The sequence below is a fragment of the Myodes glareolus genome, chromosome 26 (assembly GCF_982192425.1).
Source record: "Myodes glareolus chromosome 26, mMyoGla1.1, whole genome shotgun sequence".
NCBI classification, from domain to species: Eukaryota; Metazoa; Chordata; class Mammalia; order Rodentia; family Cricetidae; genus Myodes; species Myodes glareolus.
Window position 1 is genome coordinate 10,569,688 of NC_142051.1, and position 72,089 is coordinate 10,641,776.

The following is a 72,089-nucleotide window of genomic DNA, read 5'->3' on the forward strand; positions in this document are numbered from 1 at the left end:
GACGGTTTCCTCAGATACCGGTGCACCTGAATCGTATTCGCAGGGCTGTGCTTTTCAACGCAGCAGGGACTGACAGTTCTGTGACAGTTCTAGGAAATGCCTTCCGATGGCCCCTTCTATGAATTATGAATGTTCCACAAGGCTCTCTCTAAGTAGAACAGCCTTGTTTTGCACAAATGCAGGACTGATTAGCAGGTGGAATTCCTTTGTCTCCATGCATTGAAATTTAACGCTGTGTGCAAACAGAGAGAATAAATTTGAATGAAGATCAGTAGACTCTGGTTAACTATAAATGATTATTTTCTCTCACAGAAATCATGTGCCACATAATGACTTTTTGATCAACCACAGAATGCACACTTGACAATGACCCAATACGGTTATATCACTTAGTGACATCATAGGTGTCATTAGACAATGTGTGACTATATTTGTTCATTTTACCCAGCAGGGATGATTGTATACATGCCAATTTTCTTCCCAGAATGCACTTACTGTGTTTGGGAACGGCCTTACAAATCGCTTCTTTGAGGTCCTGGCACAAAAAGTCAATTCTCATTACTCATTCTTGTCATCTCTCTAAAGTCACCCAAAACACTGAACTAGCAAATACTAAACTATTACTCCCAGGTGAGAGGCGGGGCTAGGATCCTGCAAATGTTGCTCGTGTTTTTATCAGCCTTATTTTAGGTCTGCCTCTGCTTAAAGACACCTTATTCAATACCTATTGTTAGCTCATTAGTATCGAGCTCGCAGCCTGCAGCACTCGAACTTTACTTCTGGTGAAGTTGAACACACGTTTTCCCTGGGAAACACGTCGTAGCTTGCCTTCTTGCAGTTAAGAACAATAGACAGCCCCTTGGTGTTGCATTTGTGAACATCTTAAACCCAACCTCACTAAGGACCAAGCCCACGTGTGAAAGAAGTGCATTGAGTAGGTTGCACAAGCAACACTGCTTCGAGGCGTGAGGCCTCAAGCAAGACGACGGAACAGTCTCTTGATGACGGAAGAAGACAGAACACCACCCTGTCTGTAGTCCATCACGGGACTCGCACGCTCACCGCCCGGCGCCTGTCCTCACAGGACCACGAAAGCACCGAAGCAATTGATGATGCTGAGGTCACACATAATCTTCAGCAAGGAGGAGCTCATAATGCAGATCATGTAGCCATGAGAATCAGCTGTATCCATACTCAGGGAGCCATCTCATGCCCTGGAGACATTTCCCACTCAAGAAGAGTGGTTGGAACACAGGGAGAAGTTCTTCCTGTTTGTGAGAGACTCAAGCCTTTCCTCAAGAGTCACCTCCTTGGAGAGAACCTCTCAGCCATTCTCCCTAAAATAGCGCCCAGGTCACCTGTGATTTAATCGACTTTGCTGTCTTCTCAGCGGCTTTGCTGTCTTCTCAGCGGCACTGCTGTCTTCAGTTTTCTCCTCCACCTGTCGCCTCTCTTTCACCAGAATGGAGGATTTGGGGAAGCTTGGACTTTGTCCTATGCTGTGTGCCCCAAAGCTATAATGCCCTATGCTTAGTAAGCACCTGTTAAATACCTGTAGAATGAGTGAATAGATAACAAAAAAAAATCTCAAGATTGTATAAATTTAAACCAGAAAAAAAAAAAAACAGTGAAGATGAGCAAGAAAGAACTGGATAGAATCTGACATGAAGCTGCCCCTAATTGGAGCAGTTTTAGAATTTTATAAATGAATCTCTACTAATTTTCCACAAGCACAATTAAGACCATCTTAAAATTGTTTCTAAATGATAAGCTAAGGAAAACAAAGACCCGTGTTCATCTCTTTGTGGACTCCCTTTCCATTGCCAAGGCAGTGGGACTGAATCATATGCCAAGTTTATTTGTCTGCAGAGGAATCACCTCAGTGCAATGCCCCTGACAGCTTACTAGCCATCGATCCGGTCCTAATTCACAGAAAGGATAATCGCCCCTGGACAAAGTATAGACACTGCATGTGACACAGTTATATTTCTTGGTGATGTTTTCATGAAATAAACCAATACTTTTAAAAATCTGTTTAAAAAAAAACACAGCCTGCGGTAGATAAGGGGGGCTCATGAATTAAAATTTATGGAAAGAAAATGTCTGTCCTTCCATGGATTTCCTGTTTCTTTCTCTCTTCATGCAGTCATGATCTTGGAAGCTCAATAAAGCTGGAAATAAATTAGAGATGGGGTGGCGGAAGGAAACTTTGGTGGATGAAGAAGATGAATCCAAATGAGAACACACACATACAGGAGGAAATCTGAGTCAGGAAATCTGCTTTAAGTGTGGACCCTGCCCATGATCTACAGCAAAGAAACCAATACACAGAGGGCTTGCATGGAGATCTTACAAACTGTAGACCACAAACATGGGAGAGCTAACCATTGTGTGTACACAGATTCCTCAAATAAACCACAAGCTATTCTTAAACCATTTATTTAAAAATATATTAATTATCAGTTATGAACATTTCTAAACAGCGCAAATTTTGATTTATATTAATAAGAACTAATTGTGTTTCAGCCAGGACTATTGTTCACTTATGCAAATTTATCTGTATTTCATCATCAATTAATTTTAGTAATATTTAACAAGCATTTAATGTATATATTAATTTTATACATATACTGTATTAATACATATGTGCTGAGAAATTAATATTGACAGCTACAGATATAAGGCTTCCTTGTTGTCAAAAATGCGTGTTAAAGCAGAAATAAATGCACAAGTAAGTAAGTGCACGTAAGTGTGTGTGCGTGTGCTTGTTTGTCAGAATGCGAAAGCACGATGGCAGGTGCCTGTGGGGTCCAGAAGGAGATGTAAGGCCCCCCGGAGCTTTATAAGAGCATTTGTGAGCTGCACAGTGTTGGGAACTGTGCTGGAAACTGAACTAAGGTCCTCTGTGAAAGCAGTCTTGTTCTTCCCCAATGAGCTACCTCTCCAGGCCCGAGTTAGAGTTCCATAGTTGAAGAGCCGAGGAGGGGGATGTCCATGGTTGCATTGGAACAATTCCAGAGAAGTAGCAAGCTTTGGAATGTCCATACTCCAATGGACATTCATGGACATTCAGTGGACATTCATGGACATTCATCCAATGGACAATGATGAAAGGGCAGTCCAGGAGGAGGGGGAGTCAGAGTCACAGATAGGAGGTGAAGAAATAAAGTGAATTGGAATTCTGGGGTGGGTGGGCAGAATAAAGAGACCTGTTATTAGAATTATGAGAAATGATAACATCTCTCTGACTTTGAACCAAGTACAAAAAATCCTTGTGTGGGTATGATGGCTCAGTGGGTGAAGGGGCTTGCTGCTAAGCCTGACAACCCATGTTCGATTACCAGGACCTACTCAGCAGGAGAGAACCAACTCCTACACACACACACACACACTGAATAAATAAGTATCCGTCTTGAAATGAATCTGGCTGGTGTCTCATGGAAGAAAACATGGTGCTCCAGTCAAACCTTGATCCACAAACTCACATTGTTCAATGTTTGTCCACTGGTCATCAAAGCCCATGGCTGCTTGAGATGACATAAAAAAAAGCTGCGTCCCCATGCGTTTATGTGTCTGAATGGTTCATTGAAGCAAGGCCTCTCATCCACTCCTATCAGTTTGTGAATGAAGGTTCGTATGTAACAGACTTAGTCCCTAGCTAGTAGAGCCAGTCATTAAGAAGTGATTGAATCATAGGGCTACTGAATTAATTCATGAATTTATCTACTGATTATTTCATAGATAGTTAAGACCTGGGGCCTGGTTGGTCAGTAGGGACTGTTCTTGAAGGAAGTCTTGTTTTCTCTTCCTCTTCTTCCTCTTCTTCTTCTTCCTTCCTCCTTTATGACCACCATGAATCAACCAATCAATCCTCCCACACCCTTCCACCTTGAGTTACCCAACCATGAATTGAACCCTTAAGCCAAAATAAATTTTTGTCCTTTCAAATTACTTCTCCCACATATCTATCACAGCTACAAAAAAATCTTCCAACACACACCACACATACATATACACCCATACCTCCAATAAATTAATACACAATAAAAATGCACCTACGATGTAAATCACTGTGATCCGTTCAAGTTACCCTTAAGTGATAAACTTAGAAAATGATAATTCAAGTTGTCATATAGTGTTGATGATTACATATTTGCAGAATCATTCAAGCAGCTATGGTACCAAGAAAAGAATCACCAATGACCTTTGGGATAGTTGAATGATGGGGTTTCGGGAGTCCCTGTTGCTCTCTCTGCTGCATTTTCAAAGCAGGTGGCTTGCCAAAATGTCTGGGAATGGCTATAAATACCTATGTGCTGACAAAAGTTCCTTCATGCAGCTGTCTCCACAGCTGAGTGGCTTCTTCCTTCTGTCTTCCAAATCTTGGGTAGTGTTTTTTCTTTGGCAGAACCCTGCTGTATGAGGAATTCTGAGGATTTAATTTTCTTCATTTTACTAAGTGACTTTGGAAGGAGATGAAAATAACAATGACTGATACCAATCTGGTCCCAAAGGGTGGGGGAGGCATAAGAGGAGGAAAGGGGAGGTAAGGGGGGTAAATGGCCCTTCTTAAGGGGAAGGGTTTCAGAAGAATGATGTTGACAGTTCAGAGAGGCTGTGGAATAATCCTCCTGCACACTGTGAAAACGTGTTGCTCTTATTGTTAATAAAAAGCTGATTGGCAGATAGTTAGGCAGGATTTCTGGTGCAAAGGGAATGCTGGGAAGAAGACGGGTAGAGTATGGTAAATTGAGAGCCAAATGCAGAAGAAGCAACATGGAAGTTAGAGATGAGGTAAAGGAGCCACAGGGCAGCACTTAGATTGACAGAGATGGGTTAGTTTAAGTTGTAAAAGTGGGCTGAAGACAAGTCTAAACTATGGGTGAGCATTTGTAATTAATTTTAAGTCTATGTGGTTATTTGGGAGCCACTGCCAGGACACAGAAAAACCCACCTCCACAGAGAGGCTGTGCATGGCAGCAGCACACGCAACAGGGCATTGGACTCATCAAAATGCTCACAAGCCACCAGTAAGACAAGGAAAGAAGCAGCTGATGTAGTTGAAAACAAAGGCAAGACATTTGGATCAAAAATACAGGAGAAAAAAAAATAAATTTAAAGATGTCAAATTATGCCAGCGTACAGATGGATAGAAACTGAGGAAGATGGGAGATGCTGTGCTTCTGCGGAAGACTTGCAAATTCAGTAGACAGTTGCATGGATCATGGAGAGACAGTGGTTGGGGGACACTGCCCAGGAAATCTACTGGGCTCAGGATAGCTAGTGAATATCTGGCGTTAGAATCCATCCAAAGCGAAGGTAGGGAGACCTAGTAGACCTGGGCTGTTTCTTCACAGGCATGTGAAAGATTAAAGGTTAAAAAAAAAGTATAAAATGAGATGACAACATTCCTTTTTCTTCTCTTTCCTCTTATTCTGTATATATGGTGTATGTGTCTTAGTGTGTGTTTGCATGAATGCCTGTAAGCATGCGTGTGCCCTGTGCTGTGGTAGCCAGAGGTTGGCATCACTCCGCGTCCCGAGATGACAGATTTCTAACAATTATTTATAAGGGAAATTCCTTGCGGTACTGGAGACAAAACTAAGAAGCATGCAGCCATCGGCCACTACGCCTGCAGGAACTCCTTTTCCTGGGAGTTCCATTCCCCTCTCACAGCTGTTACCACCTATAAGGCTTCCTGTATAGCTTTGTCTTCCTCCAGGGAGGCTTTAGTGGCTAACTTCAGACAACTGTAAATTCTCATTGGCTGTCTCCTTCCCACACTTCTCCTTTCCCCTTGAGACCAGGATATTTGATCATGAGTTGCATGGCCTTTCAAATGTGTGCTTTGCCAATAACAGCGTCATCTTCTCCAGACTTCCTTCCCGTTTGGTTCGTTAACATTGGCTAGATCTGTGCCTGTCCCATGAAAGATGGTCACTGGAGATTTTCAGAATGGACAGCGAATGGACACGCACACACACTACCTGATCAAACGTTAGCTATGTGCACAAGCGAAGGCCTGGGTTAGCTTGGACTGGGAGGGCAGTCGAGCTGATGGCTACTCAAGTCCAGCATCTCGCTGCTGATTTCCATCTGGCTCTGCTCAGTATTGGTGAGACATCGCTAATGAAATGAGTGTGTGATGGCTTCTCTCTTCCTTTTTCTAAAACATTAATAATTGTACCTATGACCTACTTTCTATCATCTAGTCCATCAGATGCACCCTGTCAGAACGTGTGACATAAGATCAACAATGGCTCTGAAATGACTGTTATGTGGCTGCCGGGAAAGAGAGAACAGTAAAAGGCCACTGAACTGGGAGTGGGCGAAGGTCTGCCATGCGGATCTCCACGGACGTGCCGTAACAGCTGGCTAGTGACTGACAGCACGCACTGAGTACCCACGGTGTGCCAGGGCCTAGCCCAGCCACCTACAGCTCTTTCAGCCTTCACAGTGTCTGCCCGGTGTAGATAACACTGTCCAAACCACATAGGCTTCAGACTCTTCGTGTGGAGGCCAAGATCTAAAGCAAAGAGTAGGCACTGTCGTAGGCACTTTGGAAGCAGCGCCTTTGGGGCTCTTTGAGACCCTTCTCCTGTGACCATGTTCACTAGACACTGTCCCGCAGGTGACTTTGTCGTCTTGGGACATCTGAAAGTTCACAAGTCAGGTTCCAAAGTCACTGCAGGGATGTGTAGTTTCCAGAAAGTTTCTTAATTCTCATGATTTTCCTCTCAAGCCCTTGGCTTCTTGAAGCAGCTCTTACCTCCTACAATGCTAATCTGTCTTCATTACGTAAAAGGAAGAAAAATCCGAAACAAAACAAGATGAAAGTTGGTCGAAGCATTGGCTATCTACTGCTCCTCAGGCAGGCTCAAGGGGAGCCTTGGATCCATCTAGCCACAGGCTTAACTACTCAAAGGAGCAGGCGAGTGCTGGAGGCTGAGAGCTGCGGTCACACAGGACTGGAGTCCAGTGTTGTTTCTAAAACTCATAAATGACTCTAAGATCATAGGTAAATGCAAACAACAGTGTGGAAAACAAAGTGTGTGTGATGATCTTCAGTGTGAGGGTCTCCACATCAGATAGGGTGTGTGGATTGAATCTGGAGTTCCTCACATGGGGCGGCCCTGTTTCTGAGAACCCTCTCACACATGTACATAGGTGCCCTTCAGTGTGAGGGTCTCCACGTTTGACAGTGCATGTGGATTGAGTCTGGAGTTCCTCACATGGGGCGGCCCTGTATCTGAGAACCCTCTCACACAGATACATCCTGGTATTCTAAGCAAATTCTGGAAAAAGAAACACAGGAGCCAGCATATTTGAATGTCCATGTGGACCAGACATGATGCTCAGCACTTAAACTGTCGACTGCCACTTCACAGTAGACATCGCTCTCCTACAGTTTATCTAAACACTTAGGAGTCTGAAACACTCGTCCTTAAAATTTTTAAGCCATAAAGCTAGATTTTAGTTATTTTGTCCAGCTGACACATACACGAAAGAATTCTTGGACAGAGTTATATTTTAGATATGTTAAAAACGTATCAATTTAGCTAAGCCAACAGATGTACGCAGTCATTGGTCCCCAATCCAGTTCACTCTAACCTGACCTGGCAGAGGAGCTGGTGTTGACAGCAGAGAATTCAGACCCTGAGATTTTAGTTTCTCTTTCCTGTGTAGGATTTGCTGCTGGCCTGCTAGGCGAAGACTATAAAGGGCTGTGACAGCTGAGAGGTGTGGAGAGTTAAATAATGTTGGGAGGTAACAAAATTGCAAAGGAGAATAGTCGCAAGAGGGGATCCCACCAATAAAGGAGATTTGGGATTGGGATGGAGGAACGGAAGACAGCATAGTAAGGGAAGTCAATGGGGAGGAATTCTCCGAGAAGAACAGTGGCCTCAGCTAAGGGGGAAGGGTGAACACTGAGGGGCCTGGCCAGGCCAGCGTGTGAGACCTATAGTGAGAAGGAGATATGAGTATCCAGGGGCAAAAGCAAGCCAGGGTGGCTGGCAAGAGAGAGAAGGAGGAGTGAACAAGAAGACAGTTTGGAGCGGTGTCAGGAAGCAGGTGACATAGAATCTTATAGAACTTGATAAGGAAGCTGGCCTATGTCTCAAAATAATTGTTCAGACGTTGAGTCACTAGTGTTCCCACACCTGATATAAACAAATATAACCAAACAAGAGGATGTGGCTCCTGTTAAGTAAGTAGACACAGATGTGTAGATTTGGTGGACTTCTGAGAGAGAGAGAGAGAGAGAGAGAGAGAGAGAGAGAGAGAGAGAGAGAGAGAGAATTTAAGAAGAGAGCATATTGAAGAAAATATAAGGGAACATGGTGGTTTGAAATGACCCCCATAGTTAGTCCCCAGGGAGTGGCACTATTTGAAAAGGATTAAGAGGTGTGGTTTTATTGGAGGAAGTGTGTCACTGGAGGTGGGCTTTGAGGTTTTGTAAAGCCGATTCCAAGCCCAGCGTCTCTGTCTTTCTACTGCCTGCAGATCCAGATGTAGATAGAACTTTCAGCTCCTTCTCCAGCACCATGTCTGCTTGCCTACCACCACGCTTCCTGCCATGATGACAATAGATTAAACCTCTGAAACAATAAGCAAGCCCCAGTTAAATGTTTTCCTTTATAAAAGCTGCCAGAGGCCTGGTGGCTTTTCACAGCAATAGAACAGTGACTAAGACAGAGGCATCGAAGGGGGGGAAGATGAGGGGGAAATAGGACCAAAGTTTCATCACATACCTGCATGAAATCACCAAGAACAAAGGAAAACTTTAAAGAAACGTTCTTCATATCTCTTATCATGACTTATAGTGAACCATTTTTAAAATGCATCATGTGGAAGATGCAAGGACGGGTTGCATTTGTCCACTGGTCACTGGAGGCTTGCACCTTGATCCAGCATCTGTTGCACCTTGGCTGCTTAGATGTTTATTCAATGAATATTTCTCTCAAACTGAAGGATGAGAAAGGGGTCAAAACCATCCTCATCCTCCATTCATTCCCAGGCCATGTTCAGTAGCCATTGTTCAATAATTAGTCTTTTTTTTGAAAGTCCATGCCTTCTACTTCTGTTCAATTTCCTCCACCATCCTCATTTTAATATTTCCTTTCTAAAATATTTTAAGTATTTATTCATTTATTGTGAGCATGTATGCAAGCAGACGGGCATATGAGAGCCATAGCCCACGTGTACCGGGCAGAGGACAACTTGCAGGAATCAGTTCTCTCCTTCTACCCTGTGGGTCCCAGGACTCAAACTCGGGTTACAGGACTGGCCCGAGGCACTTTTCACTGATGAGCCTGCTTGTCCTCCCTAACATTTCCTCTATAGTCCCACTTCCCACGGAGACTCAGGCTGATGGTCACTCAGGATTCCTACCCCTTGTCTCCCTGATGCTCATTTTATGGTTCCCTCCACCCTCGTCCCCAAGAGCCTCGCCACACCTTCCCACCTCATCTTCAACATCTTACTCTTTCACCCCATGGCAGCCTGGGGTTCACCCCTCTGCACCCAATGACATGGTCAACCTTTAGTCCGTGCTCTCAGGAGCAGGCTGCAATAGCAGAGGGACCTGTATGCTCTCCCTTTTTCCGCCACACAGCTCTGTCTTTTCCTACCTGTAAATTTTCTACTGTCTGAGATCACCACAGAATCTAGTATCCCATGGTACACATGAATTCACTGAACACGCGAATGTTCCTGGGTCACTGTAATGGCATGCTGTCTCTCATCTACTCTGTCACCTGGGCTCCTGGTGACGTGTGACAAACCTCCCCTCCTGTCCTCTAGGGTCTAACCTGTTTCTTCCACTGTCTTTAGGTGATGAGATGTACAACTCACAGGTAAAAGTGGGGTTCTCTGTTGATGTGTGCTCCTTTCCATTCTGCTTGTGCCTGGTCCTTCCTAAGCATCTCCTCCTTCTAGCTTCCAGGAAGACTTGCCTTGCTCTGCTTCACCTTCTGTTATTTAGTTCTGGCCCCACTTTTCTCTCAAAGGTATGGATACACCACTGAACGCTTTTCTCTGTTCTCTTATTTCTTTATGATGCTTCTTTCACCTTGATCTAACCATTCTGCTCTATCAACACCAACATCATCCTCATCAATAACCAAATCCTTGCAGTAGTTCTACTGCCTTTTGGACTCTACCCTAGAGTTTTCTTCACATTTTCTACAGAACACAGCAGAAGCTCCCTGTCTTAATTTCCTCAGGCAGCTAGATTTTGCAAGTCCATGGCTGCAGAGATGTTTCTTCAAAGCCCATCAGTGTCCTCCTGGCTATCTGATCCACAGTATATTTCTCAAACTTCATCCTTGATCCCAAGATAATATGATACTGTTTACCACCTCTTCCCTCTCAGAATTTCTTCTCTTGTTTGGTAGACCAGTCCACTGGGAAATAAGTGCTCAGTGACGTCAAAAGTTGTAGTACGGGGCTGCGGGCAGGCCTGCTTTTCGCCTCACCGGGCTCCCGCACAGCTAGCTTAGTCCCAGAAATAATAACACACAAGTTATATTCATTTAAACACTGCCTGGCCCATTTTCTCTAGAGAGTTAGTTACTGACTAACTCTCATATCTTGATATTAACCCATTTCTAATAATCTCGTGGTAGCACCACGAGGTAGTGGCTTACCGGAAAAGATTCAGCATGTCTGACCTGGTGGCTGGCTCCATGGCGTCTGCCTCATTGCCCTCTTCCCAGCATTTTGTTCTGTTTACTCTGCCTACCTAATTTTCTGTCCTATCAAAGGGCCAAGGCAGTCTCTTTATTGACCAATGAAAATAACACAATAGACAGATAACCCTCCTCCATCAAAAAGTAAACTAGTGGTTCTTCAGACAAATCTACCTTTTAGTCTCTGAAACCTGTGAATGACATGCTACCTGACAACATGGACCTGGGCAACAGATGAAATTGAGATGACTGAACATCTGGCCTTGAGATGCGGAGACTTTCATTGATTGTCAAGGCAAGCTACTTGTAAGGCAATCATAAGCATCATTAGATGGGCAGTGGAGGGGCACAAGAGTCAAGGATCAGGGCGACAGAGGGCAAGCAAGACGGGGACTGCACATCAGGGTGGGGCTGCAAAGGAAAAATAGGCTTGCCCTTGAAACTTATGGGGGGTGCAACATAGACCTCCCAGCGCCTTGATCTACACTAATGGGATATTTCAACTCCCATTCAAAGATACACACCGAATGGGTTGTAAGCTGATCGCAGGAAAAGTCCTCCAGTTGTACAGCTGTAAGCAAAGAGCTTGGCTGGCATTGAGGGCTGATCAAAATGGAAGTTCTTGTTTGCTTCTCTGGGTAATTTAGTGCATGTAACTACAAACACAGTCCTTGCTCCCTTTTCAGAAAGCTAAAACAGATTTCTAAGAATTTATAACATACATATTTTTAGTTATTCGGCTGACAATGAAAACATGAATGTGTGAAGCCACATGCTTCATCAATCCCATCTATTAATTAAAACTTTTTGATTCAACATATTGTGATTAGCTTTAAATGTTAACCTGATTCAACTTCTAATCCCTTAAGAAGAGAATGCCAACAGGGAATTATCTATGCTGGGTTAGCCTGTCAATATGCCTGTGAGAGGTTGTCTTAATAAAGTTACTTGATGTGGGAAGATCCAGTCTACTGTGGATGACAACATTCCCTAGGAAGAGGTCCTGAGCTGTGTAAAAGTGGAGCTATCAAGCTAGGCAAAAAAGGGCACACAAATGAGCAAGCATGCATTCATTTCTTTCTGAAGTTCTTGCCTCAACTTCCCCATAACGGTAGGCTATGAGGTGGAATTTTAAGCCAAAATAAACCCCTTCACACCTGAAGTGATTTTGTCACAGGATTTTTATCACAGCATAAGAAAGAACACAAGCACACTTACTGAGGGGAATATCAAACGAGCTTCCCATCCCTCTCCAGATAGTCACAAAGAAAGGCAAGATCAAAGAGAGGCCATCGTAAAGATAAACTGCTTTAGAAGCATATCATTCACTTAGTAAAATGTGACTTTTTAAGACTTTACTATTTTTATGGTGTTTGTTAACTTTTTCAAATTTATAAGTTGATGCAATGCTTTTATTCATTCTAAAATACTTTTTACTTTTGTATTAAGTTTTACCTATATCTTTGATTTTTATTAGAGAGGCCCGCCGAAGTTTGTAAACCATAGGCTTCATAAAATCTGGATCCAACTTTCATTCATTCACACTGTTACTCATTCAGGCCCCTTCCTACCTATTGATACAAATTTATACCATATAGTTTTGCTAGAAATGTCAACATTCCAACACTAGCCAGGGAAGAGTATGGGGGCATGCTGCTGTCTGTCCATCAGGGCCGAGTTTAGCGTAGTGTACTTTGGAGCTCTGGTGAAGCCTCTTGACTATGCCATCGACACACGTTTGTAGAGCCTCTCATTACTGTCGTACACACAAATGCATCTCCAGGAAGAAATATGTCCACTGAAATGAAGTTAGAAAGAGGGGGAAAATAGTCAGAATCTAGAGAAGTTAAATGATATTTAGGATGCAAAAATTTAACCCAAAACCATTGTTTTGCAGCTAAGCCATTTGGCCACAAAGGTCAAGAAAAGGTAGAGCGTTTGACAGAGTGATGACAACGGAAACTAAAAAGCTGGTTGGAGAGCTAGAGGATGGCTCTGTGGATAGGAGCACTTGCTGCTCAAGCATCAGACCTGAGTTTGATTCCTCCCATGTGTGGTGGTTTGACTAGAAATGTCCCCCATAGGCTCATGTATTTGAATGTCCGGTCATTAGGGAGTGGCTCTACTTGACAGGGATTTGGAGGTGTGGCCTTGTTGGAAGAAGTATGTCACTAGGGGTGGACTTCAGGGTTTCAAGTGCTCAAGCCAAGCCTAGTGTCACCCTCTTCCAGATACATGCGGATCAGATGTAGACTCTCAGCTCCTTCTCCAGCACAATGTCTGCCTGAGTGCCACCATGGTCCCAGCCATGACAGCAATGGACGAAACCTATGCAACTGTAGGCAAATCCCAATTGAATGATTTCCATGGCTATGGTCAAGGTGTTTCTTCACAGCAGCAGAACACTGACTAGAACATCGTGTAAACATGCTGGGCCCTGCTGCACTTGCCCGTAACCACAGAGTTGGGGTCAGAAACAGGCAGTTCTCAGGATGTAGCTGGACGGCCAGCCTAGCCTAGACAGAATGCCAGCTTCAAGTTCAGTGAGAGACTCCGCCTCAAGGAAATGAGGTGGACAGTGATAGAGAAGGCAGCCAATGTCCTCCTAGGCCCTCCATGTACACACAAACACACACACACACACACACACACAGATAAACACACATATGTGTGTGTATGCATGTATATATATATATATATATGCTAGATAATAAGAAATATAAATTTTTCTTAAACTTAAGTTGCCTTAAAAGAAAAAAGAAAGACAGCCCCATGCCTGATGTTGAACTTATATGTAGCTGAGGTTGACCTTGAACTTCTGATGCTGCTTCTTCCAACGCCTGAGAGTACCACCATGTATAGTTCATACAGTTCTGGGGATCAAGTTGAGCTCCATCCCAGCCCTTACTTAGCTGTAAGCCTGTTTGTTTCTACATTAATTAAAACTAAGGATTATCTCACTTATGCTCTTGTCTTACTTGCTTTTAATTTATAATGCCACGACTTTCAAAAAATTCAAAACAAATAAAATGTCAACAATGGGATTTTATGCTTATAAATAAAAATGGAATTCTGAAATTATCAGGGAAATGGGTGTGTCTGGAAAACCATTGTATGGAGTGAAGTATCCCAGACTCAGAAAGACAAATAGCACACAGGTTCTCTCTCACATAGGAATCTTAGCTTTTAATTTTTAATATACATATTTTTATATGAAAATGAACGTGGGTTTAGGTCATAAAACTAGAAGATGAATGTGAGAGAGGAAAGAGTTTTAAGGAGACTCTGTGGAGACCGACAGGAGAAGCCAGACATGAAAGTGGACAGGGAGGGAGCAGAGGAGGATTAGCCAAACCCAGCGTGTAGGAAAATGTCATAATGAAATCTGCTACTTTGTATGCCAATTAAAAATATTTTTTAAGAGATAATGAATAATTTAAATGAAAGCACCAGAGACTAATATGCAGACTGTCAGCCCAGTAGACTAGCGGCTCGGGTGAAGGGAGAGCCCAACGCAGTCCTTAATGAGAGGCTGCCTTTCCCAGGCGTCCAGGGCCAAGTGAGCCATTGGCAAAACAATTCGTCCAGTGGCTGCCTTTGCAAAGAATCTGTGCACACGGCTGTCGAATGATACAGCACGTCAGAGCCCACCGTGATGACATGGTTACAGGAGGAACCTGAATCTGGGCGAATGAACACCGTTCACATGTCAGGCGCTGGTAACTGGGAAAGACAGCTAAGCATCCAACACCATCCTTAGCCAGTGCATTTCTGACTTAGAACCACTTTAAAGCCGTGAGACTCTTACTTAGAATTTCATATTTTTGAAACATTTTCCTTCTTATTTAGGACTACGACACAGTTTGGCTGATCTCTGTTTCCTGAAGTAAATTAGAGGAGACATTATTTACTCCTGATTAGCATCTTAGAAATGGCATTTATTTTGCTTTGCAGCACCCAGGAGCTCTCATTTTAAGAGGAAATGGGATGCACGGCTAGCACACCAATTAACACCAGTTTCTGCCCTGTGGATGCATGTAGATGCACCATGGTCCATGCATTTGGGATCAGTTTTCCAAACTGAAGCACATCCTTTAATCTCTCCCTCGACATCTACAGGAATCGAGTAAGGGGACACAATCACTAATAAAATTCCATACCCGTAAACATGGTTAGAACAGCTGCCAAACAACCCCCCTCAACTGGTTCAGACATTCATTCACAGGAGTGCACGCTAGCAAGCACACGTGGGAAGGGATGCTTTGTTATGCCAAAAGCGTGTTTTCATGCTGTTAAATTTATGCATTTCCTGCTGCTACTCAAAAGGCCTGTCTGAATGTTTGGGCACGGAGAGTGTCTGTGAAAATGCTCTTCTCCTGCGTGTGTCAAAAGGTCTGACCTACACTCGGGGCCCCAGGCAGAGCTTATTTGAAGACTGCGTTAGGTAATATTAACCACAAAAACCAGAAAAGAATACTAGGTTAATTGGGGGGGGGGGGGGCTCAAAGAGAAAGCTCTAAAAGGCATTTCAGGGAGAAGAAGAAGAAAGGTCTTAAAGCAGGAAGCAAAGCAGGCATCTGGGGAGGAAAAATGCAACGCCCCCTTCACCCTCAGGAAATGAAATGTTTCTGACAGGGTCGGAGACTCTGCTTGGCAAACCTTCTTAAATTAATTACCTTCTTGACATTTTAAAGGAAGGTTTCAGATTGTAAATTTAACCCAGACAAAGCATTCTTTTTAATCTTGTCAGTATGCAAACGACTTTGCACTGCAGCCTGTGAATTCTTTATCAGAGGTACGACCCCAAAGGGCGAAAGGAAAAGGCAGGCATATTTGATCTGAGATTCTGCGGCTAGATGTAGTTCTTTACCTTAGATCTGTACCTGCTGGAGTTACTTAACTTTTTCTGCTTTTAATTCCCTGAGCATTCCTTGACTCAAGGAAGAGGAAACCTGGTGCCATTTGACAGTGCTTGCCGGGATGGGTAAAGTATGTGGTTCTGCAGGTTCTATGTGGCAGCCACAGTCGGGTGGGCGAGAGAAAAACGGCTTCCTTTCAACATACTTCCACATTACATATGCCCGCCAAGCAGCGTCTTCGCCTCCTCTTGTGCCCACATGAGACAGATGAACTCCCAAGACATTGCTAAGGAAATTAACTCTTTCAAGTATCGATAAACTTATGTGTATGATATCAAAAAACATTAGCAGATTACTTTGGAGCTTAAAGGAAACAGAAATTCACAATGCCTGCAAGTTATAAAGCAAACCTGTAGTTTTAGTGCTCCTGCTAAGGGCGCTCTGGTTATGATTGGGGGTGAGGAGAACCCCTTTCTACAGAACCTGCTTACTCCTCCTCGTCTGCTGATGTGAGCCATGGGTTTCACCTGAGAAACCAGGATAAAGCAGCGAAGAACCAGGAGCATGCTTCGTCTCCAACAAAAGACCTTGCAGACCACAACACACAGCTTTGCAGAAGAGCCCGAAGGCTCAGCCCTACCAGAGAGAACCATGCACAGATGGCAATGTTCTCTCAGATCTTCCCACGCCTCAGCCTTCATCTTCTTGGGGATCTCCAGAGCTTCCCTCAGGAGGAAAGAAAGGGACATGGCTCTGCTTCCCCTTCTGTCATACAATGGTAGTCCAGTTTTGGCAGACATTCCCCTGTCAAGTCAAAAGACAGGAAGTCCTTAGCAGTCATACATTCCTATTTACAGCAGATGCATTACACAGTTGCATGGACAATTCTTACTGAAATCAGGGCAGTGTATTTACTAAAATAGAGCCATGAAACAAACTAAAGCCGAACAATAAAGTAGACATAATTCTCCTCTGAAATCCTAAGATGACCTGGGGTCGGTTTGTACTTTTTGAACATGTTGGCTTGCCATCACGGTGGTGACCATTCATGGAGTAAATCCTTCTAGCTACCACCTATGGTGGAGTTTTATTGTTTCCTCTATCCTCTTGTCCTAAATGGCTGAGGATACCAAGGCTTGAAGCGGCCCTGGGTCTACAGCCCCGAGTCCTGCAGCTAATAAAGCTGAGATTCACAGCCAGGTCTCCGTGACCCCCAGCTCCGTGTGCGGTGTGTCACCAGGTGTGGGCTGCAATCTTGATTCCATTTGGTTGCTTGTAATTCTTCACTTCACAGGCGTGTGAGTCTGGAGGAAATGCGATAGATCTGACACGGCTCAGGGAACAGAGAACTGCAGTTTATAAGCTGTTCTTTTTTAAAAAGATTTTTTGTTATGCTACAGATATTTTTCAACCTCTTGTTCACGTCTTAACCATCTTTGCTCTGGAGGAGCTATGGTATTGTATGTAGTTTATCTAAGCCAAACAAATGAGAGAGAACGTATGAATTTGAGCTCCAGTGCATACATTTCCCAGATGAATTAGTGAGCATTCAACAAGGGTAGAACCTGTGTGGATTTACAAGCTTAACAGGTCGTTAAGAGCAGCACAGCTGAGCATGGACAGAAGAAACATCCGCTCTGGGGTTTAGCCCCTCAGGAAGTTCATACACACTCTAATTCAAAGTCCATCGGTGTCCAGGTCTGTTGTTTGAGAACATTTACATTCTTGAGTGAAGATCAAATGTGGATCCCTGAGCTGAAGTCATTTTCACCTGGTTGCCAATGAGCAGAAGGAGATGGACTGTTCCAGAAAGGGGGTTAAAAGTCCCGGCAAATTTCTTTCCAGAACTGAAAGGAAATGGGGTTTGTTTAACCCAAAGGTTTAACCTAAATCCTTTATGTTCAGGAAGTGAGCTGTCAAGTTCAGTGGGGGCTGTCATAGTCCAGACAAGGTGACTTAAACAACAGAAATTTGTTTCTCAATTCTAGAGGCGCCAGAGGTGAGGTAGGCGATAAAGTCTCAGTCCTGGCTCACAGGTGATCACCTCAGTGGTAAAGAGCAAGGATGGCACGGGAGAGGGAGAGGAGCAGGGAGGATCACACCTCCACCTCTTCTTACAGGAGAACCAGTCCTTTTGTTATCTAGATACCAAGGCCTCACCTCCCAGAGGCAGCTCCATGGTGGGTAGACTTCACAATAGACTATTAGAGGGAAGGGAATTGATGTTCACTTCCCAGCAGGAAGAGACAGGTGGAAATATTTGTCTTGTGAGAACCACAGCGAGGACTTTAGCATGAATGTCCTGAAACTCAGCACGGTGGTAACTGAGATACAACTTGACCCCCATAATATTACCTGTATTAGGCAAGGTTTTCCAGGGAACAAATGTAAGTATGTGTACGTTTACATGCACCCATACACATGCACACACATGCATGCATGCACCACACGAATACACATACGTGCACAAATGCACACAAGCATACACTATGGAAGAAGACAAGGCATTTTATTATAAGGACTTCTCAATACAGAGTTGTGAGTTTGTGGGATCTATGGAGGGGATGTGGTGTTGTAATGGAGTGGCTGGCTGCTTTTTATCCCTCCCCAGCTCCCGGCCGCTGGGTTAGCTTTACCGGAAATAATTACACAGAAACTGTATTCATTTAAACACTGCCTAGCCCATTAGTTCTAGCCTCTTATTGGCTAACTCTCGCATATTGATTCAACCTATTCTAAAAATCTGTTTTTTCACTTGACTGTGGCTTACTGGCACGAGTCTAACCAGCGTCATTCTTGGGCAGGAGAAGCATGGCATCTGCCGCACTTCCCTTCTTCCCAGCATTCTGTTCTGTCCTCCTACATCGGGGTAGACACTCTCTTCTGCTCAGTTTAAAGTTTCAAGGTTGACAGGATCTAGAAATTTCCCTGAAGACATTTGAAATAATGCTTAAGCCAATATGTGAGCATCCTGTGGTCCAATCAAGTTGACACATAGATTAACTATCGTGTCTCCTAAAGCAGGGAGTGTGGGGTACCACTTTCCACATTTGGCAGCAACTGATTTAAAAGCTGAAAGAAAAGCCACGTGTGTTTTTCCGAGTACTATAATGCTTACTAAAGCACAAAATAAGCTTATAAGCCTTGGTTCCTCTATTAAAAGTTAGTAGGTTCGGTGAAGCTGATTTACATTTGGTGAATGTAAAACAGGAGTATTTACTGGTTCTGTACATTGTTTTGAATTGGATTTTTAAATTATTCTTTCTTAGTTTCTAAAATACAAGCGCCAAACTTGCTGACTAGAAATAGTATAGCTAATGTTAAAATATAAGTTTGATATGTATTTATGCCTTGAAGTCACTTAACTCTAAATGTAGTGACATCTAGGGTGTATCATTATCACTGAGTGGATGTAACGAGGCTCAGGAAGCCTTCTTGGAGTCGTACAAATGAATAGATATATTTTCTAGTACTCCTAAGTGTTTAATTCAGAAAGGTAGCTTGTCATTCAGATCTTAAGTGAATTCATTCAGATTGATATAGTATGCACAAGAGTCTTTGGGACGGCCTCCTGCAAGATGTAATTCCTCCTGGAACTGGAGGACTGCAAACTAGAATCACGCCCTTGCTACAAATTATGTGGCAGAATTGATGGTGTGGAATTTCTGAGATTTGATCACCAAGGCTTGTGTGGGTGTCTTGCCTTTCTCTCTCTGTAGGAAACAATCACTGTGCCCTGAGAAGACACAAGAAGCTCCACAGAGAGGACCCACTGTGAAGAATACCCCACCTCTAGCAAGTGCTGGGGCCTCTTCCCAACAGCCCTGGCAGTATGAACCGCAACCCCAGCAGGTCTTCGGCCTCAGTCGAGATCTCAGACAACTACAGCTAAGGCCGAGGTTCGTGATAACTGATGTTGTCCTCAAAGACCCAGAGTCAGAATCCTCTAGCCAAGCCTCCCCCACATTAGCAGTTCAGGGGAACCCTAACATTATAAAGAGCTGTTGATTTCTCCTGCTGTTGGAAGTAATTTACTCAGACATATAAAGTTCACATTGTCATCATCATCAAATTTTTTTCACATTTACAGTATGCAGTAGCCAGTAATAGCCATAAATTGTAGCTCGTGTACCTTTAAATCAAGATGGATTTATGTGTATCTCTAGGGATAATCATTTTAGCATATTAAAACATTATTTCTTCACACATGACTATCACCCTAGGCATAAATGACATGCTGTCTCCAGGATTCTGATGACAGGGAATGCACTAAGCTGTAGGGAAAGGGAGAAGCTATGGAAAGGCTTTAAATCAGCAGAAACTTGAAGGCTACTTTGACTCCACATTAATTCTAGTCTATACTTTTTCAGTTAGGATGTTCTGTGAGAAAATAGAAGGACCGGCTAGTACTTTCATTCTTGTTTACAATGCCCCAATACAAGCTAAATGTGCAATTGAGTCTTCTAAATAAATTCAAGAGAAGAAAATGAAATAGTCATCATAATTGAGTTCATAAGATAAAAAAATTGTTCTTTCTTTTGTGTCAATTCATGTTTTAGTTTTTTAATTCACTTACTCATCCATGCTTTCTGTGTTGAAATTTATTTAATAACACTTTTACTGTTATTTTAGGGTTCCTTTTGCTATGAAGAGCCACGGCCACTATTATAAAAATATTCCATTGGGGTGGTTCACTTACAGTTCAGAGGTTCAGTCAATTATTAATATGATGGGACATGGTGGCATGCAGGTAGATATGGTGCTGAAGAGGGAGCTGGAATTCTATGTCTTGTAGGCAGCAGGAAGCGAACTCACTCACTGGACATGGTTTACACATGTATGAGACCTCAAAGCCCGCCTCCACAGTGACAGACACCCTCCAACAAGACCACACCTACTCCAACAAGGCAACACTTCCTAACGGTACCATTTCCCCTGGGGACATTTTCTTTTAAACCAACACATTACAATTCCACATTTTCATTAAACCACATTTCACTTAAACTGTTCTTTGGCTTCCTCTCTTTCCCGAGGTTTTTATTCTGCCCCTCCAGCTAACTCTAGCTCACCCCTTCTCTACACCCAAAGGGTACTTATAAGGTAGCTCATGAATATGTATACTGACATTGTTTATCTGACTCCAATTCTTTTCACCATGTTGCAATGTCTACCATCAGTTTTTTTACCTTTTGCGTGTGTTTGAACCCTAGTGCCATGATTGGCACATGGGAACTCCAGGGTGAAATCTCATTGCATCGTGCCTAGAACCCCTTTCAGTGATACCTCAGGGGATCTCACCTTCTGCTTTTGGAAGAGCTGTTCTGCCAGTAAATGCAGCAGTAAGGAAAACAAGAGCCGAAATGTAGCAAGATATAGAAAGCAAAATTAGCAAGTATCATAACCTTCTCATGCCTTCTGAATCAAATACAAAATATGGATTCACTCTAGAGACACAAAACCATTTTGTTTCACCTCTTCTCCAACTATCATAGTGGCAGAATAGAAAAACATAGGTGGTGTCACTGACCCCTTCCATAAAGTTGGCTCTTACAGGTTTGTTCTTCTCTCCCCAGCCAACAGAGTTCATCACCTTGTACTTCACTGTATTTCTACATATTCTGGAATCTCAGTTGCTGTGGGAGCACACTCTGCTCCTTCAGCCAATAGCCTTTAAGATACCAGCCCACTAGGGTGTGGTCTCTTTTGCTTTAAAAAGCAGCGGTCGCTCTCTTGCTTCTGGTTCCTGCTTCCAGTTGCTAGACTCTATTCCTGGTCACTCAGATGGCTGCTGTCTAGGACAGTGATCTGTAAGTTTTTCCCCTGAAATAAATAATCCTTTTATTGATCATAATTCCAAACTGGTCTGGGATTGTTTTGTGACTTATGCCTTCACTCAATGTCCCTGCTACCCCCTGCAATCTACTCCTTCAGAGCCACTCTGTTTTCTGTAAATGAGTCACTACGGAATGGTGGTGTGATTTTGCCTCCAGATGTGAGTTTGTTCGTTGCTCTTCCTAATCTAACATTCAGTATTCAGTTTATCATCATTGACAGTTGACTGCACAGAGGAAAAACAGGGAGAATTGCTGACAATGCAGGCTTAGGAATATCAACAATAACTACTTTCCATATAAATGAAGGAGAGACAAAAATGGCAAAAATATGCAAGTCAGGCTGGCCCATGTCTTTAATCTCAGCACCCAGGAGGCAAAGGAGGCTAATCTCTGTGAGTTCGAGGTCAGCTTTCTTTAGAAACAAATTCCAGGACATTTAGAGCTGTCATATAGTAAATCCTATCTCAAGGCAGATCTGTAGCCTCCTCACTTGTGGCTTCTGACTGGAAGCCTGAACACTGTCCTCATTAGTATACTGGAGTTGGAGGTGATTTCTCAGAGTTACCAAAAAACATACAGGTGACAGCTGACTTTGGTGAATTATATTCTCCAAACTTTCTGTTTCTGAGTCATTTGTCTATTCTACAACTAGTAAGGTAAACAACTTTCATTTTTAAAAGTTTTATTTTTTTTTCAAAATACCATCCCTCGTGGTTTTATCAACATTCCAGTTTGAGCAAATTCCCATGCAGAACCAAAAACCTTCAGCAGGTTGAAGAGTCATCAGTTCTGTTTCCAACTACTTTTCTGGTCCACCCGCTGAGATTCATCTTTGATACATCAAGAGACAGGTACCATCAGGGCAGACTTTGATACATCGAGAGACAGGTACCATCAGGGCAAACTTTTGGCTTCAGTTGCAACCTAAAGTCTCAGGGTTTTCTCATAAAGACGCTGAACCATTCTCCCTTCAAATTCAACTTGTATGGAATAGAAAGAAGGGCAGGAAGCAAGAAATGCGGAGCAAATGTGTACATATTTGATTAAAGTAGAAAGGATACATTGGGTATGACAGAGAGCCACTCAGGAGTGGAAGGGCCCTAGTGTATTGTGTTCCTTTCTTTAGAATCTTTTGGAAGATCCTAAAGAACAAGTCTTGGTTTTCCAGATGAGAAAAAAATTAAAGGGAATTGAATGAATGGGAAGACATGGCATCATGGTGGGGGCAGGACTTGGCTCATTCAGAGAAAGATGAAAAAAATAACATAGCTTCAGAGAATGAGGTGAAGGGTAGGGCTGGGGAAAGGCAATGTCATTTTAGCCTGTGAAAGACTCCAAACTCAAGCAATTCATTCTAAAACATAAATACCTCTAGATGGCGGGCCACGTGTGTTCTGTACTAAATGAATAAAAGTCTTGGGCCCAGGGTAAGGAAGTTTAGGGTACCTGCATGGCATGAAAGGAAGGGTGGATGTGATCCTCTGTGGAGGATTTGCTACATTTCATTGGATCATAACTCTGATTTTACTGTATGTTACTAGACCACAACTTTATTAGATCATAACTCTGAGTCCAGTTAGAGGCTGTGGCAGTGGTAAACATGATATTTCCAAAGGATTTGGAAAGGATAGTGGTGGGAGGTAAAGAAAGGAGACATTTAGATTTGGACTGATGGGGTACATTTTTGAAATAGAATTAACAGAACTTCCTGCTAAACATAGGTTACCCGTGGAATAAATAGGGGAAAGTACAGAGAAACCCCAAAGCATCCAGAGTAGATGGCAGTGACTGGCAGCCACAGGGAAAGGAGGAGGGCAGGTAGGTGGCTTGGGCAGCTAAGGAGTTGGCTTCTGACTCCATGAGGCTTGGCAGGAGCCCCACAAACAGGGTTTGAACTGTTCTAACCCTCATACCTTTCTCCCCTACACCCCGTCCAACTGTTCCCCTTTACTTTTCTTGACTCAGGAGCTTTGGTAAAGTGGGAAACAGGGCAGACTGAAGACACACAATCAGTACGGACAGAAGAACTATATAAGCCCTTGTCCTCGAAATCTGACTGTCACAGGTGGAAAATGCCATGACCTCTCATGCAGGATCTGCAGGGTGTGGGACAGTGGGGTTCTTTTGATTGTCATGGCTGCTGGGATTTATTAATTGGCTAAGCAAAGGGTGTCGGGCATCATATGTTCAGCAGCCCTCTTATTCGTTAGCCACAGAGGCTGGGCAATCGTATAGATGGACATTTTCTTGGACGGAAAGGGAATCCACCCCAAATACCTTCCTCTATCTTTAGAAATCCCAATGCAAGTGGACCCATTATTTTCCAAACAGCCCCACATTACAATCGTACCACTGTGCCAGTGTGGTGATAATGAAGATGACAAGCCTCCATGTTTAATGTCTTTATTTTTGCTCTTTCTTGCCTTAAATATTATGCCCAATGGCTTGCCTTATATTGTAAAATCAGATGAACTATTATTTTCCCTACTCACAGTTCCTTAACTTCCCCCAACAATACGTACAATCTCCAACACAATCTTCTATGAGTTTCTCTTTCTATTTCTCCCTCCCTAAGTTCGCTTACCTCATATATGTTCCTCTGTTATAGCAAACACCACGCTGCATTGTCTTATGAGGTCTGGGGGGTTTCTTTTCACCCCCTGTAGAATTAACTAGTAGAGGGTGGAGAGGAAAGTCAGATACTCTTGGTTGCTGATGCTGTAGGAACTGAACGACGGAGAAGATAAATGTTTACTGTTGAATAACAAGCAGCCTACACCTTTGAATGCGTGATTCCCTCGGCTCAGCCAAGATAATAAGATCAGGATAGAATACAGACTTGGGATTCTAAACTCCAGGAGATTATTCATACAGCCTGGAGCTTTGGTGGAGAAAGAGGTCATGCTCCTATCTGACCCAAGTGGGAAAGATCTTCAGGATCTACTAGAGATACCCGCCACAGTGTAAGAATGTAGCTCATCCATTTCCTATCCTTGAACTGGTCTGTGTTCTCCATAAGGTAATCATTTACTCATTCAACAGATATTCATCATACGACTGGCTCTGTTGCTAAGCACCAAAACATCCATGAAGCCCCTACCCACGGGGATTTTGTTGCTCTATAGCGGGAATGATGTGACGTAACCTGTGATTTACACAGTTGGATGAGAACCGTTGCATAATGACCATTTGTAGGATATGACGTAATGATGACTGTATGTTCGTAAAAGAGAGTTTCTATCAGCTGTTTCCTTGACTGCTCAGGCTGGAGAACACGTTCAAGAGAATCCTGTTCCCCAGGAAAGGGACTGCATCACAGCTTTCCTGTCTGATAACAGCGTTCATTTGACAAGCGTTTGTGGCCCTGCTGCAGTCCAGGCTCCATGTTAGAGACTGGAGTGACAATACTGGGCAAAATAGTGTAAAAGCAAATTGTGGAATTTAAACAAATAACCACACGATCAAGCAGGGAACTAAATTATGATGAGTGCGCATCCCAATCATTTTACTTTAATTCCATACCCAGCAATCTTCTAAATGTATTTTTCTCCCATGTGTTGACTTCTTTAATGAGGTGGAAATACATTAACATTGGCATGAATGTTATATTCTGATTTTCTCATTTCGTTAATGTATGAGTTTACCAATGCCAGTTAGTCTTGGAGTTGGGTGCTATGCGCCAGTCTTCAGAGCGACCTGTAAGTTAAACCGGTCATCACATTTTTTTTTTTAACAGAAAAGCTGAGTTTAACAGAAAAACAGTTTAGGTCTCATCCATCAGTCATACTTAGAAATTAAATGCCGTTAATATCAGAAAATATTCTTTCCACCATCCAATTCTTATGGCCTTGAAAAGTCATTAAATTGCATACTTAGAACTAGCATGACTTTGATTCCATTTGGTAGAAATGCTATTTTCCACATGCCTTTTAGTTATTTTACGTTACTTTTAGTTGTATTTTGTTCTTACACAAAATTGTATTGAATTAGCTCTAATTTGGGGGTGGTGGATTCTGCGTGGTACCTGCACATGGCTGCTTTACCTAAAATATAATCAATAGGGTGGGGGTTCTGTGTGGCGCCCGCATATGACTGCTTTACCTAAAGTACAACCTGTAATCAATCAGTGCTCTCATTGGCCTCCCATCCTCAAACAGCGTTCTGTATTCTCTCCCTTTATTGGGGTGGGTGTTAAATAAAAAGAACAGTTCCACAAACACTGAAGATCACAGAATCTGAGTGGTGCTTGCTTCGGTCAGAGAGCTCCATGCCTGGTAGAGAAGCTGCCTCCATCACATCCTCATTTCCTCTGGACAGCACTTCTGTACAACCGTGGAAGGTCTGCTCAGATGGTGCCTGGTCATGTGACCCTGAACAGCCAACCGCTCCTTTTGTGATTGTCTTGGTGACTTGTGATAGGCACAAAATGCCTCATAAGCTAATTTACCAATGTAATTGTGGACTCTAAAGACATACGGCGTAAGCAGGGACAAAGAATAGACTCTGTCCCCAGCACTCCGAATCCTATGTCTCCAGTGACTCCAAGTATCCTTGGGTGAGCAACTTCATTATCTTCACCTTCCATCTCACTTTCACTATCAGGTTTATAGTGATTTACTTGGGCAAAAAAATATGATAATAAATATTTAATTACATAGATAATATATAGAGATTCAGCAAGTCTTGGGTTTCTCCTTTATTTTTGCTAGGGTTTTTTATTTGTTTGTTTTTCGAGACAGGGTTTCACTGTTTAGCTCTGGCTGTCCTGGAACTTGCTTTGTAGACCAGACTGGCCTCAAACTCACAGAGGCCTGCCATTCCTGGCTGTTTTTGCTGTTTTATTGTCAGTAGAGGTCTGGGTGGTAACAAACTCTAAACCCTTCCAACATGGGAGATGTCCTATGATGCTCCCATTACTTTTTCACCAAACGAGTCCTCTCCCTCAGACTGTGCCCTTCAGTCATCCTCCCATCAAGACCCCTGGCTTCCTTACTGTCCACACAACTGTCTCTAGCTTTCTTACCCTTACCAGAGTCACCAAGGCTGCCTTCCAACCTGCAGTGGAAGGGCTTTTGTTTTGGCTTTTGGTAGTAATTACTCCTGTCACATCTGTGCTTACTTTGGAAACCTATGGCCAAGGTAATTAGCTGGCAGCTGGTGACGCTTGAGATAACAATGTACCTGACACTGGAGGTATCCCTTTCCTAGAAATCATTTTTTTTTATCTTCATTTTACTTACATAGTCAACAGACAGCATTGGCAAATTGTCCCTAGGTGGAACATAATTAGAATTCATTTGCATCTGAAAGATTCGCTTTTTAAAATGTGGTTGGGCTCAAAAAATGGCTGCTTTTACACCTAAAGTGATATTTTTTATTGCAGAGGGTCTTTCCTTGTTCACCAAATGATTGTGGAAGGCATGCTATGCAGGACCCCGAACATAGGTGCTAGGGACACAGCAGAAGTGTAAAATCCTGCTTCTCCTCGGAGTCTCTGAAGCTTGAAGGACAATGGCATCAGGCAAACAGATGTCTAAGGAGGCATTTGGGGGACACCCATGAGCGTGAAAGAAAGTGCTATGTATGTCCCTACTGGGTCTCTTCAGGATCTAGGTGAGGACTTCTCTAGACCAAGGGGGAAGCAAAGCATGAAGGTTTCAGAATTTCAAAGCAATATACTTTTTATTTAATGCATTGAAAAGCTGAGACTGAGGTGAAGTGAGCCAGGCATCAAAGCCACAACATTTAAGGGGCAGCTGCAAGTACAGGTGTGGCCAGAGACCTTCCATGACAGTACCCACCGGGCAGCCTAGGAACACATCCCTCTTTAATATGAACCCTTTACCACCTCACAACTCATCCTAGTCCTGATGAAAGGGGTCTAGGTATGTCCACGGGGCCACACAGTCACGGAGGAATCCTACGGCCTCCATTCACCTATTTTATTTTAATGTTGAAGTGATAAAGTCCCCAGTTAAGGCAACTCTTCATTGCTAATTTGCCTGGATTGCTGATTTGATATCACGAGGAGATACGTCTCTGAGCGTGTCTGTGAGAGTGTTTTCAAAGAGGTTTAATTCAGCAATAGGAAGTCCCCTGAGTGTGGGCGGGATGACCTCATGGACTAGGATCCCATACTTAATTAAAAGAAGGGTTGGGGACAGTAGTTGAACACCAGCATTAATCTCTTTCTGCTTTCTGACTTCAGACACACTGTGGCCAAGCACTTCACACTTCCACCACATCTTCTGTGACAAAAGTAAACAACTCTTCCTTGTAACCAAAAGAAAAGTAACTAACACAGAAAATTGGCACCTGGAGCAGGACTGTTGCTGTAATGAGGCCCTCGGAAGGGGTTTGCCGGAGTGAGACAGAACAGTCTGGAGCTTCAGGGGTGGAATGGAGACCTAGGATGCAGAAGGCAGAACTTAATGGGCCATTTAGTTGGGAGTTTGGAAGATAAGAGCACCGAGAGAAACATACACAGTAGATCTGGCTAATGAAGTTTCCAGGGAAACAGGGACTGGGTGTTACATTCTGGCAAAGAACCTGATTGCATCCTGCCCTTGAACTAAGAATTTAACTGACACAGAATTAAGAAGTAGCAAAGTTGTTTGGTGGAGGAAATTTCCGGACAGGTTAATATCCAGGCTATAGTATAATGGCTGCCGCTTGTTCCCTTGGTCAGATCTATAGCGAAATCACACAGAAAGAGAGGGAAAACATACTTGTGGTGAGGACGGGCAGGAGAGTAAGCGTCAAGATACAGACAAGGCAGACATTGAGGAAGCAGCTGCACCTGCCTAGTCTCAAAGTTTCAGAGATTATTGTTATTAAAAGAAACTTGATGTTTTTCAGTAGAACAATAGGAAAGATATTCTGAATGTAAAACATCACACATCGAAGAGTTCAACTTGTGAAAACTGGAAATTTATTTGAGAGTTGAGAATGCCTGGACTAGGAATGCTACTGAAAATGTTCCTTGCTTGAAACCAATCCTTTTTTCTTTTTCTGTTTTGTGTGTGTGGGGGTTCTCTAGATAGCTTTGGAGCCTGTGCTGGAACTCATTCTGTAGACCAGACTCCTTGACCTCACAGAGATCCGCCTGCCTCTGTCTCCTGTGTACTAGGATTAAAGGTGTGTGCCACCACTGCCCAGCTGAAACGAACCTTTTAGAGAAGTATTTTCCAAGATTCAGCCATCAAGATTCACAAAAGCAGCTACATCCAACGGTAGAACGAGCATGCTACAGACAGCGCTAATTCACAATTTCATCTGTGTGGATACTCAGGAATGTGAAATGAAAAGTTTCTAGGGTCATCATGGCTCCAGAAAATCATGGGGGATAGAAATTCCCTGTGAGGAGGCCTGAGAAGCAATTGAGTTGACCTACAGGAGGCAAAACCCAAGTTACCATAGAAACTTCAAGATGCTGGAAACTCCTAGACTGGATGCGCACCGTGAAAAGCTGCAGGTGTAGAGTGGGAATGTCTCAAGAGAAATGTCACATGTACCACAGGCAGGTGGATCTGAAGGGGTAGGGCTTCCCAAGCCCATTTGAGTCCATATAAGGCCAGCATAAGCTGGACATGGTGCTGAAGGATTTCATGTTTTTTCTGTGAAATTTTGTATTGCTTGGGTCTGGTCTTCTTGCCAGGCTCCGATCTTTTCTTATGGACCAAGTAGAAATGTTTACTCTGTACCATTATAGGTTGGAAGTAGGTAAATTGTGTTTTGATTTTACAGAAGCTCATAGGTAAAAAACTGCCTTGAATACTAGAAGAAACTTTGAACTTTTGATCAATGTCAAAACTGCTAAGATTTGGGGCACTGCTAGAAATGAACTCAATGCATCTTGCCTATAAAATGGTGGTGAGTTGTTGACTACATAGGGTGTAAGAAATGATAAATTTATGTGTCGAGGTGACAGTGGGTGGACTTACAACATCTAATCTTCTTTGTCAAGTTGGCTATATTTTAAACTAATTAGGAGACATGCCTCTGAGCATGCCTCCATGGTGTTTCCTGGGAGGTGTAAAATGTGTGGAAGACTCATGCATCATTCCATGTGTGAGAAGAGGAACCCAGTTGTAGTGGTCAACATTCATTGTCAACTTGACTAGAATTAGAGCCATGTTGGAAACACCTCTGGGTGTATTTATGAATGGGTTTCCAGGAAGATTTAACTATAGTGGGAAGACACACCCTGAATGTGAGCTACATGCTCCCACAGCAAATACAAAGGAGAAAGTGAGCAAGCCTGGGTGCAATATGATCAGCTGCCTCATGCCTCTATGCCTTCCGTGCCTCGATGGTCTGCTTTCCTTATCAAACGATGAACCAAAGCAATCCCTCCTTTCCTCACATTGCTTTAGTCAAGTACTTTGCCACATAAATGACAAAGGTCACTGGTGCATCTCCCAGTCCTTAGCTTCTTTACTTCTTGAATCTTGTGCCTAACTTTGCCTACACCAGTGAGAGGAACCTGGTGTGGAAGAATTATCTGTATTCTGTCAATCATGTATTTTAATAAAACACTGATAGGCCAGGCAGGAAGTATAGGAGGGTCAACCAGACAGGAAGTATAGGCGGGGCGATGAGAACAGGAGAAGGCTAGGAAGGAGGAAGTCCATTCCTCCATTCCTGCCCAGATCACCAAAGAAGCAACATGTGAGCTGACAGCTGAAAAAGGTACCAAGCCATATGGCTAACACAGATGAGAATAATGGGTTAATATAAGCTATAGGAGTTAACAAGAAACCTGAGCTAATGGACCAATCAGTTTATAATCTTATGGAGTCCTGTGTGTGATTTTCTTTGGGGCTTGCTGGTTGTGGGGTACTAGGCAGGACAGAAACCCTAACAAGCAGGCCCCTTCATGCTACAGGAACCCATAGCAGGAGAAGAAGATTTAAGCACCTTAAACTTTTAAATTCTCATTCCACCAGTCACGACAGCATTGTCTTATAACCATCTGATATTGCCTTTGTATCTAAAAAGCTATTTATACCTAGGTGTTCTAAATTAAGTCTCCGTGGAAAGACATTAATTTTGTGCTAAGATCTAGAACACAAAACAGGTAATAAAACCCTTTATTCTCATGACTAAAAAATATAGATTTTGGTAGAAGCAAGTGGGGAAGGACATATCTGTGGAGCAACTCCACAAAAGGAGAGGCGAGAGGTGATGCTGGGGCTGCTGTTACACAAGCCATATACCGAAACATAACAATTATCTCAATGGCTTAGGCAGGGTAAATGCTCACGATAAAATCTTAATAAGATAAGATTACTGAAAGAGTAGAAATCACACAGTTAGATAATTGCAGAGTAAACCTGAACGATGAGAATAGCAGATGGGCCAGGCTATAGGAGAACGTCTGTGCCACCCGATGGGATAACAAATAGAAGATGTCATTTCATTCTTCAGCTAATCCTGGGCCATAATTGCTAATGATAATCACGTGAGACGTCCATAAGTTTCACAGTTCACTCCACTGAGCATCCGTGATTTGTTAAGTGGCGCGATTATTCAAATTTGACACTATTTAAAATTTGTCACTTAGCAGTTGAAGAATTCATTATCATATTGAAATATATATGTGTGTCTATGATTTTTGCAGAAACTTTAAATAGCTTTGGAACTACATCTGACTTCCTACTGTAGAGTTTACCAGTGTGGCTAGCACTGCCCCCCACTCCCTCCCACCCCACCTCCTAGCTTCTCACCTTCTCAAAGTCATTGTAGCTCTAGGCTCCTAGTCTCACATCTTCAGGAATCTGTATTCCTGTCATGAATCAAAACTTGCCCAGGGAGCAGGCATTGGTCTAGCTGGACAAGATGCCCCAATACATAGCTGTAATGGCTGATACATAGGAAATAGTATGAATCTGCTAAACAGACTGCAACTGATACTGTATCGGGGTGGTGGGTCCGTTAACAGTCAAAGGAAGCCTTGAAGCGTACATGGGATTCTGTTCCGTCTGATCACATGTCTCCACAAGTGTCACATCTCACTCAAGTAACCAGTACTCCAGCTGTTTCAGAAGTGGCCCCATGGAGCCCAGCGGCTGGGACCCTTCTGTTCCATGTCCTAGCATCAGCTCTCCTCTGAGAGTGGGTTATATTTATATGTGTATAGAGGCATGTAACTCATGTATGCATATGACAGCAAGTGATGAATAAAGAGGCTGTGAATCCAGGCAAGAGCAAGCAGGGGCGCATGGGAGCCTTGAAGGGAGGAAGAGAAGGGAGGAATGACGCAACTGTATTATAATCCTCAAAGATAAAAGAACAAATCTGAAGCAGTTTCTGTTTCTGTTCTGAGCCTAAAGGGTAAAACCTTGGCTCACACTACATAAGCTAGCTCTTCCTTCCCGTGCCCTTCAGTCACTTCATAGGAAACCGCTCCTGGGAGCCTACAGAGACCAGGCTCTGAACTACACCCAAAGCTATATGCAGGTGTACAACTGCACAAAAGAGGGGGATCTCCAAATCCATAGCATCTGAAGAATTCGGGGTCTCTCATAATTCAGGAGATCTCAAGGTTACATCTCATCTGCTTCTCCAGAAGTCCTTTTCCCATCGGTAGCTTTCTCCTCCCAGTGATCCTGCCACTCACAATGCAGGCCAAAACTAGAGAAAGCGTGAGGTGGCGCTCTGACATCCACTGCTGTCCCTAGAAGTGGCTTCTCCACTCTGCTTCTCACTCCACTGGTACTGCTCTGCAAACCACAAAGACATTCTCAGGAAAAAAAAAATCTTGTCAAAGCAGCCAAGAGTCAGGGAAGCCTCCACCAACTGAAGCCAGAGCAATCTTAAAAGGTGTATTTAAGAGATGTATGTACAAGTGCCAGTGAGATCCTAAGAGATGTATTTACCAGTGCAAACTTCAATTCACCCGGGAAGAAGGCAGAATCAAAACCTACATTCTGCTGGGAGGTTCTGAGGATTAAATGAGATGTAACGGCACAGTGATCCTGGGCTGAATATTATAGTGGCTTCAGGGACATGCATTTGCTTCTCACAATTCTGTAGGCTGGAAAGTCCAAGAAGGTGCTGGAGAACTCAGAGGGGGCCGGTTCTTGTTTGGCAGACTCGTCTTCTCATCGCATGGCAGTGACCAATGAAAAGGAGTAAGCTCTCTGCGCCCTAATATAAGACCACTCATGCCATTCATGAGGACTCTGCTGTCTCCACAAACATGACCCAGAGACCCTTCCTCCTCATATCTGGTGCTGGGATTGCAATGAATAAATTTAAGTGCAATTCAGTCTGTAGCATGTGGGTCAACTGTTTACTAAACTGAACGCAACTAATAACCAGAACTAATATTTAAATATTTACTATGATCCAAGTTTGTCAAATATCGATAAAACCTTAATTATAATCAAACCACTTAGTAAGGTAGTATAATTAATAGCTACTATTAATAAACACAACTTACTAATGGTTTATTTTTTGTCATTGTTTCTCTTTACCGTCACATGTTCCAGAACTACAAATACAACTTTCAGCTTTCTATAATGGTCTTGTCCTCAGAACCTTCAGGAAAGAGGTAACTGAACCTAAGTAACTCAGACTTATAGGCAGTCTAGTTACACAGACTTGGAGTATTCGAAGCAGTCTTCCCCACTGCCCTTGTCCTCCTTTCCTGAACATAGGCAGAATGGCATTTCCTGTGAGCTGTGGTCTGTCTCTTAGCCTCTGAATGTGTTCGATACCTCTGCATTCGTGGCAGTAAACACACTGGGTTACAATTTTCTTTTCTTTTAAAAAATGATTGCTTCCTTTTATTTTATATGTATAGGTGTTTTGTCTGCAAATATGTCGGTGAACCACATACACACCGTGCCCACGGAGGCCAGAAGAGGGCTCTGGAGTCCCTGGAATTGGAGTCACAGATGGTTGTGAGCCACCATGTGAGTGCTAGGCGTCAAATCTGAATCCTCTGGAAGAACAGCCAGTGCTCTCAACCACTGTGCTATCTCTCCACCATGGATACAATGTTCTAATACCAAACACCAACAACTCTCTTCCACGTGGTTAAGCATCCCATGGTGCCAATCTCAGGAAGCCTATACTCTCAGTATGAAGATTTTTTTTTTAAGTTAAATTTAAAATAATAACCATTTAAGAGGTTGGTTAGGGCATCACTAGCAATAGCAAACATGCGGACTCTAGGGTCCTTATATATCTTTCCTCTACTGTGCTCCAGTACCATGTAACAGGAGATAGAAGCTCACTATGTCTCGTGGTCTTAACCAGAGAGTCCAGTATCCATGACGGCTACGAGCAAAGGCTGCAAAGGGTTACAGGCATGACCCTCAGTGATGAAAACAGAAGCACATAGGAACTTCCTACAGAGTGAGGCAGACCATGCTCGTTACTATAAGGAGATGAGTGGTGAAGGAAATTTCCACAACTTTTCTCCGTACATGTTTGTATCATACTAAAGGACACGTGATGGACACTCCACCCTCGAGTGGCTTGTTCGGCTGCTAATAGCAAGATGCCTCGCACATAGAGAAATACCAAATTTAGACATGTTTGGCAATGATCAATTAATGCCTTGAATAAATGCATTTATTTATGTGTTGAACATAACCTAAATCAGATTTATCTTATTGTTCTTTCTCATAACCATACTGTGTTCCAGATGAATAAATGTCTGTTGAACATAGTCACCCCATTTCAATTACATTTCAATATGTTTGTTCTGTTATATGAATTTTAATTACTTACTCCAAACTTAGCTACTATAATTAACCCATCATAGTTTTAAATTTTTATCAGTTTTCCTTCCTTTGCACAGACATGTGAGGAAGATAAGCTGTTAATGATGCCTGCCTGTGAAGCTCAGAATTAAACACTGGCAGAGCGGAGGGGATGGCAGTTGAAAGGGTAATTACCTCCAGCACAGGCCAGTCCACCTGCTCCTGAGTGAAAAACAGCTCACTGCTGGGCTTTTCGGGGACCCAGGTTGGAAGACTGGAACTCCAGGTCTGGTACCAGGGCACCAGGATTTTTAAAATGCAGGGAAAATTAGTGAGCAGAATTTAATAAACATCAATGTTAGGATGTATATAAAAGAACTCTGGGGTGTTTTCAGAGATTCTTCTGCATCCTCCTTGCCATTCAGACGTGGTTTCTTGTTGGGTAGAAGCATCCTGTTCTCCCCTACCCTTGATGTTCAGACAGCAAACCCTGTTATGATTGTTCCCTTTACCTGCATTCTTTCTGCCTAATTTCTCTACAGTTTTTATCCAAAGTCAAGTTCTCAGTACTTTCTGCCTGAGTAATGCCAATAAACTCCCACTCGTTTTCCTATTTATGATTTCTGTCCCTTCTAATCATCTAGACACGGGCACATCATCACCAAAGTAACTACTATAACACAGCTGATCAAAATCGCCAAGTAAGGCCAGGCATAGTGCACACATGCAATCTTAAATCTCAGGAGGCTGAGGCAAGAGGATCATGTGTGTGAAGCTAGTCTGGGCTATATAATGAGATCCTATCTCAGAACAGAAGAAGAGACAAAACAAAAATCGCCAGGAATTCTTTAGAACCTGCAACTTTAAGTAGGTCCTTGAACTTGATAGAGTAAATTAATAAATCTCTATGCATACCCATGTGTATTTATAAGCAGGTTCTGGAAATAGCCACACTCATTTTTCACTTTAAGCATTATACAGCTACTATAATTTTTGCAGATCTTCTGCTTTCTTTAATTGAATGTATGTCTTGAGAATAAAAACAATGCATATCAGGGTTGGAGAGAAGGCTCAGCAGTTAAGAGCACTGACTGCTCTTGCAGGGGCATAGGTTCAGTTTTCAGTGCCCACATGCTAACTCACAGACATCTCTAACTCCAATTCTAACTCCAGGATCCAGGTGATCCAGGGTTCTCATCTGGCCTCCGTGGACACCAGGCATGCACATGCTACACATACATACATGCAGGCAAAATACTCGTAAACAGAAAATAGAAATAGAAATCTTTTAAAAAGAAAATCCGCATCCTAAAAATAGCATATACACAAAGAAAGCCCAAGAACCAATAGTTTTTCCAACTATTCATGGAAAACTCAGATCAATTTTCAGTAATTTTCCATACCATAAGACAAGGAAATATTTCACAACTCCTATTTTAAACTAGTGTTCTGATTAAAATGGCATTTCCTTCTTGCATATTACAACAACCCAGGGTCTATGATGTCCATAAGATCCCTGATATCAAAAGCAAAGATAAACATACAATCAAGTAAGAAGCCTTGGTCTCTTAACAAAGATATGTACAACCCTGAGCAGAGTATCAGCAGAGAAACTATTAGCAATAGTACTGCCTCTAAGTTATCCACATGCTGTGGGCAAAGCTGTCCTCTGTCATAAGGCTCCGTGCATATACAAACCAAAAAGAGTTACTGACTTGAACCCTTCCAATATGCCCTCATGTTCACATAAGTTTTTGATAATTCCAATACAGGAGCAAATATAATCGATTTCATTCAGGTTGTGTTACCACAGCAAAATGACATAAATCATACTGATTAAACAACAAACCTTTGTTTCTTAAAGTGTGAAGGCTGGTAAGTCTGAGACCTGGGTGCCAGGAGATTGGATAGCTGATAAAGACCCTTTGATTAGAGATGACCTCACATTCACGGTGACCTCAAAGGGCCTTTCCTTGACAGATCAGAGAAATGGAGATTTGGTGTCATTCCCTCTTTTTATAGGGCACGATTCCTATTCTAACTTATGACATTAACCCTAACTACCTCTCAAGAGCCCCACCTTCAAATACAAACACACATGAGGACCTGAAAAGTTGAATGTGGAAAGAGAGAAACACAGCACGCCTAGCCTGTAGCACAGCCCTTTTAAGACAGTTGGTTTACACACAGTGGACTGCTATAAGTAGGTAGGTATTGCTTCCACCGGGAAGGAACCTACCATATGAATGGTTACCTAAAGTCTTGGTTTCTATGTATTTAATGTAGACAGTTCCAGACTGCCTTTGCTAAGTGAAGTTACAGGAATTGAACAGGCTAAATACTTTACGTAATCAAAATTTCAATGTTAATTGAAAGATCCCCCTCCCCTGAACCAACTCACTTCCACAAAGAGGGAGGCAGAGTCATGTTCCTAGTGCCTTGGAACACAAAGGAAAAAGAGCCGGCACATTGACAATGACAAGGACTTAAGTTTCACTCAGAACAGAGATGGTCACTTGTCAACAGCAATCTAAAAGGAGTGGTTTCAGACAAAATGTCAATCAACATCATCTATATGTGCAAACAAAGCAGAAAGGATTAGGGGATGCAAAGAATCAAGGTCATGTTGTTAGGTAAAGCCTCTGATATAAAAGTCAATGTGACATGCTTCATTAAAGATGCTATGAATTTTTAATTAGATCAGAAAAGTCCCATATCTGGTGTCAGTAATAATTCTACCATGGCTTTTAGCTAGAAATAAACAGTGTGACGAGGAACTCTTAGGAGGGCAGATTGAATATTCAACTGTGGGTCTACATGGAACACCCGCCCTCCTGTCTCCCGAAGATACAGCTCTCATTACTAACTTCCTCTCCGTGCAGCTAGCCTGTCAAACCTCTACATGAACAAATTAGTCTCCACACTGCCTCTGAGCACACCAGTCCCTACACTTTTTTTTCAGAGTAAATCTATATTTATGAGACTTTAACAAAGCCACATAGCAATGACAAGTGGCAATACTTAGCATCAAGAATTTCAATTTCCTGTATCTCATCCCATTTCTATACACTTTCAAAGCTCTCTAACTCAATTTTTTTTTAAAAAATTATTGCATGCATACATGTCTGTGTACCATGTGAATACCTGGTGCTCATGGGTGTCAGATCCCTGGAACTGGAGTTTGCAGATGGTTGTGAGCCTCCGTGAGGGTTCTGGAAATCACAGTCTGATCCTCAGAAGAAAGAAAAGTGTTTTTAACTGCTGGACCATTTCTTCAGACTTAAAATCTTCATGATTTTAATCATTTGGCCATAGCTTGTATAAAGGTGATGTGCTTTTATTATAGCTTGTCCTTTAATTCATGAACTCTCCTATTTTCTGGTATGGATTAAATTCTAGTCCACTGTGACTTGTTCTTGAGACTCAATAGCAAATGGGATGAAACCTAAATCAGGAGCTCTGGGACTGCAGAGATTCTCAGTGGGTAAGAGCACCAGGTGCTCTTACAGAGATCCCAGGTTCGATTCCCATCACCCACATGGCAGCTCGCAACCCTCTGTCACTCCAGTCCCCGGGGATTGGGTGACCTCCTTTGGCCCTCTACAAGCACCATGCATGCATGCGGCATACATACATACATGCAGAGAATAGCACACATAAAAATAAATTTAAATTGAAAGAGTAAAAATATTGTTAGAAGATAAAAGGGAAATCAAAATAAAAAGTCTGATGAAGTCCGAGTCAGTTCGCTCACTCAGCATAGGACATTTACATTGTGAGAAGCGGGATACAAATCATAGAGCTTGGTCTGCCTATGGCAAATGCAAGGAGATTATCGGTGTCCATAATAAAAAAAAATATGAGGCTCACAGGGAACACAATTATTGATCTTAATACCAGAAAAGAATTATTCACTTGTATCCACACGAAAACTATCCATGAGAAAATGAACTTCTGTCACAGCCTGGAGGTAAACAGAATTCAATTCACCCTGTGGATTCTTTAACATCCTCAGCCTATACAGAAGGAATGCATGGGGGTTCTGAGGAATAAGAGCATAGGACATTTCTTCACTTTCTACAAGCACAAACTGCTGGCGTTGTCTTCCCTGCTTACTCAGAGGATATTACTTGTCAAAAAAGACCCGGGACTGAAGACATCGCCTGACTAAGACTGTCAGCCAGGCTGGCCCCAGAGCAACCACTTCTTATTATCAGTCATGTTTTTCCTTCCCTCGGCTTGTCAGAAACAAAGAGGGTCAATTCATGGTCACCTCTGCCAAAATTGTTTTCCCTGCCAGTCAGAGATATGAAAGTCTGGCACTGGAAGTGTGGGCAGACATGGCTTGGTTTGTTTTCAAATTCAATTCTTTTAAAGGAAAATACTATTAACTAAGCAAGAGGGGCGGGGGAGGAGAAATAGAGCTAGGAGGATCATTTAATAGTATCTCAGGATGTTTCACCATGAAGAAGCCCAAGCTGGATAACATACCATAGGCTCATGTGTTACAATAATTAGTAGAAATGGCCACAGAGAGGTGGGAACCACGTGGAGATCAAAGCACCAGCTTATTTATGCATTAGTCAGTTCGTGTTGGGCAGATGGCAGTGCCTAGGAGTGTTGGGTGAAGTGCGGAGAAGCAAGGCTTTGGCTCCAAAGAACTATTTCCACCGAATCAAGGATGTGGGGCCCACATTACTGACTTGAGGTGAGGGAAGGCAAACCAACTGCTGATTCACAGCAGGGTAGCTGGGTGCAGAAGGTGATTTCCCTGAGCCCAGCAAGAGAAGCTACAAGGAGGAGGTAAGAATACTCGCCTTAGGACCAAAGTATGTGGCCCAGGGGAATCAGACTATTACTAGCTCACTTCAGAGTTTCTCCCTCCCCAGGGAAGATAAAGGAAAGACAAGAGGTGGGGAGAAAGGCAGAAAGACCCCAGTACTTTTCCAGAGAGCTTTTGAAGCTCTCTCACTGATGAAAATCAGAAAATGAACTGTAGATTCCAACCAGCAGGACCAACCTTGATTCGGTCACCTATGTGCTCTCTCAGGGGAGAGGAGGGCGCATGCTCAGAGGGACTCTGGGTTGACTTGGATGATCTTCATTGATGTCCCGAAAGTCTTCATCACCCCTGTTAGCTGGGCTCTGCAGCCTGATTATTCACTGAGCCCTGCAAATGGTGTAGCTAGCTAGCCTTGCAAGGAAGAATGAAAAGAACAGGAGCATCAAAAAACCCTGACAGTGCGCTGGACTAAAAGTTGTTTGAACGTGAGGGAAAGTGACACCAGCGTCAGTGCCCGACAGCGCCAAGGGAACGGGGCTTAACGGGATCCGATGGGAGGGGCAACCAAGTGCAGGGTGGGCCGTGTGGAGCAGGAGAAGAGCAGCGGGTGCTTTGCTCATGGCCAAACCAGTCACTTAAGCATCGCTGGAGAAAAGCAGCCAGGGCTTGAGAGGCTGTCGGGGAGGGTATTCCCGAGAGCATGGCTGTTGGTGAGTGCACAAGTGTCTGTCTGTCTGTCTGTCTGCCTGACTGTATTCATATTCATCCCCAAAGAGAAGAAGATAAAAACCTAACCATTTTAAAGCACTGAATGGTTTTATAAGAATATAATCAATGCAATTCTGGTTACATAAACCACATGTGAATCACTCTAGGAGCTGGAGAGAGGGCTCAAGGGTTAAGAGCACTGGCTGTTATTCCAGAGGACCTGGGTTCAATTCCCTGCACCCTCATGGAAGCTCATAAACTTTTATAACTCCATTTCCAGGGAAACCCAGTATCCTATTCTTACCTCTGCAGGAACCAGGGGTCCTTGTAGTACACAAACAATCATGCATGCAGGCAAAACACCCATACACACAAAATAAAATAACAATAAAGCTTTTTTTGATAAAGAATTGTAGTTCTGGTGGGAGGCTAAGTTTGAGGTCTTCTAAAAAGAAACTTTACACATCTGACCTTAACAAGTGCAGGAAAAACATTAAAAGGTACCCAGGCGGGAATCAGTAAGGGAGATCTGGTTCCCCCTGATTCTTTAAAACTTGAATATAAGATTTACTGAAGGAACAAAGTCAACTGGAATGTGTTTTTTAAATGTTCTAGAAAGACCCACGTGAAACAAGGTTATATTTCAAGTATGCTCACAATGGCTCCGGGAATCAGTTGTGAAGATGACCTAATTGTTCTTTGTTTCTCACTGGGGAGGAGAGACAGAAAAAGATTCATAATAACAAAATCTGCACTTTTTCTCTGCTACTGCAGTCACGTGCTAACACGGAATTCAAGCATGAAGTTCATGATAACAATTAAAGACAAATGAATTACAGAGTGGAAAACCACTCTCCTGAGCCTTTTCTTCTCTCACTTTTCTCATAGGAACTCAACAAATTGTTGATGACCATCCATCCCATCATGTCCAAAGTGGTCAGAAATACCAGAAGACCCTAAGAAGACAGGCACAGTGGCGGGGAATTAGCCCAAACTGGACGTTTTCTTACTAACAGCTCCAGGGAATGGTTACTACAGAAAGTAAAAAGGATCAAAGTGATTTAGTTGGCAGTTGCCTGAATTTCAAGATCCTGAGTTAGAAAAAAAATGGAAATTAGAGTTGGTGTAATTAATTTTAACTTTTAGGGCAAATTGAAGCCATGTAAAAATCTGTCTTGTGAAAAGATCTCCACAAGATGAAATGAAATGCAGATATAAAGATGCCAGACCTTAGACTACCAATCAACGACGCAGATCCGCTAACCTAAGAAGAGTGTTCTGCCTCTCAGCAGAGCAGGTGATACCCAGGAAAGAGCCTTGGTGTCTCGGGATCTTGTGAGACGACTTAGAGGCACCATTGTGTGTGGGTAGAATTAGCGAGACTGTGTCCTCACGTTTACACTGGAAGAGGTGAAAAGGCCAGAAATTCTTAACTTACATAGGGTGTACAAGTCGGAAGGGTTTGTTCACCCATCCTCCTCTGAAGTAGATCTAACTTTTCAATGTCTGAATGGTAAGAATTGTCAGAATTCTTCTGTGCAGTGGGGAGTTTACCTTTTCCCTGATTCGTGTGGCATTCTATGTCACTCAGGGGAGGGGACAGCACTGCCAATAGCCAGACATGGTGAGACATCCTGCCTGTCGTTAACCCAACCAGTGTTTCTCCATGGTGATGCCTGTGTTCACGGTTGCAGGACAGAGTAATCACCACTTGTCTGAGTCCCACTTCCTGTTGTTGAAATGGACTGCTCTGACAGAAACAGTTTAAGAGATAAAGCATTTATTTTAGCTTGTGGTTCAAGGTGCGGTCCATCCCAACAGGGAAATGAAGGCAGCAGGAGTTTGGAGCAACAACCCATAGTACAGCCAGAACAGCACACGGAACAGATTGTGCTTCTGATCACTTCCTCCTCTCTGCTGATGCAACCCAGGACCCCAGCCAGAGAAAGATTTCTCACTGTGGGAAAGTCTTCTCATCTCAGTTGGTGTCATCAGGGTCACCCCTAGTGGAGTTCCCAGAGGCCTGTCTTCCAGGTGGTTCTAGATTCTGTGCAGCTGACAGCAACCACACAGCTGACATAAATGCACAACACTACCAACACAATCCCAAGTTTTCTGGTGCAAGGTGATGTCCCTCATCAGAGAGAAGGAGGCAAAACGCCAGACCAGCAAATGCAGTCAGACAGGTTAGACCTGCTTATATCATTTATAAAAGAGATTTATTACTTCTTTTGGAGTTTATGCGACATGCATATGTGAGCATATTCACTCCTCCCTAGTGAAAGCTATGACATTCACCTCCAACTAGGAGTCCAAGGTAAAGCCTGACAGTCACTGCCAACTAGGAAGCCGAGGTGAAAACCATAACACTCACCTCCAATAGGAAGTCCAGGTTTAAGTCATGAAAAACTCACCTCCAATTAGAAAGTCAAGGTTTAAGCCATGACACCCACCTCCAACTAAGAAGTCGAGGAACATGAACCTGCTCCATCCCCTTGGTGCCCTTTTTCTGCTGTAAATCTATGATGGCAAGAGAAAAATGAGAGAATAGGGGAAATGAAGGACTTAATATTTGAGTCTCAGAGTCAATAATATTCTGAGAATGGTTTTGAGAACACACAGCATATGACTTTGGGCAGGTTACTTACCTGCACTGTTTCCCCATCTATAAATGGAATGATGAAAACGATAGTGTACGTCATGACATCATATCCAGTAATGATGAACTGTCAATGAGATGATGAATATGATTGCATACTCTGTATCCAGTAATCACGAGCTACCCACAAGGTAAGAGCCTCAAATGAACCAGGGCTCCCAGCACACAGCACCTCTTCAGCAAATATGTCCTGTGACTAGCGCAAGACTGCAGAGTCTAGGCAAAGAATACAATAATGTTCAGGGAGGCTCCTGGGCAGGGGTTCTTTTCTTTCCTTTAACAGTTACTGGCATTCAGGACTTGGGCTTAGGAAATGAAAGTGATCCCGAGTTCTAGATATAAGGAGGCTGGTCAGAGGTTTCAGTCCCTGTGAGCTTTCTGAGTTCATGGCCACTAAAAAGGCTCTCCCAACTCTACTTCTCCACTTCTTCACCCTGTTCACGTTTCAAGTCAGAATGGGCTAGCCCAGCTCAGACACAAGTAGAAGAAATCTGGACATGGTCTTTGTTCTAATCGTGTGCCATGTTGGTTTACCGGAGCACCTTTCAAAGTGAGGACACAGCTGGCAACTGGCCAGGCTTGCTTGCTCTGCCAGCGTCCTTCAGAAACTTGGCCAGGGAGATCAGCCAGAGTGGAGAGGGAAATGTCAAGATCAACGCTGGGAAAGTACCACATGTCCTTGGCCAGGACGTGCTGCCGGAATGGGATGAGCAATCCTGCAATGTTATGGGGTAATCTTTTAGTATACTGTGAAGATATGCCTCTGCCTAAGGCATCTTCTGATCGGTTTAATAAAGAACTGAATGGCTCATAGCTGGGCAGGAGAGGATAGGTGGGGCTTCCAGGGAGAGGGGAACTTAGCAAGAATCTGAGGCATGTAGATTTTGCCAGCCAGACATGGAGGAGTCAGATGTACAGTACAGGGGAGAGGTAATGAGCCATGTAACAGAACATAGATTAATACAAACAGGCTAATTTAAGTCAAAAGAACTACTTGGAAACAAGCCTAATCTAAGGCCAAGCTTTTATAATTAATAAGGAATGTCAGTGTCATTATTTGGGAACTGGCAGTCCAAAGAAAGTCTGACTATACTGCATCCAGGAAGACAACTGACTGAACACACTGAGATCCACATCAGCTCCAAGGCCAGCATACTGCCCCCTCCATCCTAACCATACATGCCCCTGCCCCAATTTATAAAAGTTTTCTCTCTTCCACCTCCCTTGGGCCATACTTCCTCCTGGCCATCATAAAAGCAAACCAGAAATTAATAAAAATTCATTAAACATACAGAAGTAAAAATTAATATTTTTCAATATATTAAAATATTGAGAGTCAATAAAAATATAAGGGAAGAAAAAAAGCAAAACATACAAGCCACAGTTCAAAGATTTCAACTTTTTATGTTAAATAGATGAGACTTCAAATTAAAGATAAAAATTTTACTAAGCTCAAAAGGTAATTTCTTAAATAGTGTTACTTCGTGTATTGCTTAACATTAGCAAACGTTTTACCTTGGCCTGAAGTAGTCTGTGAGGGCCTTCGTCCCCCACACAGAGAAGTACCATGTTATTTTCAGTGTCCTTTGGCTCTAATATGAAAAAATAAAATAAAAAAGTGAACAAATAAGAGCAAACACATCAAGATAATAAAGTAAGCAAATCAAGGAAATTTCCAGAAGTTGAGTTTGCGATTTCTCCTGCCATACACAAGCCCTGTCTGGCTCATTAGTGTGAACACTCAGTGTCACCTAAGGAGGACACAGATCTTACTTTTGCTTCAATAGAATCATCTTTCTGAATATGAATATAAATATGAGATCTGGATGGATGGATGATTTTTAGATGGTGGGCTAAGTTAAAATAAGAAAAGATATATTCTATTGTAATTTCTGGTATCCTAAGCTTTTTCTTTATTTTTCTGTAAACACTTACTTATGTAATTTTATTTATATTGATGAACTCGGGCACTAAGCTGCAAGCATCCTTTAAAAACACAGAAATAAACTATCACATTCTGTGCTGGTATTGCATGTCAAATTTCCTCTTTCCTTCAGTGATATTTCCCAAGTATCCATTTTGTGTGCTGGCATTTGCAGGTGACTGCTTTATACTTCAATGTACTGAATCATTTTGTTCCATGTCTCTCATCCTATTACCTTGATTTTGCTCTCAGCATTTTCTTTCTGCAGAGATCTGGTTTAATCGCTGCTATTTCTGGCAAGGTCATTTACTCCTGAAAGTTCAAATGAGCATGAGCAAGCTGGAGACTTTCCTCTCGACTCCCGAATGAGTACACTTCTCCCTTTTCCCAGTTACATCTCCAGCCAGCCTGGGCTGCTTTTTCCTTTCCTTTTTTTTATTTTAAAGCGTTTGTTTTGTTTTGCTTTGTTCTTAGTCTTACTGCTAGAGAAAGCCCCGTATCTCTCTGAAGCCTTCCAGTGAATGTCTCCAAGTCACTTCTTCTTCCTGTCCCCTCCACACGATGCCTTGTGCTCATTTCAGCTCACAACCATGTCCTGCCGTTTATTTTTCCTTTTGTCACTAAATGACCAGTAGTGACAGGCAGAGTTTATAAGACCTTGTGTTTCAAATCTCACACGAGTTCCTCCTGATTCGGGTTTGTTTCCATTCTTTTTCCATTAATTTTTCCATTAATTTCCCTGCTTACATTGGCCTTAAGTGTATTTTAGAGAAGGCTTTCGTTCAAGTCAAAAATAGTAGAAATCCATTTTCAAAATAAAAACAAAGAAGTATTCCAGTGTCATAACTCTCTTCTATGTCCTCAGCAATATTTTGAGGCTATAAATGGCATTGAATGTGTCTCTAAACACCCCCATGCCAGTCTCAAATCATCCATGTTTAGTATCAGTTCATTAGATTTTAGAGTCAATACCGCCATTACAGACTTGACTAAATGAACTCCACTGGATTCTATAGTGCTTGCTATAGCCATACAACTCATGCAGCCTTCAGGGAACACCCATTATGTATGACCACACTCAAAGAAGAAGAAAATGCTCACTGTTGACCTGATGTCTTTTTAGAGGCGCTCTGTAGAGTTGTTGACAAATACAACCATCTGAGAAATATCAGTATCAAACCCCTAGGAGCCATTTCACACCTCGAAAATGAGGTTAGCAGAAATAGGTGTTCTAACATCAGTGAGCCCAATCCCTGTGTCAGTTCTGTTAATACCACACCAAGTCGGGTTCGCCTGAATGAATAATTATGAAGCGTTTACTCTGCTTATTTTGTGATATAAAGCATACAAAGATAATGTTCCAAACTCTAAAGCTTTTGTAGGCTGTGATGTCAACTGTACAAAAATTATCATTTATGTTGCATTTGATGAAACAAACAATATAGATTTAAGAATAAAAGGGCTCTCCAAGTGTAATGTTGCCTTTTGGCTCTTTTCTCACATAGGAACAGTTTGGGCTCTTACCCACAGCTGATGAGTTGGTGGGGCACACAGCATGCCATCCAAGCTACTTGACTTCCATAGTAATGACCCTTCACAAAATTAGCGAACTCCTCCCAGATCTGTGCTTGTCTACTAAAAAAAACATTCTTAACAGAGAAGAGGTCAGAAGAAGAAAATTATTTGAGAATATCTAAAACAAATATGAACAATAAAAATATGTGGTTAGGAAAGTATTTATGGGAAGCATATCTGTGTTCATGTTCAAATAATTATTTATACGTCAGTTGTATAGGTGCCCTTCCTGGACTTCTTGGCAATGTGTCCTCACAAGGGATTTGTAATTCCCTCTGCCAAACACACTTGGAACAGACTTGATCTTAGCTTGAGGTCTTCCTATCTTAGTGTGGGGTGAGGTCTTCCTATGTCCATGTAGGTCATCCTCTTCATTCCTGCCCAACGTACCCACTTCTAGACTCAACAGACTCTCTTTGTTGATTGCTGTTCCCTATAAATCTCTTTTCCAAATATAATGACAAAAGCTTTACCCTAAGTGGAGATAATTTTGTTTCCATTGGAAGAAAAACACATCTTTGTCTTCTTCATGTAGAAGAGGCCAAATTAACCTGACATGGGATTTACAAATATTGTGTCTCTGGGTTGTTGGCTTGTTTTAAAAAATGCAGTGATGTAATCTGTGACCATAATAATGACCATGGCAGTGAGCACTCTAAGCTTCACTCTCGACTTCAGGCCAGGAAAGAAAAACTGTAGCCCTTTTCTGTTCAATATAAAACACAGTAACTTGTAAATTGGATTCTTTTCATGTTCCTGCGATTTTTAAAAACTGAAAAAAAAATAATTTAAGGGAAAATGTGATATTGATTTCAGCTCACTATTTAAGAGTATAGCCCATCATGACCTGAGAGTCCCGTAGGAGTCTGAGACAACTGGTCACACCACAACCACAGTTGGGAACAGACAGTAGCGAAGCCATGCTGGGTGATCAGTTCCCTGCCTCTATTTATACAGAGAGCAGCGAACACATGCTTGGTATTGGGTTCCATGTCTCTATTCATACAGCCCAGGATCCTAGGCTTGGAATGGTCTTGCTCACATTTAAGATGATTCTCCACAAATCAGTGAACACAATCAAGATGATTCCCAATAAGCAAGTCCAGAGCCGTACCCCAGATAAGCCCCGACTTGGTCAGGCAGACAGTTAGCATTGACCCCCACACCTGAGCAACTTGTCACTAAGATGCAGAATTTTTAAGCCATAATCTCCCTCTCTTTGTCCCATAGACTCATGACCATGCTATACTAGAAAATGCATTCAAAATAACTTTAATAGTCCTCATCATCTTCAACAATTCTGGCACTTTAGAACCCCTAAGGCTATTGGTTACACAGTCCCAGGATATAATAGCGCTAACCAAACATTCTGTTTAAAATGAAGAACCAGAACATAGGAAGGAATGACCAGACCGTCCTACAGACATGCCCAGAAGCCAATCTGAAGGCAGCAATTCCTCAGCTTGGGTTTTGTCTTCCCAGGTGTGTCAAGTCAACAACCAAGACTAAGCAATACGTCTCCACAAGACACAAACACATCACTGCTGAACTATAATGTTTACTTTCCTCTTTGTCCCCAAGATTTCCCATTAATATCACAACGTAAAACACAATGCAACTTTAAAAGTCCCTCGGGATTTAAAAATTCTACCACTTAAAATTTTAGTGTCTGTTTAAAGTAACCCAAAATCTCTTAGTGTGGGTTCCTCTTTTTTAAAAAGTTAGTATTTCTTGTTCCAAAATGGAAGATTAGGCATAAAAAACAATCACACTTAAGCAAAACCAAAGTCCAACAATGCAACTTCATATCTAATCGCTTAACCTTTGCTCACTCATAATCCTTTGGATTCCAAAGGACTTGGCTAAGCTGCCTCTCTGCTCCGCCACTCATAGCACACACATCTTGTGTCGTAGACTTGGGTCAGCTCCACTCCATACATGTCATGGTGGCCATTCCATGGTTCTGGCATATCCTGGGATCTCCAATACAACCAGAGCTGCACCTTGGCCAGCGGTTGTCCTGGACTTTCACAGTGACAAGCCTCGGCTGCTGTCCATGATCCCTTTACTCCTACAAAGCCAGTATCATCTGGGAGACTGCTCCACGGTAAAGTCCAAGTGCTGCTGCCAGTTTCATTTGCACCCCTTTGGTCTCCTCTGGACCTCAGCTGCTTGGCACTGACCCTGCGGAAACATGTCTCAGAATTTTCCTCAACAAGGCTGATCTCTTAGTAATTACCTGACTGAAAACCACAGGTTCTTAATTCATAATATCACATGAGCGGCCCTTATAGAGTTGTTGGAGGTCATTCAGACTCCCTTTCTGAGACTTCACAAGTGGGGACTCCACTGTCTGAATATCTCTCAGCATTGTTTTCTACATCCATTAAGCTCTAATATGCAGTGTTTCTTCCATCCAAAAGTTCCAGATCCTCCACTTCCTCCCAGAAAATAGCCCAAAGCTTGAAAGCCCCGTGGTCAGGTCCTTCACAGCAACATCCCCACGCGTTAGGATCACCACGTGGGCAGGTCCATCATGGCAAAACCCTCATGTGTTAGGATCACCATGTGGGCAGGTCTATCACAGCAACACCCACATGTATTAGGATCCTTTTCTCTTCTAGTTTGTTTTATGTGATAAACCAAATTGGGGGGGAAAGAGTTCATTTCAACTTATGGCTTATAGTCCCTTATTGAAGGAAGCCAGGACAGGAACCCCATTCAAGGACTTAGAGCCAGAGGTCATGAAGGAACTTTGCTTACTGCCTTGCTTCAAGCTCACATTCAGCTAACTTTCTTACACAGCTCAGGACCACTTGCCTAAGGATGATATCATCCACTACTCCTACATCAATTAGCAATCAATAAAATGCCCCCACAGACGTGCCCACAGGGCAATCCGATGGAGGCTATTCCCCCAAGTGAAGTTTCCTTTTCCCAGGCACATCAGGTTGACAGACAAGACCAGGCATAACCATCAGTATTTACACTCACTTTGGGGTCAGATGGACAAACTGTAAAGAGAGATTTCAAACATATTCTAGTCCCATCCCTCCTATGGGCATATTATGCTTCCCAGGTGATGTTTGTCCCCAAGAGTTTCCTTACACATTCAGTACAGAATTATGTTCAGGCAATGTGGTAGGACAGCCTCTCCCAGAAGGAACACAGGCTTAGTCTGCATGCTCCCCCCCCCCCCGTTTCAAAGGCAGATTCACTGCAATGAACTCTAGAAGTATGCCTTCTAGAATGAATGTTCAGTGTGTCACCATTAGTATCTCAATACATGTCACCTTCTCAGAAGCACTCGTCAATGGGGAGCTTTCAAGTGACATGTGTAGACACCATCTCAGAGTCACTGTGTTGCAGTGGCCACAGTCATTTCTCAAGTGAATATGCCTAGGGTCTGAAATATGGGAGCCAGAAGTGACTATCACCTTCAGGGCTGTCCCCAGCAACTCACTTCTGCCAGGTATGCTGCAGTTGCAAAGGTTCCGCTCAAAACACCACCACCAATTGAAAACAAAATCTTCCAACATATGAGCCTGTGGGAGACATTTTAAAAATAAAACAATCATATAGATATTAATTTTGAAGGTATTTCATGGGTAGAATTAGCAGGATCATGAAAGTTGGCTCTGCTTACCATAAGTATTTCCAAAAGGATCTTCCCAGTGATGAGAGATTGGCTTCTGCTGGATCTGCTCAGGAGGAAGCAAGACATCACAGTTACTGTTGGAAAGGCATGTCTGTGTCAGGCGGAACCCCAACCTGCTTAGCCTCTGGTCTTCCAACATATAGTGCCACCATTAGCTAATTTTTGAGTGAATTCCATGCTAATATGATCTCTCTCTCTCTTTCTCTCTCTCTGCCTCTCTTTCTTTCTTTCTCTCTTTTTCTCATACCCCTCTCTCCTTTCCTTACTCTCTTCCTCTTTCTCTTCCCCCCTCCATTTCTCTCTTCATCAAATCTGTACTAATATATACGGATTCATACGGATTGCGTTCAAATAATGCAAATTTTCCCTTGCTCTGATTGAGGCACAGTTGAGTGGGAAATAAAAAATTTTCCTTACGTAGGTAACAACAGTTCCAGAATTCTATTAGAATTCGCCTGTTTGTTTTTATCTCTCAAATCAACTACAACCTTCTTTAAAGCAAGGCCTTCTATTTACTTCAGTATCTCCTATGTTCGTTACGTTGCCAGGTACACAGAGATTCTTGACAAATTAATGAACCAGTCTCCTGGTAATAAATGTTTCAAGCTGTGGCCTTGGTAATGCATTCGCTACAAAGCGAGATAACAGAGTCCCAGGCAATGATATTGACAGAAACGTTCACTTCCTCTCTCCACAGCCCAGTGTTCATTTTTCTCTCAATTATGATTTAAAGGATAACACTTTCCCTCACTGAAGGCTCAAGTTTCTGATCCGAACCCTGCCCTGCAATTGCTTATTATTCTTGTTGGTAGCTTTCTAAGTGGCCTTTTTCCTTTGATAATGCTTGCAATCTGTCAGGTGCAGGGAAATTACTAAACCAGTTAAGTGTGTGTATCTCTGAGTGACTATGTGCTGGGTGTGCATAAAAGCTTCAAGCACCTTTCCCTGTGGCCTGGATAATTTCTCTGAGGGATGCTTGGCTCTCTTCATTTGGCGATGCTATCTGATATTTGAATGACTAGGTCATTTATGCTTTCTTATCTGGCTTGTTTGCTTGCATATTCTGCAAGCTTTGCTGGCAGCACACTCCACGTCAAAGCCCTTTAATAATTTAGAATGTTCAATTTGCTTCTAGCTTACTATCTGCGTGGGAGTTTCGTGGTTTCTTTCCTCATAATCACATGATATAGTTTGTGTAGGTACTAAATAACCTCAAACCTCATTCACATCTCTGCAATCACCTGTCTTATTAGGATCTTCATTATCCATATACAAGAGGAATTATAACAGTGGATTTTCTACCCTTATTGCCTCTCCTGTCTTGCATGGTTATAGAGTTTCCTGTTCTACCTTTAAAAACTGACACTTTATCTTGGAAGCTTTAAAGAATTTATATTACATTTATTGATAGATTGATTTGTTCTTTCACACCTGTGTGTGTGTGTGTGTGTGTGTGCGCGCGCGCGCACTTGTGCATGCATGTGTGTGCATACATGTGGGTGTACGTGTCACTGTGTGTTTCTGGAGGCAATATGACAGCTTGCAGGAGTCAGATTTTGCCTTTTACCATCCAAGTCTTCAAGATTGAACTCTGATCACAAGGCTTGGCTGCAAGCCACTTTATCAGCTGAACCCTTTCTAAGGCCCATTCATCTTGAAAACTTCATTTAGCCACCTACGTATCTACGTGTTATTGATAACATTAGGATTTTCTCTAGGTGCTAACCGTGGCACTGAGTAATGGAATGATAAATTGCAGTAGCTATAATTTGATGCCCCTAGAACACCAAGTGATTTCCACAACAGCACGTGTGTCTCCTCTCTGTGCATCGGCCATAACCTCCCAAGTTTATAAACAGGGTTTGCAGAAGGTGGCAGGCAGAGCCCGCTGAAGAAAAGCAGAGACTCTCATAAGAATATGTCATAGCAAGGCCATTCATTTAGATAGAACACTGACCACAATATGATGAAGCCATAAAATCTCTAAATCACCCTTGCTAGAGGGAAGGCTAGGAGAACCTTGATGCAGCTCATGATCAAACCAGATGAAGTGTCACTCCGTGAGACAAGTGTTTATAGTGGAATAAAAACGATAGCTACACACACAGTCAACAGGACATCATTCTCGTCAAGAAGCACGGTGACTTTGCTTATTTCACAGCCTTGCTTTTGTGACACAGATGTCTTCCTGTGCCACAAATGCTAAATTTAACATAAGCTATTATTTTATCTACTGCGCAAAGCTTTCGAGAAAGACAATTGTTCTTATCTTACATATGAAGAAAGGGAGGAGTGGAGGGCTGAAATAATTCATCCAAGACCTGCACGTCAGGAAGGAACGGGTCTAGTGTTCAAATCTTGATTTCTTGAAAACCCACCCTTTGCACTACTGTACCCAGGATGAGTGAAGCAGCAGTTACCCTTCTCCGCAGAGTATTAGAACCACCTCATAGTGCCCACCTGCAATCCAGCACTCAAGAAACAGAGGCAAAGGATTCCCTGAAGTAAACTAGCTAGGAGAGCCAAACAGGCAAGTTCTGTGGCATACCAAATTTATGCCTCAATATGCATAAAAGTGGGGACCAATAGAGGGACATACCCAGCATCCATCTCCAGCCCAAACTCACAGTGCACAAATGTGTTCTCCTCCACGGACCCATATATGATGATACACACATACACAGACATCACATACAGGTGCAAAATAATCATATATAGATGATTGTATGTATATATACACACATGTCTTTACTTGTATCTATGTTTGCTATTGACACATGTTTGACAATCATAAAAATCCTTGGCCTCAAATAAGAAGCATTAAGCAGGGTACTAAATGAAAGTCTAAAATCACCTCCACACGCCCTGTGTACACAGTAATTATTACCCTCCCAACAGTCAAAAATAAACCTGAGTGCTTCGGGTTTTTGACAGAACATGAACAGATGAAAGGAGGTGTTACTCAGACTTAAAAATAAAAGCTAGCCACGGGGTGACAAATCTTCTGCCACTTGCATAGAAATCAAACCCTATATTTCATTTCCAAGTTGCCATTTATCTAGCATATATCTTGTCTCCCCACCAAGGAAACAAAAATGTCATCATGCTTAGCATCTTGTCAAACTTAGAACGTCCAAATCAACTTGGTCCTGATAGAAACTTAGCAAATATTGACAACTAGGAAATAAGAACTCTGTCTCTCACAAGTGCACGGGAAAGTAAGGCTGCACTCAAGGGTGAGCTGTACCATCCGTTTGACACTCTCTGCACTCTGTGTCCTGTGACAGTTTTTCGTGTGATAGCGGAAAATACAAAGTAATCCCACACTAGTACAGAATTACGTTTAGTAAAGGGTTATCTATTTAGGGGAGACTTAGAGTTCACTATTCTAGATCACAATCCTCTGCATGAATGGGGAACAGGAACAGAGTCTAGCAGCTGGAAGTGAGAGACGGAAGCAGGAGCAAGTGCAGGCTTTATAGCTGAAGTTATAGGGTAAGAGGCCACGCCCAAGTGGGCTGGTATCTTAAAGGCTATTGGCTGAAGGAGCAGAAGGCACGCCCACAGCACTGTATCTTAAGGACTATTGGCTGAAGGAGCAGAAGGAGCTCCCACAGCACTAGTGAATAAATAAGTTATCATTTTGCTAAAGTTCTCTATGTCTATAGTGTATGTCTATAGTTCTTCACAGGGGCTCGTTCTTAAGAAAACTGCATACAAATATTTTTGATGCCCTCATTGTAAGAAATCTTCACCACGAGTGGCGGCATATGCTCTACCGACAGCTCTCAGAAGGCCAGGGCTGGCAAATCTCAAGCTGAATACCCTTCTGACCTACATAGTAAGTTTCTGGCTCCCCTGAACTACCTAGATAGTGCCCCAACAAGGAACAAGCAAAGGTTCTCAGTACAAAGGGATTGTCTATGTGGTTTTACCCCCTGTAAAATATCTCTTTAAGGTTCCACTCAGGACGTTGGAAGTCATTTGTCTCTACAATGACAGTGTTGTATGAGGTGACTGGGAGGGGAGGGGTGAGGTAGGGAGGGGTGAGAACAGCAGTGGTGTGGGTTCTGCAGCCACGCACAATGGGTCACAGGAATCGTGTAAGGCACAGCCAGAGCCAAGAATTAGAGCCCAGAATGAGAGCACCTCATAAATAAAACAGAAATCCAATCACTGACTGGAGAAGGTGGAGCAAGACCTCCCAATGGGCCAGTTAGTAAGAGCTGGTAAAAATACAGGGATATTAGAAAAGTCAGTATCCCTCAGCTCCCTTCAGTAGACAATGCATGTGACCGCTGCTGTCTTTTATTCCCTTGGAGACACAGAGCCCTTTGCAGGTAGCAAACAGGTTTTATATATATATATAATATCAGAATGGAACATTGGTGGGGCATGATATTCTCCTCTGGGTTTTGGCTGACCTCTTTTTATACGCAGATTTCTTTAGGAGAGATCAGACATCCTGAATGCAAAGCAGTAAGTAATAAATCATGTGTCTCTTTAAGCAATGAATAAATTTTATAAATGTTAAGCAAACATATAGGATGATACTTTTCAACTGGCAACTCTCTCTCTCTCAAAAAAAAAAAAAAACAACCCAGCTCCCTCTCATTGTGTTTATTTGACAAGGAGCCTGCAGTGTCTTTGTGTAAGCAGTTTCCGGGTTTGAGATTTAAAAACAAAATAGAGCTTGCTTGCAAGTGCTCTTGTCCTTTCAAGGATAGAGCTGTAACTCAAACATCCATCCGAGAAGTCTCAAGAGCACACGAGGGCCCTTTCAGTTCTCTGTGAGAACATGGACCTAAAACACCTGCCTACCTTCCCCGATAGCACAGGCTCTGTGAGCACATGGCCCTAAATGTCCTGCCGACCTTCCCCTGATAATACAGGCTCCGTGAGCAATTTCTTCTGATGTCTAATTTACCAGAAAAGATTTCACCATCAGGAGAATGACGCTCCAAAGCTGTCTTTACTCACTGCAATTAGGCACACTTGAGATCTATGAATCAAAGCTAAGGAATCTGTGAAATATGAATCGATGCCCTGACCTCTCCTTGCCCAGAAATAGACAAAAACAAGCTTGATGGATAAATTAGGAAGTGCTCTCTGCTTTATGCATTGATTTTTAAAAAATTGCCACTAAAATAACATCTCTTAATTTAAATCCTCGGTCATATAACTTGCCAGGATAGTTGGTTAGCACAACCAAATGCCGCTCTCAGAGAAAGAGGCTTGTCTGAATCCATTCCTGTAGCAATCTTTCGATGAGTCCAACCTGACCAGTTGACTTTTTTCGTATATTTCTTGGGATTATTTTTTAATCAATCAACAACCTAACTTCACCTTAAACTTCTTCCTAACTTCACGTATTTTGTATGTGTTTACATACAAAACATGTAATGTATGTATCTCATGTATGTAATCTCATTCGCAAGAATTTTATTTTTGGTGAAAACACTAATTCAAGCATTTATTTGCTGTTTCAGACTAGAATTTTGCATAATCGTTCTGAAGCAAAAAAGAGACAGGGAACTGTAGCAAGCACCTTTTTTTCATACCCAAGAGTACTATGACAGACCTAACTTAAGAAAACTTAGTGGACAGAATTCGAGCTCAAGTCACTTAGAAACAACTGCAGGGCCCGCACAGGTCGTGGGTGATGCCAATGAAATGATCAGAAGGGTGATCTCTGAATCTCCAGGATTTGAGTGAGATGCACAAGAGATTGGCTGACTTGACACTCTAAGTGTCCTAACACAATCCCACCATAGACCACCCATTATTATCTTGGACCTTAAGCAAACGTTACCCCCCAAAACCAAAGAAGGCAAAATAAAACTCACCGAGAACCAGGACCAGGAGTAGGATGCATACATATAATGAAGAGAGAGTGGGGCCAGATCTAAAGAGAGAAAAGTAAACGGGTAAGCAAATAGCCCAGATATGCAGCAAGCGAATCCCCAGCTAATAAAATTCCAGGGAAAACAATATTGCACCCACTACGGGAAGGAAATGAAACTCATGAGTCCATGAAAAGATTCAGTACTGGCTATTGGAAATCTTCAGGTACTGCTCAGATAGGTCACTGTAACTAACAAGCATGTAGACTTGCTGTGGCCCCGAGGCTGTGATATTTTCACCTGTACATCCTTCATGATACATACAGATATCTATAGGAGACAATCAATATAGGTATAATCATTTTCAGGAAAATTAATCTTATAAATTACATTTTCCCAAGTGCATGCTATTATTTTAATTATTAAGATTCAATATACCTTTTTTTTAAAAAAAAATCAAATTGGTGTGTATAAAATAAAAACAGAAGGCTGGAGCAAAAGCTCTGCCAGTAAGTCCTTGCTGCATAAGCATAAGGAACTAAGTTTGAATCTCTGGCACCCCCATTCACAGCCAGGCATAGAGGCGTGTTTGCCTGGAATCCCAGCCCTGGGGAGATACAGCATCCTACTTAGGTTCCTATTGCTGTGATAAAGGACACGATCAAAAGCAGCTTAGGAAATAAAGGGTTCATTTGGCCCATGTGTCTCAGTCACAGTGCATCACGGAAGGAAGCTGGGGTGGGAACACAAACAAGGCAGGAGCCTGGGAGCAGGAGCTGAAGCAGAGACCATGGAGGAGTGCTGCTTACCGACTTGCTCCCCATGGCCTGCTCAGCCTGTCTTTTTAATACACTCTGGGATCACCCTACTGCTCAGGGGCACCTCTGCACACAGTGGGCTGGGCTCTTCCAAATCGATCTTTAATCAAGAAAATTAGCCAACAAACTTGCCCCAGGCCAATTAGATGGAGGTATTTTCTCTATTAAGGTTTTCTCTTCCCAGGTGATCCCAGTTGACAAAATAAATAATAAATAGATAAAATGAAGCAAAAAACAGGGTCAGAAGGGTTCCTAGTACTCGCAGGACAGCCAGCCTACCCAGTGGGCACATTCTAGTTTACTGAAGGACTTTTTCTCAAACTCTAAGGAAGAGAGTAATAGAGAGAACACCTGGCATCAACCTCTGACTTCTGTATGCACATCCGCACAGATATATTCGCATCATATAAGCGAATGGATGAATAACTGAGAAATAAGAGCAAAGCTAAGCATGAGGATGCACGTCTACAATCCCAGCACTTCTGGCAGGAGGACCACAAGTAAAAGGCTAGCCTGGGAAGACACTGACTCAACAAACAGGAATAAACAAACAAAACTTTTCAAAGTGTCAGGTACCATCCATCAGGTATCAGGTGTCTGGGACCCAGGCAGAGTAACAACACTTTATAGAGCAGACTGCCGTCATCACCGTTTCAATGAGTACTAACTCGTAATCTTCTCATGGATGCAATATGCCCTGTTCTGGTTCATGAGAATTATTTATGTGCACATGTGTGTCTGTGTGAACATGACACATGTGTCTACGTGCCTGGGGAAGCCAAAAGAAGACAGGAGATCCCCTGAAGCTGGGCCTTTGTGATCTGACCAGCATGGGTGCTGACCTAACTCGGGTCATCAGCAAGAGAAGCATGCATTCTTCTCTGCTGTGCAGCCTCCCCAGTCCTGGAGATTTTTAATTGTGTTTATGTGTTGCTCTCCACATCATAGTAATATTTATACTGCACTTTGATATTCTAGGAACTCATTACAAAGCAAAGAAGGTAGCTTTTTCTACACTCAAGAGGGTGAACTCTTTCTGGGCATGTGTTTTTCAGCTCACAGACCACAGCAATGTGGAAGAAGTTGGTTCCTTATGTGTGTGAAATTATAGTACACACACAGACACACTCTTCCTTATAAGGAGAAACACCTCTCTACATGTCTATCAATCACAAGAAAGGGACATTTCACTTCGAAATATGGAACAGCTGTATTAGTTGCAATAGTTCACACGATGTGGAATCAATTGATGAGCTAAAGGTCCCTAAGGGTTATGAGGAATATTATAGCTCATGCATAATTCACGAAGAGAAAATTGTAGGTCTCTGAGAATGAATAATCTCAGGACTCAGAGAGTCTGCTTGGAAACTTCAGTCTCTACCTCCAGAGAATTCCAAGTGCCACTGGCAACTGAGAAGAAAGCAGAACATTCCATGACTGCCCACTTCTGCTTCAAATTTCCCAAAGAGGCTCTGAATGGAAATTAACGTAGGTTGTGCTATCAGAATCTCTTCTCGGAGAAGTCTCCCCTTTTCTCCTGGCAAAACGCCAGCAGTCTTTTTGGAGTAATGACTAGTCACATGGATTTTCTTCATAACTACCATCTTAATGCTGCTGCTTGCTTTGACTTTGAGCTTTTCACAAATGTATTCACAAATGTACTGACATAAAAAAGTTATTAGAAGTCTTCTTCAGAAGATAAAAATGTGTCATACAAATGAAACATGGAGGGAACTGCCTAAATTCAATATTAATAAAAAATCGCTAACCTTTTGGAAACACATTTTTATGTGACTTTCATAACTCCATTTATCAAGGATGTTAAAGAAAAGTCCACCATGAGATGATCTGGTTTCAAATATCAAAGGCCCACAGTATGTATATTTAGAGCAGGGAGACCATGTGCAACCTTTCAGACTTAGAAACTGAACACGGGGGAGGGGTGATCTGGGAATTCTATAAAGGAGGGCCTCTGGCAGCGATCTGGCAGCCTGAGGCGCTGGACACTGTTTAATGATACACTCCACAGCAAGCACATTGTTCTCTCCTTCAGCAGCATGTTTAGAGGACAGAGACAGGGAAACGTAAGGACTGAAGACAGTTGTAGGAAATTCAAACTCCTTCTCCTAGGTTCCTCCAAGGACCACCGAGCATCCTCCTCTCCAAACTTTTGCCAGTTCACCAGCCGCCTCACTTCATACGTAAACTTTGGGGATGTCTGGGCCTTCACACACACTGCATGGGGGGCACAGAGTTGAAAGGTGGCTTGATTCGAATTGTGACTGCTGCCTGAATGATGTTGCATGTTTTCTCAGTTCTAGCAATTTCCCACAGCGAAGCTTTGGGAGGTGTAGCTGAATTGCACCATACAGAATAAGCAGTGACCACCTTTATCACAGTTTTCTCATGAGTAGAAGAGAAACTTACATTATTCTCATTGAACTGTTGTGAGGATTGAGTAGATGCTTGATAAATAAGCACAATATATAAGTCAATGTTTCTGTATGAATGTAGGAGATATAAGCTCCTATTCCCAGAAAACAGCCTCATGCAGTTCAGGATGGCACACCGCAAGGATTTTATTGTGACCCAATAGTTCTTCAGGTCAACAACTTCAAAGAGTTTAAATAAACACCCACCAAGGAACTCCATATAAGTCAAAGGCTAAAATCCCATGTCTGGTCTACAATGCTCAGAGGACAAATGGGGCAGAACGCCTCCACTCCCATTAATTTCATATGCAATGATGTCGTTCTCCTAAGATGAAGTAGACAAGAGCAACAGACTTAGTTTTAGCTTGTTTCTGTGTCCTGTACACTCCCGCATGCACAAGCAGGACATGGCCAGACAATGTAACATCCATGGGTAAAACGTAGGCTCTTCCATTGAAAGTCACATTTCAACCAAAGAGACATGAAGAGAATACCACACCTGTGACTATAGGAAGAAGGAGAAGTGGGGGAGAAGCTGTTGGGTATAAATCCAAGACCTGACATAATGGGCAGATGTGTGAACAGATGAGGTCCCCTTTTTGAACAGGTAATCAAAGTTTAAACACAGAGGAAAAGGAGCCAAGTAGAGGCCGAGGCCAAGTGGTGTCAACTGATGTTTGGGATGACTCATGGCTGCATGGTCTGAGTTTCTAAGAATCTTTTTCAGATATCGATGATCCCTAGAAGGGGTAGACATTGAAGAGAAAAGATAGATAGATCAGAATACTCCACAGCTTTCACATAGAAAAGCTGTGTGTTTGTACCTTGGCACATGTGTGCCCAAACATCTTGCTAACAAGCAAAACAACTCTTGTGGGTTAATGACTAGAAATAGCTTTTAATCTTTCCTATTGCACCTGGAAACAATTTTCAAAATGTCTATACTCTCAAACATTGTGCTTTTATTTATTCTAAATTATACCTTTCTGTTTTTTCTTTTTCTTTCAGCAAACATGTGAGCTTAATTTTTCCTTTGTTTTGATTTTTATCTTAGATTGTTTGATATTTATCAAAACTGGTAAAGAAAAGAGAGGAGAATTGTTACTTTGATAGCTCTGGCAATTTTCCACAACCAAACCATCTGAGCTATGACTGAATGGCAGTACACAGGGAGAGCCATAGTCTAATCTGCACAATTGATGCATGTTGTCCCTGAGACCTATTATCAGTTGAGCCGTATTACCCATTGTTTATTAAACACTGACTACACAGAGCTATAAAACCAAATCAAAATGTCAAAGTTCTGGTTTTCAGTTTTCAAATCTACTCTCAAAATAGTAAGCCATCAGACAAAGTGAAACACACAATGTAACCAGTCAGGCTCCATCATGAGTTCTCAGGTCACACAGACACACAAATTCACCATCTCTCTAATGTGGGATTCTCCTCTGTATGCTGTGAATACCATTGGTTAATAAAGAAGCTGTTTGGGCCTGTGATAGGGTAGAACTTTGGTAGGTGGGGAAAATTAAACTGAATGCTGGGAGAAAGGAGGCAGAGTCAGAGAGAAGCCATGAAGTTCTGCCAGACACAGATGCCAGGTCTTTACCCAGTAAGCCACAGCCACATGGTGATACACAGATTACTAGAAATGGGTTAAATTAATATGTAAGAGCTAGCCAATAAGAATCTAGAGCTAATGGGCAAAGCAGTGGCTTAATTAATACAGTTTTTGTGTGAGTATTTTGGGTCTGAGCTGCAGGGCAGCCGGGAAATGAACAAGCAGTCTTCCCTATAATAAATTGGCTCCAACGTGGTTGACTAAATCCATGTAAAACCTGAAACATCTTAGAAAGGAATCCTAGACACAGACACACACACACACACACACACACACACACAAACCCAAACAAACAAATGAACAACAACAACAAAAAAAAAAAACAGAGTTAAGCATAGTTTGGTTAGCGGCATTTTCTTGGCTGGTCTCTGTTTGCTAAAAGCAAGCAGAGGCAGGGCTCCTTTAAGAGAGGTTTTCCTAATTCAGCAGTAGCAGAAAAAAAGCCACACAATTTTGAAATGCCAGCTTTCTGAGCCATGCTGCCAGTGTGACCTCTGGGTCTTTCAGGAGGCTGAGCATTTAAATGGGGTTTGTAAACAGAGTACTATAACTTGTTTAATGGCAATATAGACTGGCTGTGTGCCTAAAAATGGGGCTGTAAGCACAGTTCTCAGGAGCAGCAAATAACTCCACCATGCTGGGCTGGGAGGGGCAAGCAGGCAGTGCCGTATTTCCCCTAGCAATGGCACCACTTAAGTTCATAAGAAGGGCTTAGCATTTTAAGAAGCACTTCTGATCAGAAAATAATTACAGACAAACAATAAAGACAAATTCAGATGAAAAAGAGCCTAAATGAGATACAGTGTGTTTTAAAAAATGTATGTAGGCTTGGGAGAGAGAAGAAAAAGAGTATAGAGTTATAAAAGAAACAAATGGTTTATAAAAAATGAAATGAAGTCTTTAAAGAGACAGAATACAGACAGTCATAGATTAAAGGAGTAAAGATAATAAAATAAATATTTAAAAGTAATCAATTTAAAACAAATAAGTCATGTAAAGATGGAGAATACACAGAGAGTCTGGATATGCATATTATTGTGTTTTCTTTGAATTTTTTTGACTGTGAAGAAGCTAAGTAACCAACATGTATACTTTAAAGGTACCTTGATTTCAAAATATGGAACTAAGGATATGTTGCTTTGGAAAAAAAAAGTTGTTCTTTTGTTTCCACAGAAGATGTGAACCTGTGGATTAATTTCAGACTAATGTGGTTTGATGGACCAAGAGCCCCTGAAAGGTCATCTTGAACACCCCTCAAAAAAGTTACTTCATCCAATCAACGGCAGGAAGAAGTTTGGAGAGAACTATGCCCATATTCACAAATATTGTTTATAAATATTTCTTTATATTTAAAGGGGGATATGCTATAGAGATTTGCATTGGTATGGATCTTGCTTTATTGATACAAATTTAAGGTCAATTTTGTGTATATATATTTCTGCTCTTGATTAAAATATTGTGACTGTGCAGCTCATTTAAAAATATAATGTAAATAGAGAGTCAGAGAGAAGAGAGCCAGAGAGAAACCACAAGATACAAATGCTGGAACTTTACCTGGTAAGCCACAGCCACATGGCAATACACAGATTACTAGCAATGGGTTAAATTAATATGTAAGAGCTAGCCAATAAGAATCTAGAGCTAATGGACCAAGGAGTGATTTAATTAACACAGTTTCTGTGTGATTATTTCGGGTCTGAGTTGCCAGGTGGCAGGGAAACGAACAAGCAGCCTTCCTTACAACATCTCTCTGCTTTGGAGAATTTGTGTCCTGTTATTTACACAATCTCGTACACATAGCTCAGTTCTTTTCTTTCTTTATCCCCAAGAAAAGTCAAGAAGGCATACTCTTACTAGGAAAATAGGAGGCTGGAGAGATGACTTGGCAGTCAAGCGTGCTTGGAGCTCTTTCAGAGGACTGGATGGAGTTCCGGTCCCAGCACCCAAGTGGAGTGATTCACAACTGCCTGTAACTCCAGTTCCAGGCGATCTAACAAACCCCTCTGGCCTTTGTAGGCAGTGGCGTGCACACACACACACACACACACACACACACACACAAACACACACACACACATTGTCAAAGAAAAGAAAAATGGAAGTGTATAGGCCAGTAATGCGGGTATCTGCCTATGCAGTCTGCTCAAGCAAATGTCTGGAGCAGGAACTTCCGCCTAGCGACCCATACCAATCACTCTAGTCCAGGCTCACACTCACCTGACCCTCACACTGGACTGACTATAATATGTGCAAAGTGTTCCTTACAGTTCTTCCAAGGGAGCAAGTCTCTGGGGTATTCCAATCTTGCCAATATGCAAACAGAAACAGAGATATAGGTACAACCCAGAAGACACGGGACCAGTTCCCTGCAACAGAGGGTGGTTTAGCAAGAAGTACTTGCAGGAATCAGGAAGCAAAAGAGAACACAGGTAGAAGAGCAAAGCCAAACGCGTCAATGGAAACCAGTAAGGTTTACCATAAGAATCTCATTTTATGAGCATATTAATTGTACAAATGGAGGGCCTTCATTAAGACATTGCTATAGATGAATGCGCTGAACCACGAATCTTGTTTAATCTTCACAGCACTGCACAAGAAGTAAATAAGGGCTTTTTTTAAAAAAACTCCCCCATAGGACCATGATATTGAAGCATGAAAGTGTCCACAGTGTTTGCTTTCAACTAGACTGTGTTAAATTGTTGAAATTGTCGTGCAATATCACCTTAGGAAAGCTTCACTTATTAAAAAGATGTTACTTTCAGAGCAATTTTAGGCTCATGAAAAAACTCTGCAGAAAGAATAAAACTCCTGCTTCCCCACACACCTTTTCCTGCTGTGAAAATCGTGTGCATCTATTAATGTGAATACAGTGATTTGTGTTCATTCCTTCACTTCACCCTCACTCACCATCCCCATTCCGTGTACCTTCGAGTCTCCCACCCCCACCCCGCCCCATCGTGTCGCCAGTCCGTAAAAACCATCTGTAGCATTGTGTCCGTCAGGGTGGGCCTGTCTGGAACAAGACTGCTTGGTTTTCAATTTCAGCTCTGCCTACAGCTGCTATGGGGCCTGGCTAATCCCCTACTAAAGGAGGAGGAAAATGCTACCCAGTTCATGGGGTATTCGGCACCCAGTGCACAGTAAACGCAATAGGCATCATTTTAATCAAATTTTGATCATCCTTACTACTATTACTTTCTTACTCACTTTTCAGTTGCTCACCCCACGTCCTAGACGCCAAGCTCCAGTGACAGAGAAACAATAAAAGTCCACAAATAGCAATGGCTGAGAATTCAGGTCACGCTAAACTTGAATGTTCAGGCAAGCTTGGATGCACGACCATGCGCAGCAGCAGCCCACATGCATACGGTAGGCAGAGCAGTCGCCAGCTTTGTCATACACCACTCCAAACTTTATTCCTTTGCCTTTCCTTCCTCGTAACTGGGACTTGGGCACCTTCTGAAAGCAGAAATGAACTCGTCCAGGGTCCTGGTGTGAATGATCAGCCGTCGGCGATGTCTGAAGCCTGACATTGGGAGATAAAGACACTGTTAAGGCAGAGGTTCGAACACTGGCAAGACCTCACATCCTACTCCAACTGAAGAAATCCGAACTGTTCACTAGAGCAGTATGAAACCAGAGACCTGCATCATGACCAGCTGGTACACAGGCATGCACAAGGCTAGCAAGGAGAACGTAGGAGGTAAAAGTAGCTATGAAGCAGCGTGCGCCATCTGCCGGTGATTCATAAAATTGGATAATAGATGCGTTGGGATTTCTCTTCTGTCTCCCGGTTCTTTATCCTTGAACGTGTTCATTCATTTAAGCCAAATACTCTTGTCTTGTCTCATGGGCTAATGAGAAGCTAGGGTGAGGTTCTCCTTATGTTTTGCCCATGCCTGAACCCTTGATCACCAGGCCAGTTCCCCACGGGATAAATAGTGTTGACTGAACACTTGCTAGTCAGGTACTGGAGGCCAGAAATGGTCAATATAGGCTAAAGGAGAGAGAAACAATATATGTGTGCCAGCACATGGGTGGGAAAACCGCAGGGAGGCCTCCGTGCAGCGGCAGAAGCTTCGTGAGGGCAGGCTCTGTGCTGACCATTGTTTGTTTCTGTGTCTGCGCGCACATGCGTAACCGACCCCAGGAGAGAAATTCACTAGTTAGGCTCCCGCTTACAAGGCCGAGAGAAGACTGGAATTCAGAGCTGGCTCAGCTCCCAGTCCTATATTTTGTTCATTAGACTGTCCTTCCTCTATTGAACATTGGCCGAGCCCTCTTATTGATCTCCTCCTGCATTCCTCCAGGCCTCGTTTGGAGATGAGATGCACGACTCGGAGACAGGAGACGCGGCTAGCCAGTGAGTTTTCAGTATTGATTCAAATCCGAAAACTGCGAGAGAAAATGGATCTACCTTAGGGCATGTGTGAAAAAGCTGCCACAAAAGTAACTCGTTGAACATTTGTGGATGTTTTTAAACACAAGGGGAATTTAAATATGAGGACCTGTTTGCACTAACCTGAGTTTATCACAGATGTGTGATTTGTTGGTTTGTTCTTGTGTGCATTGGGACCAGAGTTGATCCTGAAGTCTAATTTATACCTCAGCTCTCTTATACTGAAAATGGTAATCATGTGTCTTTCTCCATAAAAGTTAGTCAAAAAAAAAATCTCATGGCAATAGTTCAATAACAAGAGCATTGGTTTTTAGCTAAAAATACAAATAAGAGCCTTCAGATATTAACAATATTAAGAAGAGAAAAAAGGCTGAAGGTTTTGCCTATGCATGTCAGTGCATGTGCGTGCAGCTGTATAAGTGGAGGCTAGAGACATTGTCTCAGGCACTGTGCTTTCTAGTTGAGACAGTATTTCTCCCTAGCCCCGAGCTCACCAAGCTGGCTAACCTGACAATCCAGGCAGCCCCCAGGATCCGCCTGTTCCTGCCTCTCGGATGCTGGAATAGCAACCATGCCACCACGGCTGGCCCTGTTTTAAAAAAAAAAATGCATTCTAGGGAGTAAAGTGGCTTATTGTGCTTGCAAGGGGAATATTATCCAGTCTCGGCTTTCTCCCAGCCCCTGAGAGCTTGCTTTATTCTTGTGAGTGGTTTCTAATAGCTCTGATTGAGGGCATTATAAAGGATGAGACAAAACGTGCCTGTCTTAGTGACGCAACAATACCTTGATGAGCACCTAGAGGGAGGACGTTTATTGGGGTTCACACCCTTGGGTACCCACCACAATACTGGGGGGCCCCGACTTTAGGAGCTTGAGGTAGCTGATTACGTTGTGTCGACTGTCAGGAAAGATGCCACTTAGCTCTCAGCTGGCTTTCTCCTTTTTGCTCCTCCAGAACCCCAGGCCATGGAAGGGGACCTCCAACAATTAAAGAGGGTTTTCCCCCTCAGTTAACAAACTCTGGAGAATCCCTCCCCGGCAGACCAAAAGTCTAACCTAAAATCTGGATAATTTATTACAAGTCTACCCTTGGGTTCATCTATCAAGCTGACTAACTATATCAACAGCCACAGAACTTTATTATTTTACAGTACAAACTAAACAAGTAAAGACGCCTTTAACAAAGTATGCACCCCCCAAAAAGACGAACAACGGGGGCAACAAACAATGTTTTGTTTTGATAGCTGTTCTGACAGCCCGGTCATTTGAAACAAAGGAAAAAACCAAAGAGCTGTGTTGTTTTCCACACCCACCGCTGAAAAACACCGCTTTGCCAGTGCTAACTGTCTGTGCCTAGGTACCTCAGAACGTGGTGGAGCCAGGTTCCAGCTGCAGGCACAGCAGAGACTTCTTCTGACTAGTCTGTGGCACTCCAAACTCTAGCTGCAGCTGCCCTGCTTCGCTGGGCACCACTCTGCGGACACACTGGCCAGCCATTGGATCAGAGGCCCACTTAACCGAGTGATTTCACTTGGTTGTGTGTGGAGAATCTCCACTCGGATAAGGTCACTTTCTGATCTAACCCATGCCACCAGGATAGGGGCCACTTATACCAACTGTGATCCAAATTGGAACTTAGCACTCAGGGAGCCAATCTACATTTTTTTTCCTAGCTAACAGAAGTTATCAGCCAACAAGGAAGATAGATGCAAACCACTGTGGAAACCTCCACTGTGCAGTCTTTTTCTCATGTGTTTGCAATAAAGATAAGAAAAACAAAGGTGCTCAGAGGAGGCCGATGGAGAGCAGTGTGCGGGTGTTTCAGTTCTTAGGGCCCTGTGCAAGAGCGTTCTTCTTGCCAGGTAGTCTGGTGCCAGCAGCCCCAGCGTTCTATAACACATCATTTCTTTAGAAAACCGTCTTGGCTTCAGTGAGAAAGCTCGTTCACACGCAAGCCATGAGCAAACCACAGTCTCCCCTCGGCCCTACAGGAACTCAGAGTTATTTGCAGTAATGCAGAAGCCCGGGGCCCTTAGAAGAGGTTCATGCTCGACTCTGGAAATGGTGTTTGTTGTCTGACATAAAACCATTGGGGGAGAAAAAAAACCTCTCCATCTCTTGTATTATTGTCAAAAAATATCACTTTAATAAAGCTCAACCCCAGAGGCATAAAATGCAAAATCAAACATAGGAATTTCATTTTATAAAAATTAAAGATCTTGTCAGACAAAAGATGTCGTAGGAAGCGTTAACAGAGACGTCAGTGACCGATCTGGGAAAGACACCTTTAACGCCTGAAAATGGTGGGAGACTCACACAATTAGCAAGGAAAAGACAAAGGACCCAATATGAACAGGCAAGGAAAACGGCCAGTTTAAAAAGAAGTCCTAATCAAAACACATGAATTTAATATGTGTAAATTATAGCAATAATAGGATATCATCGTATAGGTCATCTCTGTGGCAGGGACCCAGGGACACCGGCACGCTTGTCCCTGCTGGCGGGACGGCACTGGGTAGCCTGCTAATGCACTGCCTCTCGTTGCCTAAGGTAAATACATGATTTTCGCACTTCTGCCTTACAAACGTAACTCCTAGGCATGTCTGTCCCACTAAATCAGTGCTTCTCAGCCTTTCTAATGCCGTTACCCTTTAATATCTCATGTTGTGGCAAACCCCAACCATAAAATTATTTTTGTTTTTTCTTCGTAACTGTATAATTTTGCTACTGTTATGAAGTGCCATATAAATATCTGTGTTTTCTGGTGGTCTTAGGTGACGCCGTGAGAGGGTCACTGCCTCCCCCGGAAGGGGTTGCGACCCACAAGCTGGGAACTGCTGCACTAAATAGTCCTATTTATCTTTAAGGAGACAAACACCAAGACGTTCTCCAGTCAGCTTGGGAACAGGATACCAAAGATAATCTAGGTGTTGGCCTCTGTGGAGTAAGTAGATCAATTGCCTTTCTCCATAGTTAATTTATTCCAAGGTCTCCATGGAAGCCTGAGAGCATGGTGTGTGGAGGTCCATCCTGGTTGTCAGCTCTGGTTGTTCAGAATCAAACTAGGAGACAGAATTCTGGACAGAGGGATAACTGCCACTGAAGGACCCCCTCTAAATGTGTGGGTGCCATCCCATGTCCTGGGGTCCTAGGCTGAATGAAAAAGAGAGGGTGAGTGGAGACCCAGCATTCATCTCTCTCTGTGCTTCCTGACTGAGGACAACATGCCCTGCCGATCTCACCGCTCTACCTTCCTTGCCATGATGCATGCTCACATAATGAGTCCAAACGAGCTTCCTTCCTTACGCAGCTTTTGTGTGACAATTATGAGAAAAATAATCAATACACATGGAAATAGCAAGCCATTTATCCCGGTGCTTTGGGCGATTGAAATAAACAAGCTAAAGGTCGTTTCCGAGCAAACACTGCGGTGCCGTTATAATTGGCTAGGGAGACGGCTAATTAAGTAAGGGGTGGGTCTGTACACAGCACAGGCACACAGAACAAACGAACATTCTGCGTCCAAGCAAAGACAATATGGGATGGTGTGAGGTTTCATCCTTCTACAATGCCCAACTTGAAATGTTTACTTATCAAGAAAATTTCCTACCTAATATTTTCAGATGTCTGTTGATTAACAGCTACCTGAAGCCATTACAAAGCAAAACCACAAATGTAAGGAGATTACTGTGTAGTCTCTGATGGACTAGGCAGCAATGAAAAGTAATTGGACTGGATAGTCACTCGGCTATACAATGGATCACTGTGTTCAGCGTGAAAGTTAAAATAAATAAGAGGGAGAAGATTTGTAGCATAGTGCGATATAATTAAAAAATAAAGGCATGTAAAATTAATAACACACATCTTATAAAACACAGAGGGAAAAGAATTATATCAAACATAAACATGATTCTCTATGGAATGGTGGGGAAAAGGTTAGGAATGCCAGGAGCATTTAAAATGTTGCTTATTCTGGCTGGGTGGCGGTGGCACATGCTTTTAAGCACATACCTTTAATCCCAGCACTTGGGAAGCACAGGCAGGTGGATTTCTATGAGCCTGTCTACAAAGAGAATTCCAGGATAGCCACGTGATATACAGAGAAACCCTGTCTCAAAAAATGAAATAAATAAATAAAAGTTCCTTGTCCTAGTAGAAGAAGCCATATAGAAAACTTTGTGTTTGTAAGCTAGAAAAACTTCTTTACTTATTGAAATTTTCATCCAGATTTTAGTTTGGTTTGGTATTTTGTTTGGTTGTTCGAGACAGGGTCTCAGCAGAGAGTGCTGGCTGGCCTGGAACTCATAAAGACCAAGCTGGCCTGATGTGCAAAGAGGTCCAAGATGGCTCTGCCTCTGCTTCCGAGGTGCCAGGATAACAGGTGTGGGCCCCCACACGCAATTGTAAACTAGGAATTTACATAAGGGTGTATTTTGAAAGTCTGGTCAGAAAAATCAAAGAAGAAGAGCAATTATGTTCCTTTGGAGTCTGTCACTCAGATTATTGACTGTAAAGGCTCTACTGAGCTTTGACATTCTTTATAAAGTAAAACAATCCATATTCTCTCAACTATTCATTTACTTATTCATTTTGGGGCATCTGTTATGTGTGCAGCACTATTTAGGATATTGAGTGGGACACTCCCCTGCTTTGAGGAGCTTGTACACAGATAGAGAAATACAAATGTTGCCTGACCTCCCCCTATCTACTGCAAAGATGGCAGCCTGGGTGCTGAATGAAGCCTGTGCTCAAAGTAGTCCTGCTCTTTATGTCGAGGATGAAGCTACCTGAAAAGGTTTTCTTTCCCCTTGGTCCTTCTGAGAGGAGTTCAGAATTTTATTATATCTCCTAAGGGTCTCTGAGAAATACCCCATTTCTTGAACTGCCAGGATGGTCCTACCCACAGCGCTGAGAAAGCAAGAACAAGGACCCAAGAGGATGTGAAAGCGCCCCACTCTTCCTTCTACTCCAAAACTCATTGAGAACAACACAGTTGGGAGAAGAGGGGTGTGTGTGTGTGTGTGTGTGTGTGTGTGTGTGTGTGTGTGTGTGTGTGAAGCTGGAGAGCGGTGCCCCCTTCTCCCTTTCCTGGTATTGGTATCCAGGGATCCCTAAGTCATGAAGCTGTGATAGAGGAAGGGAACAAAGACAGACTAGCACCATCTCTAAGACTGCCAAGTCTGTGGATAAACCTCTGCCTACTTAACAGTTTGCTCAAGTTCTCACTCGGGAAGGAAATTTGATTTATGTGTAAATCTAGAGGCGCTTTGCTCAGCCGGTCTATTTAATGGAGCTCATTGCCTGTTGTTCAGGTCTACGTAGGATTCCTCTTCTCATCAAGGAACAGAAATTGAATGCAGTAATTAGAATTGAGAGCTAAGCTAAGAAATGTAGATGAATGCTCAAAGTAAAATATTTTATTGTGCTGGTCAGTGCTACATGAATTATTCAAGAAACGAAAATGAGTATCATGTAAGCTACCCAAAAAACTATATATAAGATTAATTTCAGGAATGAATACTTTAAGCCAAATTCAAAACTTTTCCTAATTTCTTCAGTAGAAAATTCGTTCTCTGTAAGAATCCTATCCTTTAAAAATTATGTCTTGTGTGTATCCCAAGATTCCCAATTCTATGTATTTTATGGTCTTAGGAAAGAAATTAAAGGATTTAGGCGTAGATGCAGCTCCCTTGTCTTCTAGTTTCAACTTAGACTCTGGAAGAAAGTGACATCCTGAAACTGAGGAGCTGACCTTGAAAGGGTCAAAGATGAGAATTCGACCTTCTGTGCCTGACCAAGGAGATTGAAAGGCTCAAGATCAGAATCTTCAGCAACCTCCATTCTGAGAGGGCAAAAGAGAGAGTGGAGGCACGGAAAACGAGCCCAAGAGCTGGACAAGGAGGGCTAGAAGAGTGTGTCACACCTAGCATCAAGGCATGCTAATGACTGAGAGACCAGAGGCTACAGAGAGGCATCCAGGAATGAAAAGTAAGAAAGCACTATAGAATTCAACAGCTTGGGCATCACTTCTTCAAGAGATCCACCTCTGCAAAATGCAAGAACTAATGGGGCAGAGGTGGTGGTGGAGGGAGAAGCTGGTCATTTGAGACTCTTGATGCTGTCACTTCTATTCTTGGTAGGAAGGAAGAGATGACAGTGACAATAATAAACACCAGTTCCTGGGCACTCCTCTGGACAGTAACAGCTTTTCATATTCACCATGCGTACATTAATTCAGCAAATATTAATGCAGGACCCCTGCCATCCTTCTCTGGAAGAGCCCGAATAGTTTCGAATCACCCTTGCCTCTACCCCACCTTCACCACATGTTATTAGTGTTTAAATCCAAGCTAGAGCAAATCAACACTTCCTTGACTTCAATTTTACATGCATAACATCCAAACTTCTCCCAAGCCACATGGGCTCTGCCATCCTCTCTTCTCCAGCTCCAACTCCAACTGGTCCCTTCTGTTCTGGAAGCGCTAGTCTCACTGCCTTTGCTGTGATTCCTTGCGGCAATCCCACGCAGTCCTTCAGGAACAGGTATGAGAAAAGATGGGCTATAGGGGTGGCCTGAAGCTTATCCTCCAAAAAGAGGAAGGAAGTCTTTGTGACCTTCAGTTACCCAAGATGGTATTGAATCATGATGTATAAGAAGTCAGCTCATAGCCGTGACTACTTTATGCTAAAATCCTGACTGCTTTTTATTGTGAAAGGTTGCTAATCTACTTAACCCTTTTAGACCTCAGTTTCCTCATTCTTAAGATAAATCAAACAATAGAACTTCTATGGAGGAAAACTAGGAAACACCCTTCATGCTATAGCTAAAAGTAGGAGAGGGTGTGAATAAAGAACCAAATAAATAAATAAATAAAGTCTTCATTGTAAAAGATTATCTTGGGATTGGGGCAGAGACATGTAGATCTCTATGTGTTTGAGAATAGCCAGCTATACATAGTGAGACTTTGTCTCAAAATAAAAACAAAGAAGAAAGATTGCCTATCACAGGGCCTGGGAGATTATAGAACAGTTACCACACAAGCATGAGGACCAGAGTTCATGTAGTGGAAGTTTCTTTCCAGCAAGCCACTCCCAATCAACCACACAGAGGTTTAATATTAACTGTAAATGTTCAGCCAATAGCTCAGGGTTATTAGTAGCTAATTCTTACATTTTAAATTATTCCAATTTCTTATCTACCTTCTGCCACATGACTCATGTAGAAAATGTTACCTCATTTTCTACACATCCTGCTTCCTCTTCCTCTGCTGACATCTCCCCTGATTCTGCCTTTCTTTGTCCCAGCACCCTTAGTTTGGCTGTCCCACCAATACTTCCTGCCTGGCTACCAGCCAGTCAGCTTTTTATTAAACCAATTCAAGTGACAAATCTTTACAGTGTACAGAAGGATTATTCCACAGACATTCAATACCCAGAAACCACAAAAATGAAAAGTGGGCCCAGCAGCCTGCCTGTCAATCTTGCCCCTAAATCTCAGCATCCAGAAGGCAGAGACAGGTAATGCCTGGAGAAAGATGGCTAGACCCTACATTGACATATTAGGTGGAG

General features: G+C 42.6%; 1 protein-coding gene across 1 annotated transcript; it reads right to left on the reverse strand.

Moving 5' to 3' along the window:
* Positions 1 to 11,854: 11,854 nt before the first annotated feature.
* LOC146889823 (uncharacterized) lies at positions 11,855 to 49,939 on the reverse strand. The gene is made up of 8 exons (XM_087902065.1): positions 49,825 to 49,939; positions 49,396 to 49,450; positions 49,213 to 49,294; positions 45,699 to 45,823; positions 43,766 to 43,842; positions 42,240 to 42,317; positions 42,045 to 42,111; positions 11,855 to 12,489 (listed from the first exon to the last, which is right to left on the reverse strand). The coding sequence occupies exons 5-8, from the start codon at positions 43,817 to 43,819 to the stop codon at positions 12,371 to 12,373; spliced, it is 318 nt and encodes a 105-aa protein (XP_087758191.1). The 5' UTR covers positions 43,820 to 43,842; positions 45,699 to 45,823; positions 49,213 to 49,294; positions 49,396 to 49,450; positions 49,825 to 49,939; the 3' UTR covers positions 11,855 to 12,370.
* Positions 49,940 to 72,089: the final 22,150 nt, after the last annotated feature.

Excerpts from the sequence above, each read along its gene's own strand:
- LOC146889823 (XM_087902065.1), bottom strand. The coding sequence starts at position 43,819 with ATGGTACTTCTCTGTGTGGGGGACGAAGGCCCTCACAGACTACTTCAG. Across the intron at positions 42,318-43,765 it reads ACAGACTACTTCAGGCCAAG|TTCATCATTACTGGATATGA; the intron begins GTAAAACGTTTG and ends TCTCATTGACAG. Across the intron at positions 12,490-42,044 it reads CCTCGACTTCTTAGTTGGAG|TGGACATATTTCTTCCTGGA; the intron begins GTGGGTGTCATG and ends ACTTCATTTCAG.